The sequence below is a fragment of the Rhopalosiphum maidis genome, chromosome 1, assembly GCF_003676215.2.
Source record: "Rhopalosiphum maidis isolate BTI-1 chromosome 1, ASM367621v3, whole genome shotgun sequence".
NCBI lineage: Eukaryota > Metazoa > Arthropoda > Insecta > Hemiptera > Aphididae > Rhopalosiphum > Rhopalosiphum maidis.
This window is the reverse complement of record NC_040877.1, coordinates 27,637,097-27,709,016: the sequence shown is the minus strand read 5'-3', so window position 1 is coordinate 27,709,016 and position 71,920 is coordinate 27,637,097. Positions and strand designations below refer to the sequence as shown.

General features: G+C 28.5%; 7 protein-coding genes across 10 annotated transcripts; 5 read left to right on the top strand and 2 right to left on the bottom strand.

Moving 5' to 3' along the window:
- Positions 1 to 674: 674 nt before the first annotated feature.
- On the top strand, positions 675 to 24,301 carry LOC113549079 (putative extracellular sulfatase Sulf-1 homolog). Its single transcript, XM_026950235.1, has 15 exons — positions 675 to 938; positions 11,802 to 12,204; positions 19,143 to 19,385; positions 19,528 to 19,679; positions 19,740 to 19,909; positions 20,537 to 20,687; positions 20,758 to 20,933; positions 21,012 to 21,250; positions 21,309 to 21,444; positions 21,518 to 21,652; positions 21,719 to 22,141; positions 22,230 to 22,370; positions 22,452 to 22,636; positions 23,647 to 23,946; positions 24,015 to 24,301. The coding sequence occupies exons 2-15, from the start codon at positions 11,922 to 11,924 to the stop codon at positions 24,086 to 24,088; spliced, it is 2,808 nt and encodes a 935-aa protein (XP_026806036.1). The 5' UTR covers positions 675 to 938; positions 11,802 to 11,921; the 3' UTR covers positions 24,089 to 24,301.
- Positions 24,302 to 24,525: 224 nt separating this feature from the next.
- On the top strand, positions 24,526 to 28,346 carry LOC113548576 (trypsin-1-like). The gene is made up of 7 exons (XM_026949522.1): positions 24,526 to 24,589; positions 24,663 to 24,867; positions 24,989 to 25,089; positions 25,581 to 25,757; positions 26,427 to 26,591; positions 27,551 to 27,747; positions 28,074 to 28,346. The coding sequence occupies exons 1-7, from the start codon at positions 24,526 to 24,528 to the stop codon at positions 28,266 to 28,268; spliced, it is 1,104 nt and encodes a 367-aa protein (XP_026805323.1). The 3' UTR covers positions 28,269 to 28,346.
- A 3,484-nt stretch (positions 28,347 to 31,830) lies between these two features.
- Positions 31,831 to 33,384, top strand: LOC113549007 (uncharacterized protein C6orf203 homolog). Its single transcript, XM_026950141.1, has 3 exons — positions 31,831 to 32,177; positions 32,253 to 32,377; positions 32,446 to 33,384. Exons 1-3 carry the CDS (start codon positions 31,992 to 31,994, stop codon positions 32,702 to 32,704), a joined length of 570 nt encoding a protein of 189 aa, XP_026805942.1. The 5' UTR covers positions 31,831 to 31,991; the 3' UTR covers positions 32,705 to 33,384.
- Positions 33,385 to 33,808: 424 nt separating this feature from the next.
- On the bottom strand, positions 33,809 to 37,410 carry LOC113559308 (WD repeat-containing protein 44). Its single transcript, XM_026964987.1, has 8 exons — positions 37,231 to 37,410; positions 37,075 to 37,168; positions 36,764 to 37,016; positions 36,417 to 36,682; positions 36,206 to 36,346; positions 35,743 to 35,997; positions 35,155 to 35,685; positions 33,809 to 35,093 (listed from the first exon to the last, which is right to left on the bottom strand). The coding sequence occupies exons 1-8, from the start codon at positions 37,296 to 37,298 to the stop codon at positions 33,918 to 33,920; spliced, it is 2,784 nt and encodes a 927-aa protein (XP_026820788.1). The 5' UTR covers positions 37,299 to 37,410; the 3' UTR covers positions 33,809 to 33,917.
- A 2,260-nt stretch (positions 37,411 to 39,670) lies between these two features.
- On the top strand, positions 39,671 to 43,035 carry LOC113561051 (UPF0047 protein YjbQ). 2 transcript variants are annotated; one of them, XM_026967242.1, is made up of 6 exons: positions 39,671 to 39,908; positions 39,981 to 40,175; positions 41,062 to 41,116; positions 41,279 to 41,318; positions 42,363 to 42,404; positions 42,519 to 43,035. In XM_026967242.1, exons 2-6 carry the CDS (start codon positions 40,016 to 40,018, stop codon positions 42,744 to 42,746), a joined length of 525 nt encoding a protein of 174 aa, XP_026823043.1. In that variant the 5' UTR covers positions 39,671 to 39,908; positions 39,981 to 40,015; the 3' UTR covers positions 42,747 to 43,035. The 2 variants fall into 2 exon arrangements, with proteins under 2 accessions (XP_026823043.1, XP_026823042.1); XM_026967241.1 differs by having other exon boundaries at positions 39,672 to 39,853; positions 42,519 to 43,033.
- A 1,667-nt stretch (positions 43,036 to 44,702) lies between these two features.
- Positions 44,703 to 50,672, bottom strand: LOC113549569 (transmembrane and coiled-coil domain-containing protein 4-like). Of its 3 annotated transcripts, none has more exons than XM_026950933.1 (11): positions 50,262 to 50,672; positions 48,922 to 49,233; positions 48,812 to 48,823; positions 48,486 to 48,618; positions 48,158 to 48,399; positions 47,922 to 48,088; positions 46,321 to 46,656; positions 46,127 to 46,263; positions 45,903 to 46,030; positions 45,570 to 45,703; positions 44,703 to 44,954 (listed from the first exon to the last, which is right to left on the bottom strand). In XM_026950933.1, the coding sequence occupies exons 1-11, from the start codon at positions 50,296 to 50,298 to the stop codon at positions 44,877 to 44,879; spliced, it is 1,716 nt and encodes a 571-aa protein (XP_026806734.1). In that variant the 5' UTR covers positions 50,299 to 50,672; the 3' UTR covers positions 44,703 to 44,876. The 3 variants fall into 3 exon arrangements, with proteins under 3 accessions (XP_026806734.1, XP_026806736.1, XP_026806735.1); XM_026950935.1 differs by lacking the exon at positions 50,262 to 50,672 and adding an exon at positions 49,712 to 49,792; XM_026950934.1 differs by lacking the exon at positions 48,812 to 48,823 and having other exon boundaries at positions 44,704 to 44,954; positions 50,262 to 50,667.
- A 1,063-nt stretch (positions 50,673 to 51,735) lies between these two features.
- On the top strand, positions 51,736 to 71,588 carry LOC113561076 (midnolin-B-like). The gene is made up of 7 exons (XM_026967283.1): positions 51,736 to 52,740; positions 54,750 to 54,837; positions 60,820 to 60,876; positions 62,011 to 62,667; positions 70,173 to 70,260; positions 70,497 to 70,742; positions 70,821 to 71,588. Exons 1-7 carry the CDS (start codon positions 52,151 to 52,153, stop codon positions 71,036 to 71,038), a joined length of 1,944 nt encoding a protein of 647 aa, XP_026823084.1. The 5' UTR covers positions 51,736 to 52,150; the 3' UTR covers positions 71,039 to 71,588.
- Positions 71,589 to 71,920: the final 332 nt, after the last annotated feature.

Below are 71,920 nucleotides of genomic sequence, written 5' to 3'. Positions count from 1 at the left end.
GTACTACACTTAATTCCGCAACTATTGTATTTTATTTTACAAAGAAATCGTTTGAAACCTTCGCCTCATATATATAATACATACATATACGATATACTTACGATATGCATGTGTATAATACTGCTTATTAAAAATAGGTATGTAAAATATTAATGTATGATAAATAAAATGGAATATTGTATTGATTAGAACTTGTAATTACAGTAGACGTTCTGTATAGGAACCTAAAAAGTGTACATCATACATAAATATAAATATATATAGGTACATATAAGATATAATATTATAAATATAATGTATATTATCTTAACGCAAAACACACTCATAGATAATATTAGACCGTATTGTATATAGATATACTTATAAGCTATATAAATAAAATATCTTTTGTTGTTAAGCGTTAACTGTTACTGTGTAAAGAATCGTTTAGAATAATATTCACCGCGCCGTGCGTACATTCCTACAGCGGTGTTCACGATGATGATAGTAATAATAATAATAATAATAATAAATATTTTATGAAAAAAATCATCCACCTCCTCGTGTGTAACGTAATAACGGGCGACGACGACGTGCGGTAAGCCGGCAAAACGTATTATATTTTTTTTTACCAGTCTGGTGCAGCTGCTGTGACGCCGTCACTGCTGCCGCGCCGCTGCCGACGTCGTCGGCCGCCGTTTCTCTTTAATTGTTATCATCGGCTTGCCGCGCCCAGTCCGTTCAATCAACAAATGATAACGCGAAATTTAAACACAATTTGTTATTTTAAATTTTACGCGCAACGTTGAATGTTGAGACAGCGGTTTAATCGCCTTTCAGCGTTCCGAGAAATTCTATTGATCAAATCGGAATGATAAAATGACGGCAGTTTTTACATGGTGCGTCTCGTAGCGTGTGGTGCTACATTATTATAATTTTATTCGCAACGGATTTACTAGGTGAGTATATACACATTATAGGTACATCTATCCATAATAATATTTGAATTTTAAATTACGAATGAAATTACCTTTTGTACATTTAAGACTTAAGTAGGTACCTACTACCTACATGGAATATATTTTTGGTTACTATCAGATTTTTTTTATCTAGGATATAAGTATACGCCATTGTTAAATTTTTTACCTTTACTTATTTGTATATACGTACGAAAAAAAAGTATACTGCTCACACCTAGCCGTACATTTCTGTATCTAAATTGTTATTATTATACAGTTTGTATGTATTGATACGCAAAATGGTATCTAGTAGGATGTAATGTGTATATATTATACAGGAATATAATTTTTTTATGTAACACATTGTACAATAAACCAAGCTATTATTTAATATTATAACTTATACTTACAATTCAACCATTAGCCTATAATCATTAAAAAAATATATATTATATATAAATATATAGTACCCGTAGAGAACTCAAATCACATACCTAGATAGATAATCAATTAAGGTAATTGATTGTTTTTGGATATTTATTATTGTTAGGTATAGATAATAATTTTATTATTGTTGTATAATGGACATTATGTAAATTGTTTTAATTGATTATACATACATATTCAGTAGCGTAAACTGGGTGATGCAAATGCAGCACTTGCACCACCACATTTTAGATGTGGTGGTGCAAAGGTATGTTTTTGCACCACCAGAAAATCATTGAAATATATAATATAATATATAAACAGGTATAAAATTGTAATTTCCGTGCATGTATTAGGTATTATCAATTCAATTATTATTCTACCTATATTTTAAAATAGTAAAATCAAAAATATGGCAATAATTCAATACTTGTTAAATTAGAATCAAAAATAGAATACATAAAACAAAATGACATTCAAAAAGGTTTTTCATTAATTACAGAGACATTAAAAATATTCCGAACAATACCTACTAATACAGTAGGTTGCGAAAGATCTTTTTATTGTTTAAAGAGGTTAAAAACTTACCTTAGAACGACTATGGGACAAGATAAAAAGCTTAGTAGTTTACCTTTTACTTATTTTGTAGCTCGAAAAAAAATAATAATATTAATTTGGACCAAGTAATTGATGAATTCGATTCGGGATCTGTGGAAAGACGACGTCGTCTCAACTTAAAATAATTGTTGACTGTTTTTTTTATTAATATAATAATAATAAAGGTTTTACTGCTAAAATAATTCAAAATGTATTTATTATTTAAAGAAATATATTATGGGAAAAAATATTATAGTTTATAGGGAGGAATTTACTTAGGAATTTGGATTATTGGTATGTTGGAAATAATTATAAGTTGACAATATGCTACTGCACAACCAGAAATTGGACCCAATTTACGCCACTGTACATATTTATAAATATGTATGTATGAATTGTAAAACAATATTATAATATGTTTTAATGGTTTTATATTATTAATTAACCTACAGACCCTTAAGTTATAAGAAATACAATTTTTTTAAATTTAATAAACGCGTTCTTATATTTGTTAAATATCTGTATAGGTATTTCAATTTATTTATATAAAATATTTTAATTTTGATCAATTATTTTTAATTATTATGACTAATGATTAAATATTTAGTACACATTCTTAATAGTGTATATATATATATATATATATATATATATATATAAAAGGTAACTTCAGTAAGTTAACTAAAAATTAGACCAAAAAAACTGTCTCTAATCTAATTATTAGTTTTAAATCTTATTTAAAATGTGTATATTATTAATTAAAATAACTAATATTTGTAATTCATAAGGATTATATTTTAACTAAAGAAATCAAAACACTAGAAATATACCTACTATAATTACATTTTGTATTCACTTTAATGTGTTAATATAATATTAAATATGGCTTGTTAATTTATTTAATATATACATACCAATAATGGAAAAAAAAACACGGGGAAAATAGTTTTGGTTTGTATTTTCATCTCATTGTAACTCTTAGTAACCTTAACCTCGTTTTGGATAGAACTGTGTGTTAAAATATGAGGTTTGTCAATTTTTATTATTTTCGATTTTTTTATATAGGTATGAATATTTCCTGGACGTTTAAGTATACTTTCTTTATAGCAACGCGTCAACGCCACGTAATTAAATTTTTCCCCCGTATATTTAAGTTACTAAGATTTAGAACACATATGTAACCCTCAAAATAAAATTTGGAGTTATTTTGAATAGAATTAATTATTTCCATAATATATAAAATCCAAAAATACGAAGACGATTCCTATAACTGGATTTTAATCTTATTTAATATTTTTTTTTTGTTTTCTGTGACGCTTTTAAAAATTACTGATCGACAATTCATTTTCCCACTAGAAATATGTAGTAGATACCTACTGAAGTTAAATATAAGTTGAAAAAAGTTTTTAATAAGAAATAAAAAATAAAAATACACATTGTTAAATCAATATACAATCATTACTATAGAATTAATAATATCGATAATTTATTTTTATAAATAAATAAGTTTGATTATTTTCATTAAATTCGTCTTTATCAATCATTTAAAAATAATCATTATTATATTTTATTTTATTTTGCAATAAATGTTAAGTAAAATTAATATTTGATTGATAAAACTGAAATTGTAACGTATTTTTTTAATATTTTCTCTTTTTTCTTATCAAAATACCAAATAATATTGTGAATTATAGTGTGAAAAAATTAAGTATTGTATGTTTCATGTGTACAAATTCATTGTACTTGTTGAGATATTTGTGTTAGTATTCTATTTTTATGGGAATGTGAAGTAAAAAAATAAAATATACCAACTCAATTCGTAATAATACGTATTTTTTTTATATATCTTAAATTCATTTGTCTGTCGTTGACAAAGTGTCAACCGTAGGTCATAGATATCCCGGTCCACAGTTATTTTGATTCCCGTGTCTGTTTACTGGTCACGAAGTCTGCAAAATTGATGTTCTCTCTTTTTCTCATACGACTCTTCCGGTGGATAGTCGGGAGCATTAGGTAACCATCTGTTCTCGGTTTTTGGGACCATTTTTCTTTTATTACATGTCAAACACAGCATGATACGAGTACCGAAAAGAAAAAAACAAGGATTATATTAGACCCCAAAGTGAGAGAGAAAAAAAGTAGACTAGATTACATGTGGCTATTGTTGTGGTGCAACACAACGAGCAGGTATGAGGATTGCAGGACGTTGGGCTGCAGACATTTCGGTGCCTACTGACCGTTTTATAATATTGTACCCTATTCTGTTAGTCTTATACAAATGTGTATTGTGTAAACTACATGGTTATTTTCTTCAATGAATGTTTTGAAGGGTTTTCGAAATCGTGATTGTTATTCACCCACACTTAACATATACAATAAATATAAAACCTTCAAAAATCAATTATTACTACTTTTTTTTTTAATCTTAAGATGTTGTGTAAAGATGAACTAAACATATCCTTTTAATACATAACACATTTGTGTTCTAAAATGATACGCGGTGTCCATGAATATTTTGAAAATTACAATAATATATCGTTTATAATTTCTGATTTTTATTTGTAGCAATAAACAAATTAAATGTTGTGCCGATAATAAATGTCATAATATAGTGGTTAAAAACGAGATACGACATATTATACTAGTATAGACAGGTGTCTAATACTATAATATATATATTATATCTATATACTGTAAAGGAATAATATTATGCCGCTAATGTCTTACCAAGAGTCTGATTATCTGTTTTTTAGTCTTGAATCTTGAATTACCCTATACAAATTTAAGCACTAATTAGGAAATCTATTGGACCAATTTTTTTTTATTGTTTTTATATTAAACTATTTTATATCAAGGGATAGAATAATGTAGTGAAATACATATTTTATATACACCTGATAATGTGATTAAGTATTAATATTCCTATATTTCTTATTGATAATTTCTGTCAATGTAATAGTAAAAATAATATACTTTCGTTGTCGGTTTTTACCTACTATAGCTTAAATTTCAATTCCTGGTAACACTCAGCATTGTCCTACTAACCTAGAGCGAACCAAGTTCATGTTTTACTCTGTATCTTATTACATATGTCATATATCAACGTAATCAACCGATTTTCACGATATTTACAGGGCGATTCCGATTCACCATGAATGCTCATCCCTATTTTCCTTTCAGAATCTATTAAAATCTTGATTTGATATAAGTGATAAAATTACTTAAATATACTGACCATATTTAAAATACTTAATTTTTTTTTATTACATTTAAGGAGTGTATTGTGGTGATACAAACTTATTATTTCGAATGAAAATTACCCTTTTTTCTTCTAATTGTTAATCGGAATATTTTTTGAAAATTTTGATTTATTTAAATCGAAATTTGAACGAGTAGTTTTAAGTTATTTAATATTGTGTACTAATAATATGTCCATTATAACGGGCTTGCAAGATGGATTGGATATGATGGTAATGATTTTTATCCATTAATATTTTATAATTTGTAAAAATTGTCTAAGTACAATAAATTCAGACATTCAACATTTTGGTACCTATTTGAACCGGAACCTTTTGAAAATATTAGAATTGGAACTTTACAAGAACTTTTCAATTTTTTTAGAAACTCAAATCGTAACCGGTACCAATATTTGTTGGAATACAATTATTCAACCGCAATGTTATTTAGCTATTTCATTTATTTAGGTAATAATAATCACTCATTGGATTTGGTTGTAAATACATTATGGATTCATAATTTTCTGTTTCTATTATCTATAAAAGTTTCAGAAAAACAAGGTAATATGATAAAACATATATATGATAATATATCCACCTTGCAGATAACAATAAAACATGCGTAGTTATCAAAATATTGTAATATAAAAAAAAATATTGTTTGATCGTTTATTAATCATTGATCCGTCGTCATGATTATTCTCCTATAGTTTATTTATAGTTTTAGACAATGGTCAATGACTAGTAAAATGATAATTAAAACTTACTGTCATAAATACGCACTCGTAAAATTGTTATCGGATTGTAAAATGGACTAATAAATATAATAATATACACTTATTTATTTGTATATATGCATATATATTATATAGTGCATGATTAATAATTTATGAAATATTTTCATAAAAATAATATAGCATACGTATAATACCAAAACATTGGAAAATATTTAGTAATTTTAATTTATATATATTAAAACAATATAACTAATATAAGTCAAGGAAGTATTAAATTAAACCTAAGTACTTATTTATAAAAATTGTGTTTTTATATTATAATTTTTATTTAAATCTCAATATATTGCACAATTGTTGTTATAAATTTAAATTTTAAATTTTTACGATTGAAGCTTAAAATTCCCAATGAGAGGACACACTTACAGCTGTAGTCTAATAATAATAATAAAGGAACTAGAAACTGTATAAAATGGATTCTAATTAATATATAGATCAATGTCGTGATTATTCATAGCCCTATTTCAAACTTCGTCACTTGGCCACGTGAACAAGTATCTTACAAAAATCTGGACTATAATTAAATCAAATTGCTTGTGATAGAGACAATTAAGTATTTGATATAGCATGAAACCATAATGTATTGTTATCGCAACTTCTTACAACGCGTGTCAACCCAGGTTTTTAAAAATTCGTTTTAAATATTCTTAAAGAAATAATTAACTTACTTAAGTTCCTCGAGTTCCTTCAATCCTATGAAAACAACTATAATTTAATCTTATAATTTTAAATATTAAATTCATATTTGCTTAAGTTTCTTTTTACTTTTGGAAAAATAATTTATTCTAAATACTGATATTTACCGGAAATCTTTAATCTATATTTTAAAGAACTAGAATCGAATCGGTACTGAATTTTTTTTTAAGAGCCTAATTGGAACAAAAACCAAAAAAGTCATATAAGTTAAATAAAATTATTTTGAAAAAAATGTTATACTTAATTCATAGAATTAAATTTAAAATGTGGGAAAATCAATCAAAACTAGACTTAACAGTTATTTCATATTGTTTTCCAAAATTTTTATCCCATTTCTAGATTATTCGGTATGCCTAATATATATTATAAATTACACTGTCATTTGTATGCATGTATGATAGATAGATAATCACCACTTACAGTCTTCTTAAACAATGAGTTATTTGTGGATAGGTACATAGCTTAAAATCTTAATCTTCGATTTGGTATACATTGAGCGATTAAGCCGTCAATGATCAATCATGTATCAATTATCAGCTTGTATAGGTATTTATTCAAGTCGATACATGAAAATATATACTAATATACTATCTTTAGTTTTCTATTATATACTAAAAAATATAAATATAATATTTGTAAAAAGTTAGACTCATAGACTAGTATATACAAGTATATAATATACTAATATAAAAATATTAAAAATGTACGTATATTTAATCAAGATTATTACCAACTACGAAGATAGTTTATTTTAACTAAAACCGGTATATATAGTTATCTGCAATAAATACAAAAATACTCTTGACAATTTATATTATATAATTTTTTTTTAAATCGTAGTAGTTCATTTTAACAATTTAACATATATTTATTTTATTTCAATATAAACTCTTAAGTAGGCCACTGGTCAGAATAGATGTTAATCATTCATATTTATCATTTTTATTATGCATATTTTAATATATCATAGAAATCAGTTTATTTCTGTTTTCATTATCTTTTTTAAACTTTTAAAAATAAATAACTGCTATATATTTGAGAGCCACCTTTCTTTAAAACCATTTTTACTTGAATATGTTTAAATTATTTATGATTCAAAAATTAATTTTCCAGTTTACATGTTTATAACGCGATTGGGATTACATTGAGATATATCTAATAATTAGATATTTAAAATATTTATTTTATCCGTCCGTTATTTTTAATAATTGGCAGCAATATATTTTAATAAAGTGAATTTATATTATTTTTTTGTAGTTAGCCGATAAAATATTATACTAGTCATGGTTCTTTATTCTTAACTGGTCTGGTTTGAAGTGTGTATAGCAAAGGTGCAGTTTGGACCTGTTTTATACATTTTGGCTCGAATGTCTTGCAACTTGATTTTGTACTACTCATTTAAAATTTTATTCACACTATATATGTATTATTTATTTAACGCAATCGTTAGTTCTTTATATTAGCAATTGTTTGTTTAATTTTTTTATTTTTCGAAAACAAGTTTGCTGACTTTTATCACAATACATTTGATTGTTATGAACGATGAATCATCAGAATAATACCTACCAACCAAATAAAACAATGGAGAATTTAAGAATAAATGCATGTGTGTGCATCATATTTGTAATTATATATTAGCCTTCTAATTGGTATAAAATGTTTATATACCTACTCAACAAACTGCTATAATATTTATAGTAGGACACAAGGTATCGTATTTTTTAAATTTAGTTTCACTTTCAGCCAATGTTGTGCTGTGCTATATTATTTTGTTAATATTTAAATCTTTATTATATCCACTTACTAATAACTACAAAGTTTGTCAAGTTAAAATAATTGTATCCATGTATCTAGTATTTCATTCTCAATTTTATGCATTATTCCTTACAATTATAATTTTTTAATATTATTAAGTGTAAAAGGTTAAAGGGCTAAAAAAAATTATTTTTATTCTTACTATATGAAGAATATGTGTACAATTTTTAAACACATATCATTTATATATTTTCGATTTTTGCGTTGTAACTTGTAGCATTAAAATACTATAGACTTCTGTATAATATAATTTATAGCTCATAATAATTTTACTGGATTATATTAGCGTATTTATTGCAGTGCTTCATGTGTGGCTTTCTGGTGTTACATTACATGGTCAATGTATATATATATTACACACATTATTATATGTTTAGTAGTTACCTATTCATTTTTCACAGTTTTCTTAGTCTTGACAAAAACCAGTTTTTTCTTTGTTTTGAATTTGTGATTTTAATAGTTAATATTATTATTTAACATTTATTATATTATATTACATTTATTAATATTATTTAATATACTTCTATAATAATTAAAAGTTTTCGAAAAGATATTGAAATAAATATAAACCTATAATATAAATTATAATAACATGAATTGATATGTCTATTATAATGTGCATTTTTCAAATTTTTATTATAAAAGGTATACATGATACTTAATATTGGTGAATTATATCTTTAGTTTCATATTAGTACGCATTATTTATACCTTAGGAATTATTTTTATTCAATTAATGTAATTTCTTTTACGGTCATTGAAATAATTAAATCATTTAATAGCAAAGAATTTTGTAGATGATATTTAAACATAACTTTATGCAATAATGTACCTATAGTGTATTGAGTGTATATTGTATATTGATGACTAATGAGTATAGGTAATATGTCGTAATATTAATTCAAAATATTTTACAAACTTATAATACTTAATTCAATGATTCAAGTAAATAATTTGCGATGTGATAATATACATTTTTTAATACCATTTGTACTATCATGACAATCATGATAAGTTTATGATATTACGCGAAGAATTGAGATAGATAAAAAGAGGAAGAAAATTAATTAGGTACGTGATTTTAATTAACATAACAGGTGTTTTCGTGTACTTTTATTAAAATTTATAATTAAATAATGTTTGATCAAAAAAGTATTTTTATTTTTTTTTTTATTAAAAATGTTTAATTAATACAACAAGCACAGTAACTATATGTAAAATAGGGAATGAAAACATAATTATTGGAGTTGCGTGATTAGTGATTATTCATAAGTGACACTGAATTTGAGATTGTACGTTACATCGTTATGCGGATTAAATTAGATTATCACGAGACCTTTTTCTTTAAAGTCTATGGCGAGAATTTCCAGGAAATGAAAAGGATATGTCATACCTATTATTTTAGCCAATTGTGTTAAACAATAGATTTTGGTGGTTTTCTAATCTAACAAGGAAACGTTAATAAAAGATTGCTGCTTCTTCTTAAATTGTTTTAATACTAATATTTTTGTGTATAGGTTTTAAATGTATGCATTTTATTTAAATTTGATTGCTTTTCCAAAGTTATATCCTATACGTCTATATTGGTATTAGGTACATTTTATATATTAGTAGTATAGTTTTTAAAATACAGAATTTATTCTTCGAGATTAAGATTTTTAGTAAGCGAGAACGAGCGTTGAAAATAATTAACCATCTTGTCTTAACACAATATTACCAAGTTAATCTTTTATCAAGGTTGAGCCCTAAATATTTAATATTGGAGAAGAGATACCAATGTAGATAATTTACGGTAATATTAGGGCAGTGTCCATATCTTAATTCGAAGGTCGTATAATCAAATTTATTGTGGTTTAATTTAATTCACCATTTTTCATATACTTTAAAATAAGTATCGGTACTTTAATGATTTTGTAATTTTTGTGAACATAAAAATAATTTATGAATAATAAATATAAGTTTAAAAGTTATCAGTTTAACATTAACACTTGAAATGTAAGATAAGTAGGTATTCTTGGTTTAAATCATAATGAGTTATTGTAATTTTAAATTAATGTAATTCAATTTTCATTGTTAAAGCATTATCAATTCAGTTTTAACTTCAATGTTTTGGATTTTATTCATTATAACAATAATGCAACAGTATCTTTGATGACTTGTGAAAATAGCAAAAAAGCAGTATAGTTACCAAGAATGAATTTAAGGGGAACGAACCGGGGCATTTGCCCCGGAAGTCTTGATCAGGGGAGGAGGAGGCATATTACCAAATAACAGTGACATAACAAAGGGGGTCTGAATTATAAGAGGGCGCTAATTTTATACTTTGCAACGGATAAAAAATATGCAGATCTGACACTGATAGCTACTGAATTCGAATTGAATTTGAAAGCTATAGTTGTTACGATCAAAAAACGATTTTCACGTAGCTCAAGTTACTCAAACCTTCATTCAATTTTGTCAAATCAAATATTAATCCACGACCAATTTTTAATCTTTTAGAAGTATTGATTTAACGGATCCAAAACAATTGTTTAAATATATATATACAATATACTTAGGTTTATATATATTATATAATACAAGACGTGTTTTATTAATAGCTATACTTCGCTCCGCTCAGAATCTAAATGTAACCACTGCAGTTGTTAATTGTCTATTGTTGATGCTTTCGTTTGTTTACGTATACAAACTTGTGAAATTTTTTTCACACCAAGGAAGTCAGTGATCGATATGATTTATTGCAAACATGACTGTCTTGTCTGTCTCGGACTTAATGAATACTGATTTGTCACAATTAGTGCGTAATTATTAGACAATTACTACACACCACACACACACACATCGGTGAAATCAATTAGGTAGTAGGTATTATTATAGGTAATGATTGCAATTTCCGCTCGGTGTCTGATCGGAAGTACGTGTAAAAAAATGTATAGAGACATGTTGGGTACAGATGAGAAGAGGTAAAAAAGAAGACGAATCGCCGCGACCGGAAGGCTGTTGACCTGAATGTGTAAACAGCGAACGGTGCGTTAATTTGCGCCGTGGTGTGAGGTAACACTGTGCCGCTGGCAGTACCCGCGACTTGGTTCTTCGCGCTAACACGAGACGAAGTTCATTCTCGCTTCGTGCGCCAAACACTAATTGAGTTGACCCAGTGAGAGTCCGTCGCAGTCGGTATCCCGATCACTTCGTCGGTCGCATCGCATCGAATCTCTCGCCGGAGGGACGACTAACCCATCGGACCGCGATTGTACAATAATAAACCGTGATTTTTTTTTTTTTATTCCTGTGCTCAGGTGATGTATCCGTTACGCGATCAAAGCAAACGGTCCTTCATCGGCTGTTGTTGAAAAACCATCTACACCCGTCCAGAAGAAGGGTGTTGATTGACAGTTTCGCGGTAATAACATCGTTATATGGACACCACCGGGAGCAGCGGCGGCATCGTCCGTGGACTGTCGCCGTGGTGCCGGTGTCTATGGTGGCTGATGGTTGTCTCATGGTGCGCGGCGCAAGCTCTGGATCAGGACGCGTTCATACAGCGAGATAACGCGGTGCTCCCGCGCCGGCGAGTGCACAAGTTCCGCAAGACCCAGCAGCATCAGCACCACCAGCACGCCGAGGACACAGGGAACGGCGAGCGGATGAGGAGGCCCAACATCGTACTGATCCTGACCGACGATCAAGACGCAGAACTAGGTGAGCGACATTCCTCTATTTATTGTGTTATTGGTGCAATCATATTGGTAGTTATATATATTGGGTATAAATAAGTTATAGTTACTTACCTACGTGGCTATATTAAGTACTCTCGTCTGTGTGGCAACCGATATTCTAAAATACCATCAAAATTATCTGATTTATGTAATACGTATTAATATAATAATTATTATTACTATTTAAAGTTTTTTCCGCTTAAACGTACAAATTTTCTCTATCGAAGTCTTTCGAAAATGATCACAATAATTCTATTTAAAATGCTAATATATGACTGTGATTTAATATATATCGTATACCTATATGAGTTTATTTATTATTTCTGCTGTAATTACGATTAAAATTATTTAAAATTAGTCAAACAATGATTTATCTTATATGTAGCTAAATCATACAAATAATACAGTTAGTATTTAATTAATATTATAATTTCATTTGTAAACACAGAATCAATAGCTGTTAAAATGTTATTTAAAAAATATATATATGTAAATACTGGCGTATAGCTAGTATGCTTTACTGGTTGATAGGTTGATGCATCTAATTTTAGTCTTTGAAAATTATATAATGAATTTACATAAGCACAATACATATTCTTCGTACATATTTTTTTATAGGTACCTATACAGATATGTGACAGAATTTTTAAAACAAACTGTCCGTATCAATTAGTTATAGTTGTTTTTTTGTCATAATTTTAAATTGTATACAACAAATTGATCGTATTATATTTGTATAATCATGCATTAAATTAGTAGGTATTTAATTTTTCTCTCTATTTAAGAGTAGGTAAGATTCTGAATGTACATAATTTATTATAGCTTTTTTAATTGATAAATTATCGAGAAAATCTATTTTAACTACAAAAAGAATATAACTAACAGAATTACATATTGATAAATAAAATAAACGATTAAAAATTAAAAACACTTCATTTGAACAAGAAAATAAATAAAAATTACTGACAAGTATCATAACTTATATGACACAGTTAAATAAGGGTTAAGGGGTAGCTATTAAAAAGTTAAAAACTTATTTTTATTGATTATAAAAATTACAAAACCATAAATGGAAAGTGAGGTATGGATTAGTGGTGAGACATACATTTGGTTTTCAATACATTTTAATTTTCTAAAGGAGACTTGATTAGATTCAGTGATGATGTATAATGAATATAATTAATTTTTCTGTGTGTAGTTTGTGGGATGTATGATAATTTTCTTGATAAATAATTGAACGTCTTCTCATTTTTAAGATAGCTGGTACTATTTTTATAAACACCAAAGAAGTTAAAGTATTTTTATTAGTTTTGTATCTAGTTCTGAAATATCAATATTAAAAATTGCAGTCATTTTTATTTTTTACTATTTAAAATATATATTGTATATTATACACTATGTAATGCGTATATTTTATTTTTTTTTTACTTGCGAGAAATGTAATACCTTGGAACTCTAGGAGGAAAAAATTATAAAATTAATGTAAATAATATACGAATGATATGTAATTAAATGAGTGATATTTTTCTAAAGGATTTGTTTTTCTTTTGTTACATAATATTATATTATTATACAATGTTTAAGTTTGTAATTTTTGGGATTCTATGCTTTAAAATAAGTTTAAGAAAATGTAAAATAGTTTAGTATCTATGATTAATTGAAATATCCATTTTAATAAAATATTTCACTTGAAGAATTTAATGCAATTTATTACTTTAGTTTAATGTACCGGAATTTAATCATAAACACGCGATATGAAATTAACTACAACAATTACTTTTTATAACAAATAAAATATATTTTCACTAGGTATTCATGATTTAAATAATATTTGTAATTACTTATCAAGCATAGGTATTTATTTCGGTAATGTATTTAAAATTTTGTACTAAAACAATGTTAAAATATATATAATATATATAATTAAATAAATTCAATCAATAGCAATGTTGACAAAAATGTTTGGTAATATGCCAATCCTTAGACGTCTCATGATTCTATCAGAAAATCATTAAGTACCCAAGTGTAATTATAGATTGTTTATTTATAAAAAGTCAAAGTATGTAGTAAACACTTGAGATATTTTTATTTTTGAAAATAAGTAAATTTTTAACAAAGTATTCTAAAAGGTTCGGATTTTTTACATATTATATTATATTAGCGTAATAGCGTATATTTTAAATTATTGGCTCTACAACACATTTTTTAAATATTTCTTAAACGTTTTAAAAAAAATTTAGAATAAATAATATGGTATTTTCAATAAGTACATGATGTAGTATAATTTTAATTTAAATATATTATGTAGAAATAATGTTTCAAAATAATATTATAAATAATTTTAATAATTCAATCTATATTTAGATTTACACTTCATAATTTCATACAAATATTATTATAAGTTTTGCTACGAGGATATTGTAACTAATTTATTTATCAATAATATATTATATTTATAATATGGAATAGCTATGTTTTCTACCCGTTTGATTGAGGTCAACCAATCAATCAACCTTTCAGTTATAAATTAAAATAATTTATTAAATACGACTTTGTAATATTTTTTAAATATTTCAAAAATAGCTATTAAAATCAAGAATAATTGTTACAATAATATATCTTATAACTACATATATTGTTAAATGAGAATAATTAATATTGAAAAACAAGTAGTGAAAAAATTGGATGTAGATAATTGTGTTGAAAATTTAGTCTATAATGGTAACTATAATCTAAAAATATTATCAAAATAAAATGAACATAAGGTACATATTACAGTAAACCATAAAGTGTGTTTAAATAATTGAGTCACCAACATAACAGCAAAAATTGCTAAAAAAAAAAGGTTAGGTTAAAAAGCATAAAATTAAATGGACAATTATTTTACCTAAACATTTATATTCAGGGGTCTATTTTTGATAGAATACAATATATTTTAAAGCGGACTTTTTTCCTACATTTAAAAAAAAATTATTTAAGAATGAAATTATTTTTATTTTTTCAACTTAATAAGTAATAAATTAAAAAAGAATACATTACCAAATATTCCCATAAATATAATTATCTATATATATTTTTATTTATCTGTCTTTTTGATACAAAAAAATAGGTACTATTATAATAATAATAAGTATACATATTATATTAAAATATTTTTAAACAAACTATAAGTATAAATATAACTTAAAAGACATATAATATAAACTAAAAGATTTTTTTAAATTAAATATATTTAATGATTAATAAAAGATGTATTTCATAAATAAAAATACTACATTTTGTGACCCTTTAGTTCTTTTATTATCCTTAAACCTATATTTTTAAGTTATACTTGTTTTAAAAATTAATTGTTATTATGATATTACTTTTTATTACATTAATTGGGGCAAAATGTCCGACTTAAAAAAATATACTACAAAGGGAAATAATCTATTCCGTTAAAAATTGTCTTTTTCTGGGAGGGGTGGAAGGCAAATTATCCTATATTCAAGCATAAAATTATAGCTAAGACACATAATGGCGAATGTTTAAAATATCTAAGTACTTTATTACACAATATAACTATTAAAAATGTATAGAACGATTTAATTCTTCAACTTTTAAGATGAACAAAATATTAATCCCAAAGTTGTAGTAGTGACGTTAATTTTCAAATTTTCAATCAACAAAATCTTACTTGTTACTTCCATTATTTGTTTAATTGTATATTTATGTAACTAATCCTCTTAATTCATAATGCATTCAGAGTTTATAGATTAAATTATAGAGCATTCATTATACTATACTGTTATATCACTAATAATTTTATTTAAATTATGTTGCATTTTTTTCTTCATTTCTTTATATAACATTTCGGCTTCAATATTCGCTAGATTAAGAACATGCTGATATTTTGACAAAGAATCTTTAAAAATTAAATTATTAAATATTTTTCGATTGCTATGTTTTTTTATTTATGTACATCTCCACCAGCAGTATAAACCCGCTGATATAAATAAATTCGTAGTATTTACAAATGGTTTTTTTTATTTTTGAGATGATTGAGATATATGTATAATGTATAATTGTTAAATATCGTTATGACGGAACAAAAACAAATTAATGTAATCCTAAAAACATTTAAACATACTATCATAAACCATTTATACTTACCTTTTTCATAAATTTTTTGATTGAACACATAATTTATTACTGAACTCAAAACTCATGCCATTAAAAGTTACAACCATTAGTTTAGTATTACTTATATATACATATAATTGATATTAAAATGACGTATTTTTGTTGATATTTTTGACATTTTTTTTTTTTATTATGTTGGTAGGTTATCAAGACATAGGAAAGGATAATACACTACTGGAGAAAAGTTAATCATAAAATATTATAAAATTATTATGGTATTTATGCAACTATACCATTCAAATAAAAATATTTCTTGTGGTAAATCATTTTTTAAATGTGTATATGAAACTAATTTGTTTATGGAAATCAGTTTAAATTCCTCTAAATAATTCAATGGTATTTAATATTTATCTGCATACCTTTATTATTCTAAAATAACTAACTATGATATTTATATTTTTCATTTAATAAATAAAATACCATTTTCGAGCATATTATGGGCTCTTAAAAATGTATGTAAATACCAACTTATTTAAATTATTTTACAAATGATATCTACCCGTTTACATATTTTAACACGAAAAATTATTTTAGATTATAAAATTAAGATGCAACTATACAGTTTACTGTTAATTTCTTGTATTCAAAACTCCCACAACGCAGTTTTTTTATTATGATACCTGTAGCTAAATAGTTAGAAACTTTCAACTTCTAACAACCATAAATTAATTATATTCAATGGAAATAACTTACCCTTTAAATTCCAATGCTTACTTAAAGTTAACAAAATGTCGACATCGGTCGTAACACGTTTGGACGCAAAATGATATTTTTACCTGGAATTTTGGAGAACGATTGGGAACACACGTTTAAGTACACTTTTTTACTTTTAAACTTTAAATTTTATTTTATAGAGCTTATTAGCGTTACCCAAGAGACACCGCGAGGAGGTTGGCTCTAATAATCTTCCAAAAACGTTTATTATTTTTTTTTTATAATTAATATTTTAATTATTTTATTTGTTCATTTTATATTAAAATATTTGTCAATGTATTTGGTTAATCTTATTTTATTCATTTACTTATCTATATTATTTACTTTTTTTCCCTGACAAAATTCGTAGTCGCGTATACTATACGATATTAATCATAGAATAATCAAAAAAATAAAAGTAATTGATATTAATTGGCTTGGAGATAAAGTATATGAGTATACCACTATTGTAGATCACATGTTTATAAAGTTTACCCAAACGTATCTTGAATGTGTGTACCCAATGGCGTAGTTACGGGGGGAAGGGGGCAAGGGGCGCTTGCCTCCCAACCTCCTCTAAAAATTAATTTTTAAACAAAATTTAACAATTTAAAAAAACTGTATATTGAAAAAAATATTTTTTTGATTGATTATGTTGTTGAACTGATAAATATATATAATTATTATTGTTAAGAGTAAATTTGTAAGTTTGTAAAACAATTTACCACAGTTAAGTTTTGTATTTATATAAAAATAATACTTTTTTTTTAAATAAAATATGTAAGAAGTTCTATAATATTAAGTTCTATATTCTATCATTTATTTTATTATTTTCATTACTGAAATTCCTATATAATTGTGTATTTGACAATTTTGACTTTATATAATCCATGATTATTATTAACAGGGCTCGGGACTTAAAGCATTTGCTTATTTTTATGGATTGACTTCAAATGTAACAGAGTGTTATAGAAGGGTATGTCATGTAACAACACGTTTAATTATGAAATTTGAAAGTGTAATTTTTTTGCTTTTTACAACGATTTTTTAAAAAAGATGCTTATTTCCAGTTTTTCTGATTATTTTTGGTTTTTCTATTTTTTATAGTTTTTTCAGAAGATCCCTCAGAAAATCCATAAACAATAAGAAAAAATATCTTGAAAGTGAAGTTTGATTTTTTTATAATATAAAGATTTATTTTGATTTCTTAGTTAGAAATTTTTCCTAATCATTTTGTTTCAAATTTTTTGTAATACTTAATTATATTATTTTTAGCACAATTACAAATTATGTTTTTTGATTAAATATTTTTGCTCAAATTTAAGTTTTTTAAATGCTTATTTGAGTGCTTATAATGATGTTTTTATGCGCTTATTTTAATGATTTTAAGTTCTACAAGTCTCGAGCCCTGATTATGAACAATTTTGAAATTTTGCCCCTCCAACTAAAATTCCTAGTTACGCCACTGTGTGTACCCAAACGTTCTCTAATTTACCAGGTAAAAACGAAAATACATTTTATTTTATGTACCCAAACGTTGTGTCTATTTGTACCCAAACGTTCAGCCCTCGTCGACATCGTTATAAAAAGTATACATTCTTCCATTTAAGTCAGGTTATACTGTTTTAGATTATTAAAAAATCTATATGCAGTAAAACTGTAAAATAATCACGCAATAAGTAATTTGGTATTCTAAAAAAGACAAATAATAATTAGACTAATATAGATGCTATCTCCGATCAAGATTATACTTTAGCAACTATTATGACAACATTAGATAATTTAACAATATTTTTTACATGTAAATTAGATTTATTATTCAAAATATATTGTTTACACTTCTACAACTGCAATAGTTTGGCTTATAAGCTAAGTTATTTCTATACAATATTCAATAGATCACTTAATGAATCTATAAATATATTTTCTTTTAATGTTCAAACATAAAACTTAGCATACTGTACATCAATAATGTGCAAAAATGCATGTTTTATGATTCATTAACGTTCCTAGTGATTTATTTTTAACTTATTTTTTTTTTTATAGGATCTTTGGATTATATGGAAAAAACACAAAAATTGCTCAGAGATGAAGGTGCCGAATTTCAACACGCTTACAGCACTACCCCTATGTGCTGTCCGTCCAGAAGCTCATTGCTTACCGGTTTATACACACACAACCACGAAGTGTTCACAAACAATGACAATTGCAGTGGACCAGTATGGCAGAGTGTACACGAGTCAAGGACATTTGCCACTTATTTAACCAACGAGGCAGGATATCATACAGGTATTTTCAGTACCTCTTGCGTGTAATTTTTTTTTTAACCAACCCGCACAATTAAAAAATTATAATTTATAATAAACTATAATTTTTCTAAATATTCCAACTCTAAGGACTAATCAATTAATTAAAATTGCACTACATTTAGGATATTTTGGAAAATATTTAAACAAGTATAATGGAAGCTACATACCTCCTGGCTGGCGTCAATGGGGAGGTCTAATTATGAATTCTAAATATTACAATTATTCTGTGAACTTAAATGGCAAAAAAATTAAACATGGTGACGACTACCATAAAGTAAGTATTGTTTATAACTGTTCAGTATAGTTAATCGTTTAACTTTTAATCCAATTACAGGATTACTATCCAAATTTGGTCACCAACGACTCAATAAACTTTCTTCGACACACGAAACAGCACCACCCCCATCGTCCATTTATGCTTGTAATGAGTTTCCCGTCACCTCACGGCCCCGAAGACTCAGCACCAGAATACTCTGATATGTTTTTTAACGTGACTTCACATCAGTAAGTTTTAACTAATTCTGAGATTTATAGAAAGTTTTGGGTGGTAACTACTAACACAATTTGTGAATGAAACCGGTTCATGTGTGTTAAATACTAAATTAAACCTGTTATTTTAACTGCCTCTTATTATCACATAATGCTCTGCTAAGTAGTTATAATTTAAGCTATCTAATAAATAATAATAATAATAACAATACCTAGTAATAGTCTGTTAACAAATCATTTTTAAGTTATTATATTCTAGTCAGCAGTAGGCACTAAATATGTTAAAAATAAAATATATATTGTAAAAAAAAAATAATATCAACAGATAATATTATTACAATAATGTTGTTTAGTATTTTTTTTTGTATAAATCATAAATATTATTGTTTAACCCATTGTGTTAGACTGTTAGGAATACATTTTATATGATTATTGCTTTTAGTTTTAGTTCTATTTTAAACAATATACTATTCAGTCATAAAATAAATTATTTTTTAAAAAACTTAAAAATAATTTTTAAGTATTTATCCTTGGAATATATATTTTTGCTAGTTTTGTTAGGTAGCCCTAATTCTTAAAATTCTTGAATTTAATCTTATTTATATTTATATATAATATTATGTATATTTTTTTTATTTGCAGCACTCCGACATATGACTATGCTCCTAATCCTGATAAACAGTGGATTTTACAAGCAACTGGACAAATGTTACCGATTCATAAACAATTCACAAATCTATTAATGACGAAACGATTGCAAACATTGCAAAGTGTAGATGATGCTGTATCTAAAGTAAGTGAAAATATAAAGTAATTAATTAAATTTCTTAATCTTAATTTTTTTTTTTTTTACTATCTTCTAGGTTTATGGAGAACTGAAGCAATTAGGCGAATTGGAGAATACATATATTATTTATACTTCAGACCATGGTTATCACTTAGGTCAATTTGGTTTAGTTAAAGGTAAATCGTTTCCATTTGAATTTGATGTGCGTGTTCCAATGTTAGTAAGAGGACCTGGTATCGAACCTGGAACAAAGTAAGTGCATAAATAGAGGTATTTATCTATTCACTTAATTTATACTTATATATTAATAATTTAATTTAATTATTTTAGAGTAAATGAAATATTTCTTAACATAGACTTGGCACCTACATTTTTGGACATTGCTGGTGTTAATCCTCCAGCTCATATGGATGGCCGTTCTGCATTCAAACTATTCCATAGACACAAAAAGGGTAATAAAAAATTTGTCGCACACTGGCCTGATACATTTTTAATTGAAAGCAGTGGTCGAAGAGAACATAATAAACATAAAAAAATGTCTACTGGATTATCATCATCAATTAATAATGGTGATTTCATTAAAATTAAAAAAAAAATGTAATAATAATTAATATTTAAAAAAAAAAGATTTTAGTATTGAAGATAATTTGGGAGTTGCTGTTGGTGACAAAGCTAGTGCACTTTTTATATTATGTCAGAGATCAGATTACCAGTCTCCTTGCAAACCTGGACAAAAATGGCATTGTATTCGTGATGGATTCAGGTAAGTTATTATGTTCTATTAGATAACTAAATATATATTTGTATAATATATTATTTAATATTGTGTTTTGTAGATGGCGAAAACATAAGTGTAATCTAAAAAACCGTAATCGACTTCTAAATGGACTTAAAAAATGTACTTGCTTTTCTACTAATGGAAATTTATACACGAAGCTTGAAATGGATAAAAACAAAAAATATAATTCTAAGTAAACATCTATTGTCTATATTGGAGAGTTTTTATTTTAATAATTATTAAATTTATAACTTTTCAGAAATCTAAAAGTAGCCAATTTTAAAGATCGTTTTCGTAGAGACATTTTGGCTCCTCTCAGTACTAATATGTCTTCAATTAAGAATGTATTGAACAAACAAATTGATGACTTACGGTTAATGACAGTGGTTAATGACTCAGCTCTAGCTAGCTGTACAGTTACACCCAATGGTGACGTTAAATGTACAAATATTGTATATAACAATCCAAAAGTTTGGAAATTTAGTCAAAATCGTGTACAAAAACAAATTTCAAATTTACAAAAAAAATTAGAAAAACTAAAAGAAATACAAAAACACCTTGAAACTAAGCGACCAAATATTGATGACAAAGATGAAGAGGATGACGACATAGAAGATGACCTAAATGAAGACGATTCTGATAACTTGCCAACAGATTATTCTCAAACACAGTGGAATCTTAGGTCTGTAAAGTATTAATTATTTCAATATGAAAGTTTAATTCAATATTCTAATTTTACTTTTTATCTTGTCTTACAATGCCTTACATAGGATGGTACCTGTTAACAATTATAGTATGAGCCCTGGTAGCTTACTGGTAGATGGAGTGGAACCTCATATTCTTAGACATCATGGACATAAATCACAAACTAAAAGTACTTCTGCAGACACATGTTATTGTACACCTTTCATGTAAGTAGATTTAACAATTGACTTTACCCATATGAATTTGTATTACCTAACTTTAATTTATTGATTTCGGTTTTGATATAGGTTTAGTGATAACGATCCTGCATTAAATAAGGAGGTCAAAAAGCTTCTAAAAGCTGATAGACAAAAGAAAAAAGGACGAAAATTTCGTAAGAAAAATTCTAAGCTAAATAAGGAATGTATGCTAGAAAAAATGAACTGTTTTAATCATGACAATGATCATTGGCGAACTGCACCATTTTGGACAGGTAATGTTCCTAATTAACATATGTGATACTTGATAGAAACAGGTTTTTTACTATTTATTCAAAATACTGTTGGTATAGCATGACAATTGACAATTCTATAAGATCATCTAAGCGATAACATTTATTACTATTAATATTTTAATTAACTTACTATCCTGAAAATGCCATAATATATATTAGGTATATACTATATATATATATATCTACTTTAACACAAAAATGTTTTATAACTTAATAACATTATGTTATAAATTAGATGTAGCCGGTAATAAATAAGTGATTTTTATGAAGACTTATTGGTCAAGAAGTTGTTTACAGACATTGATTTGTAATTAACGATAATGTACTATGGGCTATGATTAGTGCCATATAACTATAAATAAACAGAAATGTCTTATGCTGGCAACTATTACAAATTTTATTTTATTTTTTGAGTTTTATTTCACAATAATAACTGCATTAAAGCGTATAGCTTGGCTGCTTTTGTATTCGACCAAAATTATTATAGTTTACAACAATAAAAATATACCTATCAAATATAATAATATTACCTACATCATTGAAGTTTTACAGTTTGTATGTAATATCAAATATACATACAGTTAAGGTTCAATAATTGTTTTAAAAAAATAATATCGTTTATCAATAAATATTATTAAAAAATAAATTTTAATTTTGAAACATATTGATTAGACATGTGATTAATGATTATTACAAGTTGTGACCTAAAAAAATGATATACTAGTATATTTAATATAAATTATTTAACTAGGGATTTTTTTTTTTTAATATTTTTATCTAACATTTTTGGAATTGCCAAATACATATACATATTTGTCAGTCTAAACTCTAATAATACTCTAATAAGCTAAAACAATAATCATCTAAATGAATTGTGTAATGCCTTTATTTGAAAAACTATACTATATAAGAGTAGATGATAGTTCCTACTTACTGTATACAAATCGTAACAAACTATTTCAACGATTATGTCGATTTTCTTTTTACAGAGGGACCATTTTGTTTCTGTATGAACGCAAATAACAATACATATTCATGTCTTCGCACAGTTAACGCCACACACAATTTCCTTTACTGTGAATTCGTCACAGGGCTAGTGACATTTTACAATATGAAAATCGATCCATTCCAACAGCGAAATCGAGCTCACACTTTAGAGCCTAAAGAAAAAGAATGGCTGCGAGATTCGCTTTCAGAAATGATGCGCTGTAAGGGTTCTGCTCAATGTGCGATCAGCCCAGTGAAACGTAGAAAAAAACTGGAAAGTTATAACACGCTCTCGTCTAATGGTAATTATTATTTATACTATGCCATACAGTTTAATGTATAAAATTATATGTTATAACTATGTTGATAGACGAAGCAATAACGAGCAAAAAATTGCTGACGGAACAACCGAAAGATGTGGATATTGCAGTGCGATACCGATAGCACATATACATATTATATTATGTTATAAATTTATACCGAAAATTAGTGTAAAAATGCAGTATTATTAATTTATATGTATCTATATTTATTTATTTTAATTATGTATTGATTTTTAAAAATGACTTGATGTGATTTATGTACCTATTTATATATATATATATACATATTTACCTATGTAATTTGTTGAATGTCCAATAAATATTGTTTAGAACATTTGTATTTTATTTATTATATTACGTTTAAGTTATTTTCGACCATTAGCGTTATGTAACTTACATGTTGACTTATAGAAGACGTTGAGGTAGATACATCGATAGCTAAAATAATATATTTATTAAATGTTGTCTGTCATGCTGGTAAAGCCTTAAGGCAAAACGTTTGACAGTGTTATTTAAATAGAAAAAAATAATAATATATCAGTAGTCCAGTAGTCGATCATGGTCGTTGTAACTCTGTTTGGTTTAGCAATACTGCACACGGCTGCAACAAAATGCATTGTCGGTATGATAATATATCTACAACCATTTGTAAATACATTATTTAGAGTTTATTTAGTATATTTATATTTTTTTAGGAGATTGTATGTTAGAAGCAAATTCAAAAATAAAATGTGAAGATAATTTCTATTTCGTTGATGATTTAAATTATTGGAATGATTTTTTTCGTGATTTTTTCACTAGTTTTGAACAAATCACTGAAGAAATTACAAACTCGAATGAAAACTATATAGATATAGATCAAACTATAGATGTTGCGAGCTTCGTCGATGAATTACACGAGTAACTATTATACTTTAAACTGATGTACTAAAATTGGTATAAGTAAATATATATATATACATACATATAGGTAATACATTGATAGTTAATAAAATATTATGTTGGATTTTTTTATTTCTAGTTTTCTGAATTACTCTGTGCCTTGTGGTGTGCAAGGAAGGAGTGAATGGTCGAGGTCCGATGGCAATAGTCGAGTTGTCGGTGGTACGGATTCGATGCCAGGTAATAAAGATCGTACGATATATAATAATATGCATTTTATTGTATCATATTATTATTATATTACTTTTATGTAATTTATTATAATTATTATACGTTATTCATACTAAATTTGAATTTAATTATCGCCTATCTAAACCTGTGCACTTAGTACTTACTATATATTTTATTTACATTCATCGTAATACATCGCTACACTAACTGCTCATTCAATTTTCGAGTTAAATAAGTCAATATTTTTTAAAAATATCTACTGATTGACTAATTGCAGAAGAAAGGAAAGTTATTTAAAGTAAAAAATTGTATTACCACAGGACGATCATTATAAATTCTATAAAAAAAAATATTTAAGAATATAGTTTCCGTGAGTACATACGAATATACAGGTCGATATTCTAGAAATCAAAATTTAAATAAATTCATACGATTTTAAAATTAAAAAATGTGTATTCACTATTCACGCTTAAATAATCACCCTATTAAATTATTTATAGGTGAATTCCCGTGGCAGATATCTTTGCAACTCGTCACCGGTGAGACGGCCAGACATGTGTGTGGAGGATCTGTAATTAACGAAAACTGGGTGTTGACGGCAGCGCATTGCGTATACGGACTGTCGGAAAAAGTGCTTTCCGTGGTAGCTGGGAAAAACGACCTTTACACAGTCGAGAGTAAGTGATTTTTTTTTGTTTTTAAAACACTTTTTTGGCTGCTTAATAGTTGCGGTCATAGATAATTTTTGAGATAAGCACATATAACAGTTGCGGTCGGTACAATTGTAGGTAATGTCTAAGTTGCGGTCACAGCAAAGACTGAGCTTTTACACTGATAATAAAATGAGTTAAAAAATTTAGAATTGAAATTATATATTAGTAGTAACTAGTATGATATTATAATGAGTATCTAAAAAATGTAATTTGAAATTTGAAGCTGACAGCTTATAAGTAGTCCAATCTAGAAATGTTGTTGGTATGTACCATGCTTTTATATTGGAGTTGACTTTAGAGCTATTAAATACCATTTGATGTAAGTTAATACTATATAATATACTGTATAGTAATCTTAAATGATTATTAACCGTCACCGTAGTTTGTTAACTGAAGTCGATCACTATTGTTTTTGAAACATGAAAATACTATACATTTAAGAAATATTTATATATTTTTGTGCTTTTATCCCACTATTGAGTTATAAAAGCGCAAACAGTGACCGCAATTAGTAGGTAACCTTTTAATTGGTTGACCGCAACAAGTACGTAATTTTTGATTTTGACCGTAACTAGTAAACACCGACTTTTTTTGTTTAGAAATATATTTTAAAAGTGTTTTTTTTCGTGAAAGATGGCGATCAGAGAGTGAATGTTGCAGACATACATTTAAACAGGTTCGACAAGAAACGGTTTTCCAGAGACATAGCGTTGCTCAGGGTGTTTCCGGCGTTGGTGTTCGACGGCTTTCACGTGTCTCCGATTTGTATTCCAAGACCAGAAACGCAATTTGATAATTGTAAATACTCATTATGTATAATATAGGCACCGTCGTACTGGTATATATTATTAAGATACATATTCCGAAATAATTGTTTTTTTTTTTTTGAGATTATAGGCACTAATAAGTATAATAGGTATACCAGCGCATTTTTTAAACTAGTAAATTAGGCGACACAAATATCGCCCAGTGAAAATATTTTGTCTTCAGATGGCTTAATTTTTAAAGACTGGGCAAGCATGAAATAATTCTATATTACTATAATTGACTATTTATTTTGAACAATAAATTTTTCTTTGTTGTCCTTAAAAAATGTACTGAGATAAACATTAACACTTATCCAATTTTATTATATATTTATATGTAATTTAAAAACATATTTATATTGATATTTATTGAAACGCTCTAAGAACAACAGCTTAATGTTTCTTTTTTTATCTGTTGCCTCACCTGTGAATTTCGGTAGGTATATATATAATAAGTATTTGTTGCAAGTTTGCATTATCTCGTTGACAGGCTGTGGTCAATCAGTTGTTAAAAATCAAGGCTATTAAAATATAGTTAAAAAATATAACACGATCCAATATTATACACAATAAGTAGTATAATTATAATAATGGGTCTTAATTTATAGTAGCCACTAAGGATGGCCTCGGAGCTGGGATACTGTAATAAATTATGCGCCATTATACCTATACAGATAATTTTGGGTAAACATGTTCATCTGCTTGTGATTAAGTGAAAATATTGGCCATAAAACTTTTACTAAAAGCCATATAGCTTTGATAATAAATGATTCCCAGCAGCGATCTTTCATCGCAAATTTTGAATAAGACTATAGCTATTAGCTGTGTAATCTTTACCTCTATTACAGTAGGATCGTATATTTGTATATCACCTGTAACTTTGCCAGTTGTCGATATTATTATATACATGTTTGGTAATTACTCGGTCATGTGTTTATGTATAAATTATAGCTTTAGCGCTGGTCACAGGATGGGGACGAGTGTCCGAGAACGGCGAATTCGCACACGTCTTGCAGAAAGTGCGATTGCCCCTGATCGCGGTAGACGATTGTCTGAACTTGTACAACAACGCCGGTTACGGCGATTACGTCAGTCAGTGTGTAGTCTGTGGCAGAGGAACGCCAGAATACGAGGCGGACTCTTGTCAAGTACGTACATATAATATTATTATATAAGATTTAGTATTGTATAATATAATTATTAATTATTGCGTTGTACTATTAGCTTTTGAGCCAATTTATACTATAAATTTATCAGATAAATTAAGATCCATGTATTATTTTTCAACGCTTTTTAACCTAATGCGCGGCCTCTCTTTCTCACATCGCTCATCATAAAAAAAAAATAACATATTCATACCCGAATGAACTTAAAACATTTTTTTATAATACATGGTTATGACTGGTTCAAATGCGACCTTTTGTCTATGATGACGAAAAATTGTTAATTTTTTTTCTTTTTCGATCATACACAGGGTGATTCCGGTGGTCCATTAATATGTCTGGCTGATGACAACCGTTTCTATTTATGCGGTATCGTTAGTTGGGGACTCGGCTGTGCACATCCGACCTATCCTGGAGTCTATACTGCAGTGTCTTGTTATTCGGATTGGATAAGAGATACGGTCACCTATTATCAACAACCCAACAACCCATGGCGTACACGATGACTTAATCTTTTCACGATTTATTTTCTTCATAATATTTAATTATGATTATTATTATTATTTATAAGTATTCGTGCGTTTATAATCGCAATTATGCCTACAAAAATAAAAACAGTTCATATATATGTATAATGTGTATCGTGAATACTTATTTTATTTAATATGAGTATTTTGCCTTGATTTTAGTCTTGAAAAGTTTCAAGCAATCGATTTCTAGTCGTACTAAAATATTCAACAATAAATGATAGCAATACCTAATAATAAAAAACCTATTATACTATTATTGTTACAAAATACATTGGATTTTACGTGCTATTAAAGGTGTGACTAAACTGGTCGAGTACTTTTAAACACTTTTAAAACCAAGACTATTATTTTATTTCATTGAAACTTTTGATCAACGATATTATTAAAATCTAAAACAAGATTTTGGGAAAAGTAAAATCTTTAATAAGTAATATTATTTTACAATATGTATAAGCATGACATTTTTTGTTTGTAGTGATTAGCAAACTATGAACAATTGTGTGTTATTGAAATATATCGATATGATGTTAATAACGGGCAAACAATAAATTATTATGTAGATAGATATCTTATTTTGTTATTTAGATCTGTTTTAATGTTTTCAGTTCTCCAAACTATTTTTTAACGACCGTATGCCTTGGGGTCTAAAATAAAACTTTTCATTTTATAGACTTGTTCTTGAAAATATGCTATTAGGTATCTACGCATATATTAATATATATAATGCTCTTTTAGCGTTAACTCAACGCAATAGTTAATGACCTCATATCGTTAAATATAGAATATTTTAAGGATTTTATTTTAAATTCTATAACAAAATAATTTGGCAAGTATGATAAGTAGGTATATACTTACATTACTAAATTCAAAGTTACGCTTTTTATATTCGACAAGACGTTAGTGTAATTTATAGTTGTTATTTTTTCTGCATACAAATATCAGCTGAAAAATATGCCGTACAAATTATTGCAAATTTAAAAATTGTTTCCTCTTGGAATTAATTAAATCATATATCTGATTAAGTAATGCTTTTTGTTGTAAATATAAACATGTTTGTTGAATAGTGAGTACCTATAGGCTATAGTTGTGGTAAGTATTATTGTATTAAATATTAAAGTATACGTAATTGTAATTTATTTAGTACGTCGCATAGTTTTATGAAACGCTAATGTGTTATAAATTTGCAGCTAAAATAATCAATTATTGCCTAGTAGTCCCAGTCTTCACTTCATGTAATATTGGATGACATATTATACCTATAAATGTACATCACATACATGAACATAAAAAAAATATTATACCTAATAATAATGTATTGTTTTATTATAAGTAATTAAAATACAATTTTAATGCTCGAAATTAATTGTATGTATAGTAAATGATTTCATACAAAATAAATGAATAAACTAAAATGTTTCATACATAGGTTTAGTCATAAAAAATTATTAATTAAAATTATTTTTAGATCAATAATCAATACTCTTGAGTCTTGACCTTAGGTATATCACTAAAATATTTCTAATCATAATTTGTAAAAGTTAATTAAATAATATATTGGTAAATACTAATATACAATTTTAACCTGTATGTGTATTACATTTTTGTTATTTTAATTAAAATTACCGAATTATATTTAAACACATATAAAAAATTATTGCATAGATTTTTTTAATTTTAAAAATGTAAAATATTTTATTTAAAATAATAAAAAAAATATGAAAATTAATAACATGGTGGTTAAAGTGCTAGAAATCTGTTTCGAAATATTAAATTAACAATTTCATATGATATAGAATTCTATTTGTAATTTAATTATACAACGTTAACACAATATCTTACTAGTTATTAGGTAAAATTAACGTATACAAGTGTACACAAATATTATTAAAAGATTTTATAATGCTAGAAATTCTTTTATTTAAAAACATATACAAATTACATATTAGTTGAGAACGTAACTGGTTAATGAATTTATTGTTTTAGGGTTGTTAAATATATCAGAAAATTATTTGTAAATTTTTCTCCTTAAAAAAAAAAAAAAAAAAACGTGTTGAGTTAATTATTAAAACTGTTTTAAACGTTATTTAAAATTAATTATAAAAAAAATATAAAATTAATAATAAAAAAAAAAAGTGAAAAAAAATGCAAAAAATTTAGATTGCGGTCTGATTGTGTTGGCGGGGCTGCAAACGAGTGTTCTACTCGCAGACGCTATCCCGCTACTGCTCACCGCGGAGACTTTTGGCTGCTGGGTTTCCCCCCTGGCCCGGTTCGCCTCTCCTTAGCTAACCTGGGTTCGATGGGCTACCCCGTCGAACCCATATTGACGACAAGCTTAGCGCGGACGTCCGTTCAACGCGGACCAACCCGCCACAGTTGCCCCCACCTCAAACCATCCACGCAATCCGACCTCCGAGTAGCCGGATTACAGGAGCGCGCCGCCGCTCCCGGTCGAAAACATGTAGGAAAATACTTCTATTTAACTACTATAAAATGCCGACGACTACGCATTCTCGTTCATAGATAGCGATATGATTTCTCATCGCACGTATGGCGCGAATTATTTTTTCATATTATTTTACTGTATGCAATTCATGTAATGTTTCGTTTAAATTAAAAAAATTAAATTATCACATATTTTTGACAACGCAATTATAATTTAATCAGGTGGATATATATATATATATATATATTAGGTGTATTTATAAGAATTATTGATAAAACGAGAAACATCGTCGACTATCAATATTTAATTTATTATTATACACACAGGACTATTCATATTATTATGATACAGAAATTAATTTGACTTAATCGACATTTTTATGCCTATATTATAATTAATTTCTTTACTATTGTAGTATTGTAGATATTCGAATTAATTTAGGTATTAATTATTTACGAATTTACGATAAAAAAACATTGTGTTCAGAATGTTCAGATACAATGTACCTATTCGTCTTGACTCACGACATTATTAGTAATCAGTCGAACAATAAGATTTATATAATGAATTATAAATTTATAATTTATTATGTACAATTATTATTTATTAATAACTTTTTTTCAGTTTTAATTTTTAAATCTATATAATAGGTCGGTTGGTATATGGTATATAAGCGTTGTTACTTGTTATATGTATGATTTTAAACTTTAAAGATAAAATATAATTATAACTGAATAAAATCGAAAATTTGGATTCAAAACTAAAAATGATTTTCATTCAATTTAATTTCGAAAACTGTTTATAAATAAATATAATTAATATTAAACTATTGTGATTTTCAATTTTAATCATTGAGACTATTGGCTAATCTTTTTTCTATGCCATTGACGAAAGATTTAGTAAAGCTAGTTGGTCAGTAATATAGAAAAAAGGTCAGTAGCACGGTCCTATAAAAGATTTTAAGATCTATCTATATATATACATATTTTCAACCGTCTGAGTCAACCTAACCTAACCGTCTTGAGTCTTATCACTGATACCTTTCCTTATCACACCGGCGAGTATTGAATATTGATATTGAGTTAATATTTCCATTTCTGAATTTCAATATAATATTATAATCTTAACTTTGTATTATGAACTATGAAGTATTTGTATAATCGCGTTTCGTTTTATCATTAGGATTAAATACATTTTAATAAACATTTTTGAGTTGCGCAGACGTTTGCACTCTTATATAATAATTTAGTAAAATGTCTAAGACCTTGAGGTTTTTGTCTCAGCTCTCATCAACCGTTCAAACTGGATTACGATCTTCAGTTTTGACTTTGAACAAATATTCGATTCGAAGTATCTACTATCAATGTCGACAGCCGATTTTGGCAAACAAATTTTTATGTGTCAACATGGACAGACGTTACAAACGTACAAAGAAAGAAGTAATGTCTAGCTGAACAAATTGATCAATCCCTGATCAGGAATCTATAATTTTTTGATTTCTTTTCCTTTTGTAGAATGATCGAGATTCTGATGATGAATTTGATTTAGAAATGGATGAATCCAGTCAACTGATTAAATTTAGAACTAGTACAATGAGAATGGATACTGTCCTAAAACATGCACTAGGAAAGTCTAGAAAGTAATATCTAGAGTTATGAATTTGATTGTTGTTTTATTAAAATATTAATGTATCTATTTTCTTTTTAGTAAAATTGAAGTAGCTTTTTATGAAAGTCGTATCCGTGTAAATGGAGAAAAAGTACAGAAGAAAAGCCATGCAATAGAAGTAGGTGATGAGGTGGATCTGGTCAAAGGTCCTAGTCCAAATAATCCAGATTTTCTTTTAGTATCAAGAGTAGAAGTTTTGTCTGCCAAATTAGATGGAGATGAATTAGAAGTGAAATTAAAAAAGTACAAGAGCCTTTTGATAAATAATTATGAAAATAAATGGAAACCACAATCATAAAAATATGTTGTACGTTTAGATAAGATAATTTTATTTAAATACTTTATTCATAGAAAGTCACAATTTTAAATTATATTTCAAGCGTTCAAAAATGTGTAAAAAAATGTATTATATTATATGTTTATATTGAAAGTGTTTAAAGATAAAATGTATTTAATTAGTCTATAAATACTAATGTGAATACTCTAATAATCATAGATAAGCCACTTATTAACTGTGTAGTAAATGTATGCTACACGCCTATACCAGATATATGAGGAATTTGACTATAGCTTAGATCAGTGTTTCTCAACCTTTGTATTATGGTGACACACTATTCAAAATATTCATACTTTATGACACACAATAAAAAAAAAATAAGAATAATACTTATTAATTTTTGTAAATATAGTGTCAACAAAATTTGTGTATTTAATATTAGTCCTTCCCGCGGCACGTTTGGACTTCCCCAGCAACAGACTGGTCGAGAAACACTGGCTTAGATGTATACTGTGCAAGTAATGGGGATCACATTGAGCATTTGTAAACATTGCAACAAAAACTTGATATAATTGTTAACCTCATTTGTAATTACTAAAGTTTCACAGTAACTATGACTTTTTGAAATTTGATTAAATATTTTGAAACATCCTGTGGCCAGTTGTATTATATGCAATAATATACATAATATAAAATTATACACCTTTATTTTATGAACTAATTTCTTTGAACAAGTCAAGAGTTTTTAAGTGATAATAAATATAATGTATTTCAAATTTTTTTTTATGTTATTTTTATACAGCATACAATTAAAACCATTTACCAAATTACAGGCTTCATTTTCAGTGTTGAGCTAAATTATTAATCTTCCTAAATTAAGGATTAATGGTAGAATATTATGTAAATAAATAAAAAAAAACTGAAGACTAGATATTATTTTGTTGACAATGTATTAAAAAATATTTAACATTCATAAAAACAATATTACCAGAAGCCAAATTGATTTAAAATATGTTTTGTTATAAAATAATGGTAACAAATTAAAATTAATTATACCTCACCATCTGCTAACAATATTACTATAATATTTTCTAATAGTTAAAATTTTCACTAATTAATAACATATAAAATTTATTTCAATAATCAAAATTGTTTTTATATATTTACATTACAAAACCAAGCATACAATTATAATATTATTAAAATAAAAAATTTTAATTTTAGTTGAATAAAATTATACCATAGCACTGGCTGGTAATGAACTATGTTTAGGTTTCATTCGATTGATAAATACACGTATACAACCATTAAAATCTGCACTTACTAAAACATACCCATCTTGGCTACTATTTTCATCTGTTTTCATTTGTCTAAACACCACTTCTGGATTGGGAGCAAAAATTGCACATGTCACTACAGCATTATGAGCTTTGATTCCTTCCCAGTAATCATTTCGATCTCGTCTTACCGATGTAAATTTTGAATAGTCATGATGTGTTTTCCATACATATATGCATTGATTTTCTGACCCACATACAATGTATTTTCCATCATGACTAAAACTGGCTTTGATTTGACTACTTATATTTACATAACCCTTATACTTGCAAGACAGATTTAAGTCTCTGAGATCATATAATCTTATGCGACTATCATTTGAAGTTACTAATACTTTATCTTCACCAGGCATTGGTTCAATACCACTAATTTTGCGTCCAGTTGAATTTCTACCTCTAGTAGAACGTACATGTATTTGAGTATGATAGCGTAACTGATCTGTTGTGTAAAATATACACCGTCCATCATATGAACCCACAACAGCAAATTTACCATTCTGACAAAAATTAGCAGCAGTTATGAGTTTAGTTTGCCCTTCAACTTCATTCCAAACTGCTACTTTTTTATCAGGAATATTCCAAAGACGAAGTTTTCCATCTAATGATCCACTCAAAAAATATCGATCATCACGTGGATGAAAACATATAGCTGTCACAAAATCAATATGTTGAAAACAACATAAACATTCTCTTCTGCTAATATGCCATAATCTAACAGTTTTATCCATTGATGATGATAGGACAAAATAATTTTTAGACCAAGCTATATCCAGTAAATCAGAACGATGCCCTGTGTAAGTACAAAATGGGCGCGACATAAATGGCCCACGATCATCTGGATCAGCTGCAAATGATTGATCATCTACTGAGAGTTGAGAAACTAAAGATTCTGTTGATGGGGTTGGTGAAACTTTATCAGCATCATACTTTTTTCGCATTTCATGAAAATCTTTGTAAGCATCTCGTAAAACCCAAACTCGAAGTACTCGGTCTTGTCCAGCAGTAGCTAATAGTCTACCACACATAGAAAATTTCATACACCACACAGGACCAGTATGTTCATGACAGAATTCCTAAAAAATATATAAACAGTATAGATTATGTATTTAAAATTATTTGTTTTAATTAACTAACTTGGACATGCTGAACAGAATCAAATTCATATGGTCCTTTATGGCTATTTGATGCCCTCAATTTGAACGTTTCATTAACTTGAGGAGCATTAGGAACGTCAGTTGCAGGTTGTGGTCTTTCTACTAAATCTATAATTTCCATTACATCTTCTTTGTGCCTTACGTGTGATACTTCATGTGCGATAGTTCTAGCTTTATTTACAGTTTTTTTGACAGTAGTACCCAAAAAACGTTTGATTCTTGCTGTGCGACGGCGTATAGCAGATTCATCTACAGGATCATCTCTCCCTGTAGCCACTGTATCGTTAGATTTACTACCAATGCTTTCTTCATCGGACTCTTTAAGTTTTTTAATAGAATTTGATCTAAACGAATGCGAATCTAAATTTGGAGTGCTTACATATTCTGACGTCAACCGCATTATATGTAGAGATAATGGATTAATGCATTGTGGTAATTTATCTTCAGCTATACTTAATGGAACTCTTTCTCCAGTATCCAAATTTAACACAGTTATTTGTTCTAGTATTTCCTATTTTTAAATCAATTTATTACAAAGAGTCCATATAAATTAATCAAAAATACTTACTATGTCGGTTAATTTTTTTCCGGAATCTGTATGTGTTTTTAAAAACATATTTAACTGCTGATCTCTTAACTCTTGTTCATCACCAGCTGATCTTCGACGTTCCCGCGAAGCAACACGATTACAAGATCGATTACACGCTGTACCACTTGAACCAGCCATTGGGTATGTATTACTATGCGAAGCAATTGTTTTGGATTTTTCTTTCACTTCTTCAATCGCTTCTTTAATTATATTAAGAACCGGTTTTTCTCGATCCTAAAAATGTAAAATATTTAGTTTAGATCAATATTAAAATATATTCTTGCTAATTGAATGAAGTCAACACATTGAAGTAAGTTTCATAGCCAGATGAATTTTTCAAACTGTCTTAATGACTAATACAGATATTTTAGAATCACACTAAGTAAAAAAATTATTTATAAAACATAAATAAAACAAAAAACTATAATAAAATTTTACTCACATGATGATTAACAATATATTGACCTTTGGTAGCAGAATGAAGATCTAATGAATGCTCTAATTCTCTTGTCAGTGATTCTATGGTACTCACTGGACTTGTTAAACAATTTACACTAGTTTCATCTTTTTCAATATTTAATTTCTATTTAAAAAGTATTAAATAAATAAATATAACACTTAAATTGATCCAGTAACTTAATAATGGTATATACATTTGAATTGTCTTCGGTTTTAGCACCATCGTTTTCAATTGAAATGTTTATTTGTTTGCGTCTTCGTCGTCTTGGGGGGGCAACAGGTCTATCAGTATCTATACTAACAGTTCCATTATTTGAAAATTTTGTGCTTGCAATTACATCAGGTTCATGAAAAGCTGTGAATGGTTCAGGAGGTATAATGGGTTTATCTTCAACAGAAACAGGTGTTTCTGGTTCAGATAATTTATTGGTTTCTGATGGCCGAAGGGCAGATTCTTTACCTAAAAGTTACTTTATTTTAAAATCACTTTAAAAAATGTAATTTTCAAAACAAAAAAAAAATAATAATTTAATATACAAACCTATGAAATGATCTGTAGGAACACTCCCTAATAATCGACCAACTTTACCCAAGGATAAGATGCTTTGCACAGATGCTCCATCAGGTTCAATGACTCTAAAAGGATGACTAGGTCTATGTGAAGGTGCTAAGAATACTCCATCAGCTGATGAAGCTTGACTTTCGGTTGGAGATACGGCTTGCATTTCGTCTTCATCAATCTGCATGTGCTGCCTAATTTCATTGAATTTACGACGACCATTGTGTTCTGAAACCTAGTATAATTATTTATATAAATAATTCTTTAAAAATAATATTATTTATCAATTATACCGATTTAGGAGCACTTGATATTTTGAAAGTCATATTTTTCTTTTTTTCTTCCAAAAGTTCTTTTTCGGTTTTGACAATTTGTTTGGATTGTTCACTACAAAATGGATAATTATTTTATAAAATATATATTAAACACTAGTAAAAAAACATTTTTACTTTTGATCACGAACTGCAAAATCTTCAGCATCGAAAAACTCATCAGTATCACTACTAGTATTTGACATTTTTAAAAAATAAACATTGTAATCTAGAATTTATTGTTTAAACATAATTAATATTGGATTGGAAATTTTAAAAATTCTAATTTTTTTAAATAAATTGTTACGAGTTATGACATTATTGCTTAATAGTTAATTCTTATTTAAATTTGAGTTTGAGATAAGAATGTTTTTAAAATGATTACCTACTTTGCTTTGACTAAAATGATTAAAGACATCGCTATCGCTTTATCCACTTTAACAATATCTTATCAGGTTATTAAAAAATTTATTTTATGAGATAATTCAGTGTGTTTGTCAATACAATATATTTTCCACTTATCAGTTTTGAGTGGAAATTATGCTAACATGATTAAAAGATGTTTACACCTATTGGCAATAATTGGCTACCTAATATGCTATAACTATGTAGAATTTAGTTGAATGATTTCAGCAAATTTAATGAAAAATGGGTGGTCACTGGTCAAGTGGATAAGCGCTCTATATAAATTTTTAAGTTTTTTGACCAAGTGAAAAAATTTTTATAAATAATTTATAAAAAAAAATTAAAATATTTTGAAAATGTTACCATGTACAAAAAAATGTATAAAAACATTTGGTGAAAATTTATGGTTATAATTTTTTAATTACAATAAAATAACAAAAACTGTTTGAGGAATAGTTTTAATTGTACGAGTGAATAATAATGTAATATAATATGTAAACTTCAAGTGCTCTTATAAAATATTAATTTGACTTTCCAAGATTTGTATTTTTTGCTTTTTATTTTTTATAGTCATAAATTATTAGAAATCACCTACGTTTGGTACTTTATATTTCTAAAATTTTATGGGAGTAATTTTTTCGCGTTTGAAAAGTTAAGTTTCTGTTTGTTTGAAGTGTGTATATATGTGTCTGTATAAAAATGATTTACATATTTTATATTTATTTAAGTATATATACCTGAGATGGTCCAATAGAAAGGCACGGTTAATCGACCTAATAGAGATGGATTCGAGGAGGCTTAGCTACTCTAAAATTAATAAAATCTTCTAACTTGCCCCCTAAAAACAAAACGAAAATATTAATAAAAAAAGTTTTTGAAAATCTTAAATCAATATTGTAAATTATTTTTTTTATTATAAATAGGTATAAATATTAACTAGTATATTATACAATTTTAATTAAGTTATTAGATAGATACTATGGTATATACGGTATGATATTTATTTATATGTACCTATTTAAATTACGTAGTTAATAATATCTGATTTACTCATTGTTTTAATTGCAAGCTACTTAGGAGTTTAAATGTCTATACTATTTGTAGAAAGTTGTCACATTAATTATATTTTATATAAATATATAATATTATATTAGTACACAGTAGTAGTATAAAGTTTATAAATTTATGTGGTTAAGCTCGACGGCTATAGAAAGTTTACGGTTCTTTCATAGATCTATGGACCCAGTGCTCAGTAAGCAGTCCCTATTTTTGGGCGCAGTATCACACACAGTGTGTAGTAGCGAATGTTAAATAGACGAAAAATGTATATGTTTACTAGTTACAACCCTTAAAATATGTTTGTCTAGATATGCTTAAAAAAAATGATAAAGTGTGTAGTAGGAAAATATACAAAAAAATAACTGCTCAGTAGGACTATTACCACTGTCACACTTCGCCAGTCCATTTCTAATTGGTACTATTTTTGTATTATAGATTGTAGAGCTTGACTAATTTTTATTTGTAATTTATTATTTTTTATTTATTTGACAAACCAAATTTTTATCTGATCAACCTTTTATTAGTAATCATAAAAAATTTAACGAAAAATCAATTAAAAAAATATAGTTCTATATATTTTTTATTTGATAATAAATATCTACTTTTATAGTCTTATTCAATTGTTTTGATTTACATGTTCTGTATTCTATACATTCATTTATTAAACTATTATTTATTTAATTTATGATATAATTCGAAGAATACGGTTACCTGATTAGTTGAATTATTGGTCTTAATTTGTTAATAAAAAACTAAAACTTATGTCTAATAAAATATTACATGTGATATATAGTAAAATAATATACAAGTTTGGCTTTACTTTCATAGTGTTTTTTTATTCAAGGTTTTTTATCATGATTTTTCTAAGATTTGTATGTTGTAAGCATGTGTTGTACATTTTTCAATTTTTATTACAGTTTAAAATACATAAAACATTAATTGACAATCAATTTTTGTTAAATTCAAAAGTCTAATGGCGCTGTCTCGGTGTCCCACGGCTGCTATTGCCTTACAGCAACGGTTGGCAAAACCAGGGTCGGAAAATGGGAATTTAATGTTCCTCAAAGTAACACTGTTTGAAAATTTGTTTTGATATATTTTTTTTTTGCGTAATCTTGTCTTATGGAAATTTTTACATTTTAGATTAGTTTAATATTACTTATTAGTTATTAAATACGAAATCACAAATTATTCGCATTTTTGTATTTCAAACACATTAATTAATTTTATCTACATCCATAGGACTTCGGACTTCTTTAAACGCACACTACGAAATGTATATTAAACGATGACCACTGTAAATGATAATTTTGTTCTTTTAGACATCTAATTTGTTATTCACTTATTATATTGTAACTGAAAAATTATTAAATGATGTAAATGTTTATACTACCTATATTTTATTCTCTATATTTTACCAACAGAATATAATTTTGTTTGTGAACGTAAATATTTTGGAATGGCATCTTCGAGTCGAGGAATTCAAATTGGTTCAGCGTGGTTTCAACGTAAAATTAATCTAAGACCACAACACAGGGGCGTACATTTAGTAACTGAAGAAATTCTAAAACAAATACCAGAAATATCTCAATTTTCTGTTGGTTTATGTCACATACAAAGTAAGCATTTAAAATTTCATACACTCATCTGCCATTTTCCATACCTTTAAATTAACTTTGTGTCAGTTTAATAGTATATACATAACAAATAGTAACTATTAAATATTAAATACCAAAATGTAAAGTTAAAAATAACAATATGATTGTTAATAAACAGTTGATATATTACATTTTTAATAATTTTAATATTTCTAAAAATAAGATAGAGATTTTTAATACTTTTGCTGATAATATGTATTAAGTATATACATATGAAAACTTAATTACCTTGAATAACAAATTAATCAGTTAGTTTTATATTATTTGAAAAGTTTTAAATTATGTTTATGTTTAAGGTAATTTTTATACTAATAGCCAGCAACAACATTTTTATGGAATCATAAGCATATAAATTGTCTATTTGTTCATTATTGTACAAAAATTAAATTAAAATGCTGACATTCAGTACTTGTACTCTCTTATTTTCAATATTTCACCTAATAAACTATAGCTCCTATATTTTCATACATTAATGTTTCACTAATTTTCATTTTTTTTGTTTATTGAAATAATTATAAATAACTCATAACCTCTTAAAAATGAATAATTAAATACCTAATTTTGCACTACTAATGCTTTTCATATGTTTGATTCATTTTTTTTTTAACATTTATAGAAATCCAAAAATTCAGCAAGTTTCTATTGAATATATTTACATATTTTTAAAATATAAATATTCCATTTTACATATATTATGCCTTGACTTATTGTTCCTAAATGTGGTTTATATAACTACAATAATAGAACGATGGTGATGTACATTAGAAGCTGTTCAAATTATAGTGATGCTACTGTATTATGAATTATTTACTTAAATAAACTAATTAATAATTTTTACATTTTTCAGTTTTACATACATCAGCTAGCCTTGCCATTAATGAAAGTTGGGATCCAAATGTTCGGTAAGCATATAATATACCTAATACATATCTAATAAAATTTGTTGAAAATAAAATGGCAAGAAAATTTTTTTTATAAAATGGCTATTTTATTCAAATTGTATTTAAAACTATTTTTTTATATAAAATTAATTATATTTAAAAAATATAATATTATTTGTTTAGAGATGATATGGAGATGATGTTGAATAAAATTGTTCCAGAAGTAAGTAATGATAAAAATTAGTAGTCACTATAGTTAAGAATAGTGTTAAAAGAGCACACAACATGTGCATTATTTTTTTCAAATTGTTAATAAATGTTAATAATTTTAATCAGAACTATTCAAAAAGTATTAATCAAAATACAATGTAGAAAAAATATATTATAGAGATAATTAGAAAATTAGAATACGTAGTCATTGGGATATGCTCAAAATAATTGACTGTCACACATGTAAAAGTTGCTTAATTTACACAATGATTTATCAACCTAAATATTTTTATGTTTCATTTACAATCGCTTAATTTATTGTGCTACAGGCTATTGATGTATCAGAATTTCAATAAAACATTTATTATTATTTTTATATATACAGTGAAACCTGTCTTAACTCTTAACAGACATAGCCAGTTATAATTTTCACCGATATCTTAATAACAGGCAACTATCTTAGTTCAGAATCAAATATTGCAAACATGTACACTCATACACAGTAGTAGTTGCAATGGTGGTCTATTTCAAATATTGCGATTTTTGTTTGGACTATATTGAATTGCGATAAGCATTTACTGTGGTTGTAGAGGAATACAGCAAATATTACTTTTATAAGATTTTAAATATCTCAAAAAACTACTCTTTAGGAAAATTCTAGTTCCACTTATTTAGTGGATAAAAATATATCTCATATGTATTACAATAGTTTAAAATATACTTTAAAGGTAGATTAATTATTGTGTAAAATGAGTAACTTGTAACATTTTTAAGTTGGGAAAATTTAGCAATCCTGGTCCGATGATGTCGCGCATCTTTTTTCAATTTCTTTTAAAGACAACATTGAATAATGTGACTAGTTCCTATTTCATTATTTTTAGAATTGAACATTCTATCAAACTTAAGAGAAACATGGACACTTAGCTATTATTTAAAAAAGAATTTGAGGCTTACAGCAATAGTTGTACATTCATAATCATGAATTTTTTAAATTATTGTATAACTATTCTACATTTATCTACTACTATAAATTGTATACAATGTGTTTGTTTTTTAGGGTTTACCTTATCGACATTCGTGTGAAGGACCAGATGACATGGTAAATGAATTAATTTAAAAAAAAAATTATTTATTTAAAATTATATAAGTGTTTAATAGTAAACAGTTTTTAATTTTATTAAAATACTCAATAAATTTTAATTATTATTTTTAGCCAGCCCATGTAAAAGCATGTTTTCTTGGTTCATCAATAACAGTGCCCATCACTGAAGGAAAATTGAATCTAGGCACATGGCAAGGTATTTGGCTGTGTGAACATCGAAATCAAGCTGGTAGTCGAAAGCTAGTGATTACATTAAATGGATCACCAAATTCATCTGCAGGTGATTGTAACCGGTCACCAATGTCTCCGTCCTCGCCTATGGCTTCATTAAGCAGTTAGGCATATTAAATATACTCACAAAAAGATGTTATTTATAGACATCACAGCCAACATTTAATTAGATACAACTGTTTGCCGCTGCCTCTAGTCAAATGTAATATAAGCACTTTTATAACAAATGTTATTATATCCCATTATTAGTTTATTTAATATTTCAATCAAGTTAAGTGCATTATGAAAAGTAACAACACATTCCAGAAAAAAAAATATATATATAATATAAATTCGATTATTTATGATATATTAAAAGATACAAATTTAATAAATAGTGAAAATACATGACATATTGTTATCTTTTAAAATATTTAATAATAATTACCATTTTAAAAATAAGTCACGCTTACAATTCTGCAAAAATGAATATAGTACATTTTGAAAAGTTGACACAAAATATTAATTCAATAATTTCTTAAATGTTAATTTAAATATATATATTTTTTTTTGTTAGTCGTGATTTAATTAATTTTATTTTCATTTTCAAAATTTGTTTTTTCGATCATAGATGTAATAATGTTACAAACTTGACTAATATAAAGCAGGTTTAATATCTTACAGTGACAGTGTGATGCATTGTATAATAATTTTTGTACAAAAATTAAATTATGGTATTCTATAAATGTTGTAACATACATTTGATAACTAAATTATTTTAAACGTCCGTTTTTAGATAAATATTGATATCTTGATTACAATTTAAAAAAATTGCTTATTTAAAAAATATATTTGAAAAAAAAAATTTTAAGTCAAATTGTAAACGTTTTGTTTTTTTTTTGTATCATATTTATCACATAATAATAAAATGGTAACCTACTAAAAGCCAAATAGTCGCTTGTTTATTATATAACAAATACAACAATGTAAAATAGTGAACTAATAACAAAAACACTTTAAAAAAAAAAAATGTTTACAAAGAAAACACGTGAAATAAATAATTTAAACTTACATTATGTTCCCAAATATTTAGTTTTACTTCCCATGTACAACGAATATTAAAAGTAAGTTTAAGCTAAATAAATTGTAACTGCAAATAATTGCATTTTTATATCAAAAATATTAGTACACAACATTATTATAGTTAATTAATGTTAAATTAAAAATTAAAAAAAAATAAACATTTCAAATAGTGGATAATAATGATAATATAAAAAATTATAAATAATAAATAATAATTATTAAAATAATAGAGTAATTAGAAATTAACCATTAAATTAACTAAAATAAACATGACAGTTAAATTTATTTGTAATATTGATATAATCAGAATCATAAATTATTTGAATTTAACCTAATTAATTATTATTGAGATTAATTAATTAATGTCGCAACTAGGATTTATGAGCTCAAAAACAATAGAGACTACAACTATTATTTAATAAAATTACAATAAGGCCACAAAACTTTAAATTTCATTCCTATTTATGTTGTATAAACTGTTGTCTCCTCCCTCATACTAATTAATTAAGGCACTGATTTTAATTAAAGGTAATTTTGTTTGTGTGTTAATGTATTTAACAATCAGTATAACAATGTAATGTGTTTTTGGAAAATTATGTATTTTATCATAATACCAGAATTAAATATATTATATTTAAGAATAAATTAAAAATAGAGAGATGTTTAAATCTTTGGAACATGATTTTAAATACTAATAGGAACACAACAACTTAATAAATTTAAATTTCCTTATTTTTTTCTACCTTTTTTTTTCTTGTGGTATCACCTCATGTGAGTGAACTGTTTGCACAATACTTTTCTATCTATTTCCTCAATAATAAATAAAATTGTTAATAATATTGTTCTAATACTTATTTAATTTAACCTAATATTTATATGCAATTATTTTATCAAACAGATTTATAAAAAATAATGTGTTTGTTAATTAAATTTAAAATTAAAATGTAAAAATAAGCTCCTTTAAAAGAATCAGTTTCAATAGTTTTTTATTTATGCCAAAATAAATATGAATTGATTTGAATAATTTTTAAAGCACCATATTATTTTCATAAACTTAAAATTTTCAATAGATTAATTAAATACATATATATTTTTAAAACAGTTAATATAATACTTATTATGATATATCATTGAATTGAAGAAATAAGCTCGATATGTTAACAGCAGACAAAATAATCATTGTGTCGCATTTTTTTGTTTGTCAATTGTTGTGAGATCAATTACCGATTTTGATTTTTTGACAGTATAATCATCCTAAATAATATAGAAAAAAAAATAATTTAACATACAAGGTATTATCATTTATTGATAAATGTAATGAATTGAAATATTTGTATTTAAATTGTATAAATTAAAATTAGTTCAGTTGTTCAGTGATATATATATTTTGTGTAGTATTGTAGGGTAATTACTCTTTTGGGGAAGAGTTTAAATAAACTGAAATGCTATAGTTTGAATATAAAATTGGCCATGATAGAGGTAGATCAATATTGTAAAAAAATGTATGAAATTTTGAAATCATAATACAAAAGTAAATAAAGTGGAGTGATCTATTATGGCAAAAATAACTCTTGGTAGAGCTGAATAAAAAATAAGTGATAATGCTAAAAAGTTGATAATTCTAAATTATCCCTTTGGAACCACTTCTTTTAACCACTTAGTTTGTTGTCTATTTATGTTATACACTAAAGTGACAACTGTGTTCAGCTATTATTGTTTAACTATGATTAAAATATCACATTTTGATTATTTAATTGTTTTAAAAAGATTAACATTCAATTTTAAAATTTGACAGTGGACAAAGAACAAGTTTCAGTCGAAATAAAAATGCAGTAAAATTATAAATTTTTCAATCATCAGTAAACTTACATTTATTTTTAAACTTTCACACATTTTTTCTGGCATGGATTGTGTAGTAATTAATTGCAGTTTGGCTGATTCATCTACATTAACTCCAATATGCATTAAAATCTCTGTCAGTTTTTGCGGATATTCAAAGTGCCCTGCAAATTAACAATATAATAATAACTAGAAATTTTATTGAAATAGATTTGTGTATCATTAAAACAATGTGGTAAGTAGAGCCGTGCTGTCATAATTTGCCCCCTCCAATAACTAACTTAATTTTTGCATCCCCTTAAAATTTGCGCCCAAGCCCTCCTATGGCACTGGTGGTAAGAATTAATTTTATTTAATTATTACCTGAAACAATATCAGTCAAATCAATATTTTCTATCCTATCATTAACTGATTGAACAGCTTGAAGACCAGCAACTCCATTAGCGTGCATAGAAAGTGTTCTATACAAGAATTTCAGGAACCAATCACTTCTACAATTTGTTTATTTGTTTCAAAATAAATTAATAAATATAATACTATTATTTATTATACAATTATAATATCTACTAAAAGTTAATTAATTTTACCTGCAATATGCATTTACTACTCTTCCAGCTACAATTTCAGTAATTTTATTCCAGTCTGAAGAATTTCTAGTACATGGAGTGCCTATTAGGATAGCGTCTTGAACAATACCTTGACATTTTTCTCTTTGGGACATTTCCTAAAATATATTAAATTAGTAAAACTCATACTACATTATTTTATAACAAACACATACTCGTAAACAATAATAGATAACTCGAGCTCCGAGGCTATAACCAATCAATGTAACTGGACGATTACCATGACTATGTGTCAGTAAAGTTTCAGCTAATTGTTTTCCAACTTGTGCTGAACGTCGACAGCACACACCCCATGGATTATCAATGACAGAGGCCAATCCCAAAATTCCAGCAGGCCATGCAATAGCTGCCATCAGGCCTGAGAGCACAGTATACTTCAATGATTCTTGAACTGCTACAGAAACAGCAAAACTAAAGAAGTATTCCATAGCTTTTCCAAATTCCAATAGATAAGAAGATTCATATCGTAAATAATACTGTTCTGGGCTGTCCTAAAAAAGTAAGTTGAATTTATGTATGAATTAAATTGTAATAAGTGACAGATAACCGTAAAAAGATTTTTATGATTCTGAATTATACGTAAATAGGTACTTGAAATATAACAGCAAATAAAATTTCTGAAATACTTATTATAGAATGCTATTTACTAAGTTGTTATGTTAAAAGGTTTTAAAATCTATTTTTTTAATAATTAAAGTACTTCCTTTTTACATCTGCTGTGAATAACACATATATTGTGTTATATTGAATTTTGTTTTTGGAGGGAGTTGTGCTAATAATTTATTTCTCAAAATTACATCTTAACGTCTAACGATAGAGAAGGAATTTTGTAAAAATAAATTTTCATGATGGAAAGTATTTGTAGGATAGCCCTCTTACTCTTATACTCGTACAAACTGCTATTAAAGCTAATGATATGATATCTAATAATATTATTAAACATCACAACACTAAATTTTTTTTTTTTTTAATTTTAAATTTATTGGTGTATTATTGTAGTCAACACAATTAAAGACATTTTGGTAAAAATCCGAAGTTAAAAAAATGATAATTCAATGAGATAATGAGAGTTGATGAATAGCCGCGTGACGTCATAGAGCCAATTACTGAGCAGCCGACTATGTTTTACGAGTAAAAGTAGTATGATTTACACAATGATTTTAATAACTTGAAATAATATTTCAGATATTTTTTTTCATAATCCTTAGTATAGTTATGTGCTTAAGACGATGGTGTGATTTAAAACTGATTATATCTTGTTGTTTCATAGGTACATATTATAAATTATAATTTAGTAAAATTATTAAGTTCGTGACTTGCGTTGTATTGCCCCGCAAACCAAATTTTACTATAAAATTGACTATAATAGTTTTATCTATTATAAAAAAAACTAAAAAGTATATCAAAATTATAATCATACCAGTGTCATAAACACAAAAAAAACACCTAATGTTACATCATGAATTAAGATATTTCTTACATAAGAAAAATTTAAAAATATTATATTTAACAATTGAAATTGTTGTGTTAATTTAGAAACTTTTCCACATTAAACCTACTTCACCATTCCAGCAACGGCTCTATGATGTCACATGCATATTTTCAAATGTCTGTATCTCATTGAATAGTTAGTGTTTAAGTGTGAGACCCATACCATAGTTCTTAGATAATGACATACTTTAAATCTAAGTAAACTTATTTTTTAGTTTTTTGATGTCCTTTAATAATAAATACATAAAATATAATAGATTTATACTCGAAGATTTTCCCATGGTTTAATATAGCTGGTTTCTTTGTCATCATTTAACCATCCAGATATAACAATAGTAATATGTAAGTGAATATCTCCAGTTTCTGCATCTGTAGACAATTTACGAAATTGAAACTCTTCAATGTCACCAACTCTTTTATGCATTTTATATCCTAAAAATATATAGTTTTAGTATACTTATTTAACCTATTAATTATTGTATGTTATTTATTTATAATTACCAGTTAAACTTGCTCCTGCAACACCAAAAAGTGATCCAACAATAGCTGTACCACCAACTGATCCTATAGCACCAACAATAGATGTTCCTAAGACACTAGATAGTCCTGTACCAATAAGAGGAGCAGCCAATCCACCAGTTAAACCAAGGAGAAGTCCACCACCAACTGATGCTAATCCAATCAATGCAAAACGTTTAGTCTTCGATACACGAATACGGCGAGCAGCATCAGCTTGTTCTTGTCTTAATTTGAAAATAGGCATTAAGAGAGTTAATTTTATGAGAATAAATAAAAGAAAAATCAATAATTAAGTTGAAATAACTCTTACTCGGTTTGAACTGGCAAAAAATTTGATAAACAATTTACAACGTTTAACTCAAAATTATCTACTGTACTTAAATCAAGATCAAACACACGAGTAACATATAGTATAAGAACTCTCCAACGAGCATCATAGGTACCTAAAAAATAATGATTTAAAAATGTAATGAAAAACAAAATTAATTACATTTTTAATTTATTTATGTTATACTATTTATATAAATTTACTGTAGAAAAAAATTTAAGCAATCACAATTTTTTTTATTGAGAATTAAAACATTTTATTTTTAAATTTTTATGTCAATAACAATACACTAGTAACTAGATACTTACTTACTCTAAATCCTTTTGTTTGCACATTAAAATATTTTATTTAATAATTATAATTGTTTTATAAAAAATAATAATAATTTTAAAAATGTATAAAAGAAAATTAACTTTACCATTTGAAATGGCCAGTAAAAGAAGGTCTTGTACAATAATCATCATGCCTTCTTTCAGTACTTCTTCTTTTTTAAGAGCTCTAACATATACTTTGGCATCTAAGGGAAGTTCACAATTTGCCATCTCTCGCATAGTAGGTAGTTGTAACATTAGCTTTAAATGATTACATAGTATACGTAAACAGTCCAATTTAAAATCTACATGTGCAGGATATTTATATAGACAACTTAATGAAGTTGCACATAATGCACAATATGAAAAACGACCCGTTTGGGATAGACATTCAGCAAGGTTTTTTGTATTCAAAGACTCTGTAATTCAAAATAAATTAACAATTAATATGAATTTTATAAACTATTATGTATAATTATGTTTTTCTGGATTTAAGACTTAAGCAGTAAGTTGCAATTGTAAGCTTTCACAACCAATATTTGTTGTAATATTTTAGAAAATGAAAACGCACTATTTTGGGCAGTTGCATTTGCCTTAAACATTATGTAAAATTCTGTGTACATTTATAATTAGTTATTATAATGAACATAAAGTACAAAATAAAAATTGCTCCAATTAATTTAACTAAAACTTTTTTTGTAATGTTAACTACAATATTGTACAATTTACAGAAATAAAATAAGCAACATGGCACTTGAAAATATTTCAAGTCAGAAATAATTCTTGAGTTATAATAAGTGAAAATACTTATGCACTTAAATTTGCTTGATACACTTGTCACAAAAAGTATGCTAAGTACAAATTGAATATCAATTGAAACAGGTATGATCTACTAACCATATGTATATGGGTATGCCATAGCATATAATGGTATTTTACCTATATTAATTAAACAAAAATATCAATAATAATAACTGATATTATTTATTATATTAAATAAAAAATTTTATATAAAGTTTATTGTATTTTAGAATAAGCCAATTCTAATAACAATTAAGTTAAACAATATTCAATGCTAAAATAATATTAGTATCAGCAAAAAATTATTGTATTTTAATAAAAATATAGGTGCAACACGAGAGAAAATTAATAATATAAATGTATAAATTATAATTTTAAGCATTTGTATTTTTACACAAACATTTTGTTTTAATAAAATATATCAATATTATTTTAGTTGTACATAATATAACAACCATATGTGGGATGAGTACAATCAATAGGGCAATTTTAAAAATACACCTGCCATTTAAAAATGCCTAATATTTACATAATATTTGCATGATCTAAATGTTTTAGTCATTAGAAATTCTATGACGTTAATAGAAGTAGTGGTAATAGTAGTACGTAGTCTTTTCCTTTATCACAAATCTATTTCTTTGTTTACCTTTAATATGCTGAGAAGCTTTGTCATATTTGTCCATTGTATTAGTATTAACTAGTTAACATAATAATAACCGTAAAGAGGTAGCCGTGACTGTGTTAGACAGATGTTAAGTCGAAACAAACAATTTACATATCTAGAAAATTAACGTACGAGTATACGACAGAACGGAAAATTAGTGTCAGTGATTACTGCGTAGATTAGTGACTGAGTAGTAAGTAAAGGTTACTCAGCAGACATCTGAGTAGGTACTTAACTACCGCAGATAAACGAGCAATAAGCAAGCTAACTCGCTGACTAGCGGTGTTCAACTGTTGTCACTTGTCTCAGAATGTTAGACAAGAAGAAGAGTTTGTTTATATAATATTTATTTCCGCAGTCCCGAAGACCCACGGCGACAACCGAATAATTTTGAACCTTGAATTTTCACGATGACTGTGATAAGAGTGATAACTTATAATACCTTAATTGATTTGAAAACATCATAAAATAATATGTGGGTGTGTTTGGTCGTTGGGAGATGGTGAAATATACGGAAAACAATCTCGACGCAGATACAATTTTATCGGCTTTGACCAATATGATGGGTGTGGACCAAATATTATTATATTATTTACACTACTATGGCAAAATTTAGTATCTATACTACCTACTGGCTACTATCTTATAGTAAACTATAGTTATTTACTATTTCCATTGAATAATTAATAGTATTAATAGTTAATAGTAGTGGCCTGTAATGTATAGTATGTGATGGGTACTTTTTTATCACAATCACACTCACGGAATAGTAGCACAGAATATAACAATCAGAATGGACACTGATAAAAATGTATACAGGCACCTCAGACAGTTATTGTAGGTCCGCAGTAGGGCCAGATCCTTAACAGCTTGACCTTTTAATTACGAAAAATAAATATGGGATACTTTTATACGATAAAATAATGTTATCTTAATTTTCAATATCAGCTATAATTTCTTATCAAGGGGCAGAACTCTTATCTAGGGGGTCGAACTGTACCATTCCATATTTATCTTAACTAATTCGATGCTACCAAATATGCAAACGTTAAAATTACATATTTTCCCAGATACTTGCCCCTACTGTGGACCTGCAGTGGTTGATTCTCTATTATCAACCCGCCGCCCAGAAGTGTCCTACCACTGGTAAAAGGTTCGCTATAAACTATGTAGGACAGGTTGGGTTCCCGTTTTTCGTACCTTCAACCTATCATTACACAGGTGTTCTTATCATTTTACGGACAACTGTCAGCCACTGTGGTGTAGGACTACAGAGTAATCTATTGATGAATGAGAAACGCGCAGTGTAGCCAAAATAGATTAACGGTTGACGCTCCGGACGGGAAATTCGACGCTCGTCTGTCTGACAGACATGCCTTCGTTTTGCGGCCATCGCGTCTTCCTTTCTTTTCCGCTACTTCCCTTTTCGCGATCCGACGGCGTTGTACGGTCGTGTTGTCGCATAGTCTCGTCGTCGCCGTCGTTTAGCGTACATTCGCGGACGCATATTTTTATTATTATTTTGTTTTGTTGTTTTTTTTTTTTTTTTTTATTCGATTATTATTTTTCTCCGTTCTCTCGTCGAGTGTTGTCCGCGTTCTTTGTGTTCGCGTCGCCGTCCATGCTGTGTCACTACTCCGCCATGGCGTCCGATTCGCGTCTGTGATATTCGACGTCACCGGATTTCGCATGCTCGGCATCGTACCTCCTTGCATTACTCGTCCGTAAAATAAAAATTGTTTATTATAATATATTTATAGTAAATATACTATCCCATACACACCCAAACCCCTTTACCCGATCTATATAGTAGCCTATATAAATAAGTATTTGTGTTTGATATTATTGTAATATCAAAACCTGACGAGACGATGGAAGGTAGCAGTAGCAGTAGCAACAACGACGCGAGTGAGTCAAAATCCGGGTGCGGTTGCAGCAGTGCCGCGGTGGACAATAACAACGACGCGACAGCCGCGGCCGCGGCTGCAGCGGCCAAGACGGCAAGAAGGACGGCCGCGCTTGTGGCGGCTAAACGAGCGGCGAAAACGGCCGCTTTCTTAGCGTCGGCCGCCCAAGAACAGCGGCACCGAGAATATCTGGCGATACAGGCCGAACGGGAACAGCAGAAGAACAGGACGGGGATGACGACGCAAGCCGACGACCATCACCAGGCGGCGGCTAGCAGCAGCGATGACCCGGCCGACGCCGTGGTCGGCGCCCGTGACTACGACCCGAACGATCCGGACCCCGAAGGAAAGATCTTCGCCGCTGCCGTTCGTGCTGTTATGTCCGAACATGCTGCCGCGGAGGAGTCCGAGATCACGATCACCGTCTCGCCGACCACCGGCGGCCAGTTCGACCTGTCCGTGCTCAAAACCGATTCGGTGGAAAGTCTAAAGAAAGTGATCTCCAAACGTCTGAGAGTTCCCAAAGAGCGGATATGTCTGTTGTACCGCGAGAGGTGAGACAAATTAATTTTTTTGCATTTTTCCTCGTTCTCGACGCGGCTGTCCCCGTTTCCGTCGTTTGGTGACGCGTCCGTCATCGGGTTTCCAACTGTGGTCAACGCCGCGCGCTTGAGATAGCCCGAGCCGCATCCTCGGCGCTCCAAAGTATGGAGTTTCCGGGGAGAGTAGACCGACAGCTCCGTCCCATAACGAACATACCGCGAGACCCATTGTCGTTTTGGTGGGGGGAAGGGGTAACGACCCTGTTTTGTTGTGTGTGCCGACCCGTTTTGACGCGTACCCTCGGAACAGCTGCTCGTTAGAGATAAAAATTGTTGTTGGTTTCCGAATCCGTTTCGGTGTACGTACGGGTGGGGGGGGACACGTTCGAGTATAATAATAATATAATAGTGTCGACGTTGCCGTTCCGTCGCTTTTCTGTCACCGTCGTAATCGTTCTTCACGTCGTTTCTAAACAGTTTGGAAACGCGCGTAGATAACATATACATTGTTTTCCACCGTTCCATTGCTTGACGACTTCGCCATCACTTTTCGTTAGCACTATGTCACCTCCGCCCGACTTCAGAACGAAACTTTCAAAAACCACGACCCGCCGAATCCATGCCAACAGGATTTGCACGTCCGTGTCGTCTATTGTCGACGGATTTCAATAATTCCGTTACCAGTTGTGTTCGCTGTAGGGGTCCGACCGGGAGAGCTCGTTCCGGTGTTCGCGCGTCCTCCTTCGACGATGCTATCGACCGGCGATAGCCCGGGTACGCTCGTTTCCCGGAAGTCGCATTTATTAAAGTTGTATGTGTGTAAAATTTAGGGCGATTCGCAATCAAAACATTCGTTATCAAACGACCGCCCCCGAACTATACCATTAAAGTAGCAGCTGCCTGTTTAGTCTTTCGTAAATATTTTTCACGAGAACAAACTAAAAAAATATAATATAATATTATTAATTTTAGCTAGGTATGTAAAATAATATCTGTCCCGATTTGATTGGTCGTTCTTTGTTACGAACGCGTCCCAAAACGATTACGTTGTTTATTCTTTAAAACCCCCCGCAGGTAGTAACCCACAGACGATAAAAGGTTATGGGTGTAATATTCTTTTTTCGAGCGGTTGTTACGCAATCATTGGCGGTGGCGGAGTCTATCTTCTCCGGAGCGTGGGATCGAAATCCCAACAGCTGACAACGTTGCCGCTCCCCTATCTGAGGCCACCGCCATTACGGATTTGGGGGTGAATAACCCGACGCTGCGAGACGGGTCCCTTGTTATTGGACAAGTGTAGAACAGCTGCTTGGTCGCCCTCTTCTTTCCATTGTCCGCCCCGAAGAAACACGTCATCGCCGTTCGTTAAACGTATAAATGCCATACCCTGCGTCTCGGACATTATGATGTGTTCGTTTGGTATTTTTAAAATAATTCTCCAGAAAGCAACGCGTCAAAAGAAGCTTTCTCTCGTCCTGGAAAACCAGGGGTTCACAAAATGCTCGCATCCGTCAGTTTCTATTGTTTTCCCCTCCGCAATTTATCCTACGATATTTTTTTCTTACGTTTGTGATGGAACGTCGTGTTCATATGTGAAACAAATAAAACAATAATAAAAAAATAACACCTCATATTTCAGCTATGGTGTTTATCCACATGTTACGACAAACGCATAGTGGATGCAAACTATAATTAATAATAATATAATACCTATACGTAATTCGACGCATTTATGTAACGCGTCTATAATTATTGTTATTATTATTGCGTTTAAACCTTGAAAATCTCATTGTTGCTCGCTATCGGTATTTATTACCGTTGTTGTTATTATTTTCACGATATGAAAATCATTAGGGATTTTATTTTTTAGTTTTCACGGGACTTATAAATAATAATATTTATAAATGTTCGATAACACTAGATGATAATTGATAACTTGTAAACCGAGATATTTTTTCTCGTACTATACAGTTATTGACCAGACGTTTATTGATTTATGGTCTTTTTTTTTTGTATTATAGGCAACTTAGAGATGGCTCGTTGGACGACAACCAGTTGATGCAAGGAAGCCGCCTCACCCTATTGCCCAGCGTGGAAACCGGTCTTCTGGTAAGTAAATCTTCTTTTTCGTCTCTTTTATCCCGATCCTCCCACCCTTTACCCCTCGACAATAAACCAGTTTAAAACATAAAATAATACCCATGTATTGTGTGTCCTTATTGCCACACATCTTGATAATCACGATATATTACATATTATTATATATTATATTATACTACTACTATTATACACACACAGAACGGCCAATGTGCACGTGCAAGGACATCTCATCGCAGCTTGAGATTTTAGAATGTTTCTAAGGAGAGGGAAATCAAGTAGGCCTTGTTCTCCATTGCTCCTTCCACATTAGTTTGGTTTCCCTAAATTTCAATACGCCTGTCGAGACTAGAGGTTAGACCTGCCTACAAATAGTGCAATAATATCGACGGTCAATCAATATAATAACACGCCAAACATCTCGTAAAAAGAAATGTTCAGTGTAATTATTATTTCTAAAAAACAATATTATTATATTGGACTATTTTCAACCAATTCATTTATGACTGAAAAAATGTTTCAAGTCGAACACTCGTAAACTAACTTTATGATTGTATTATTTAAGTTTTGACTTATTTCGTTGTTATGGGCACCGTAATACGTTTGTATTAATACACTACGGTCGCCACGGTATTATTGTTACTTTAAATTTATAATTTATATATATATGCATAAACTACTGTTAAGGTTGAAATGCTAAATACTCAATAGTCATATTATTAAGTGTTATATTATTGACACAATATTACGCCAGGAAATTCTGAAATCGTACAATTTTAATCAATTTATTTAAATTAAATACCTATTATATTGTAATTTATGGTGTTAGGTCTGTGAAATTAATTCTAATAAATATTCTACTTTCATATTATATTTTATGAATAGTATACATTTTACATCACCTTTTTTGTACCTATAAGTTATTTAGAACATTTATGGATTGAATCTTAAAACTTTATGGAATTATCTCGGTATTTTTACTGTTTATGTTTGTAAGTTTGTTTACATTCCCTTGTTATAATATCTCGATAGAATAATTATTCTTATACTGCTTTTATACTTACTGTTATTTGTTCGGTTTTTTTTTTAAAATAGTAAACTGTAATTAAATATTGCAGTATACAGTATAAATATATAGTTTAATAATAAACAATTGAGTTAAAAGGAAAGTCGTAAAATTAATCTTAATTCATAAAAACCCTTATCATACTAATTTAAGCTAACAGCTCACATGAACTGTACGAGATAGTAATATTTCAGAGACAATCTAAATTGTGTTCTTTGTAATTTTTAGTTTACTGTTATGCAGTGTAATACGCAATTATTATGCTGGTGAATGTTTTTTTAATATGTCTTATACAAACCGCAAACAACATACATAGAATGTATATTATATTATTATAATTATGTAAATGATAAAACAAAATTAAAATATAAATATTATCATGTTAATTATTTATGTAGTTACTCTTAGTATCAAGTAATAAGTTTTTTGCTTAACTAAATTTTTCGGAAGTATTTGAATACTTTAACTGGGTGTTATTTTATTTTGCATTTATTATTAGCTAAACATTACTATGGCTGAATTTTGTTCGTTATTCATAAGTAAAAACAATAATATTAATTAGTTATTACATGTACTTAACTTAATCTACTATCTAAATTATGTTAAATCGTGTGGATTCAAGAATAATAATTTTAAATCGATAATAATTGTCTTATTTACTATTGTAGAATATATATAATATATTTATAATGTTTGTATGTTTAGACTGTCAATATTTCATGTGCAATAACTGAATACAATATTCATAGTATTCGTGTTTGAATATAAATTGTTTCTTCAAAATTTTGTCTTTATATTTATACAGTAATATTAAATATATTATATTTTGTTTCGAAAATTATAGACAGTTTATTTTATGATTTTACAATAAAGCCATAGAGGTTTTTATTTTTCCGAAGTTGTTATTATAAAAGTATATTAAACTACTATAGTATGCTATTTAATTGCGAAATTGTCATAAAATATAATCACCTCGATAAATATTAAATTACAAACTCGACAACCACGTTACACAGTCGCGAGTCGTTTCAAATAATTCGTTTTTAGTAACTAAAATCTGAAAATAATCATTTGAACGCTATGTCGTGTTTAGGCTTACTTGACAAATAATGCATAAACGTAACATAGCTATGGTTTTAATAATGTTCACGGATCATAATAATATTATTATTATTTACGATTTATATTATTATTATACTGTGTTGACGTATCGTTCGTGGTTGTTCGAATGTACAGAGTTCAAAATATCGAACAAAATTTTCGAAATGATCAATGCATAGTTGGTGAATGTGCTTTAGCACGATTTTCGATTAGCCGTGGTAGGGGGTGCCGTAAATGGTAAAACCGTGAACTATTAAGTTTTTTATCACTCTTATTATTATTATTTTGTATAACAATTTTTTTCGGGATACCCTGTAACGGGGCAGTAACTGTGTCCCGTTATGACTACACATTGCCCACTGTCCCGTTGTCCGGGTAACGGGATCCGGGCAACGGTATACACCTCGTGTCGGCGGCTCGTCGTCGTAGACCGTAGTGTTTCGAATAATAATATTCTCTATTTCTCTCTCTTCGCTCAGACCAAAACGCCACCGAACGCCAACGGTCAACACCCGTTATGACCCAATCGTCATCCAGGCCGGAGGTGGGTTCTACCATCGTTTTATTCCGTTCTTTTAAAACATTTAATGAATTCTTGTTGTCCGCCTAAATTAAAAACGTAATTTTGAATTAGCTACTACTATAACACGTTTTTTGTAACTATATTTGACATGTGAAAAGCGTATAATAATAATATATGATGTGATAGTGTGTAAATCATAGATGGTTTATTTAAAACAATAATAATAATATTTAAAGTAGTTTCAATGGGGATTAGCCCTTCGATTAAGTCGTCTTATTCGTGAATCTTCTTTATAATTAGACAGATTATTTTTTTTTGTTTTCTTTAACATTAAAAAAGAAAATAAATATAAAAAAATTTATTAATATAATGTTTTTTACTATAAATAAAATTGGTTTATTAAACCTACTTTATAATACATTTTTCATAAATAAAAATACACGACTTAAGTAATAGTTTCTATTTGTATAATAACTTATATTATATACCAATAATGTTTGATGTTTATGTTCAAGTTAAAGTGTTAGAAAAAAGTTAATTATGAATACAATCTATTTTATGTACAAATACGGGTGTATAATACTCAAGTACTCATTGTAATAATTTAATACCTATCTTTTTATTCATCGTTGGTTTAATTTTACATAATATGTGTATCTACCTTGAATGTATATCAAACTTATGATAGAATTTACTCTAAACGTCTATAGGCTCCACCTTAGAATTTTTATCTACACAACGTACTACGTTACTAAAATAAACACTAGGGCTAGCAATATACTGATATGATCTATGTTAGTACTTGTAATATGTTTTGTTACATTCTATGAGTTTTATATCACTTATCGTACGTACAGCTAACATTTTTTGGTTTTAAATTTACATTAAAATGGATTTAATATTTAATACTTTGATTGATATTAACTTTATGGAACAAAAATATTTATTTGTATAAATTAATTTTCATCATTTAATTTCTTCATATATTTAATTAGATTATATTTTAAGTATAATAAATTTGTTGCTAAGTAAAAGTATGTCATACCGGCTTATAATATTTTCGTCTTACGTACATTACAGCAAATTTTCGTTCAACAGAATCAATTAAGTGTTGTTACTTTTAATATTAGAATAAATGAATTTATTATATCGATAACTTAGTTTGTGTTTGTACGTCGATCTTTAACAAAATTTCATATTATTTTTATAAGTTATGACTGTATGTAAAATATCGCAGTTTAAAAATGTTCATAATGTGTTTAAAAAATAAAATAACATAAATAATAGATGTAGGAAACACGAATAATATCCTTAAAAGTTTGATAATATTTTTATTCACTCTAATAATATTAAAGCTAACAATTGGTTTTACTGAATGCAAATTTGTAATGTTGTATGTTTGTAAGACAGAGACAGTACATGCGGGTATGATGTACGGGTCTACCGACTACAACATGTAAGTCTATACGTTTTTTATTCCATAGTACTTACTGACTGTTATGTATATGATGAACCTAATGTAAACAATTTGACATTATAGCATAAATTAATATTATTTTAAAATAAAAAATAATTTTCATGTATAAATAATACATGTGAATAATAAAAACATTTTGCATGAAATACTTATCTATAACTTAATAAGTATTTATTTTTGAATAATCCCTACAAGGACATAAGTACAAACAATATGTAATACTTATAAGTTAAAATATAAATAATAAATTAACTATAAGATAAGTTATTTACAGTGTTTTTGATGTTATGAAATATGAACATATAATTTATAATTATTAAAGTATTATATGAATAATAGACCATTTATTATTTTATTAAAAAAAGATGACAACACAGCTAAATTAAATAAATTATGTGCAATACGGTAGAATTACTATTTCGGGAATAAAATACTTTATAAGTTGATGACTAATTTGATATATCAAAACACGATTTTCTTAATATAACATGTAAATACTTATTATAATAGATATTTTCTAGTAATATTTTTTATGTGGTGTTTATTCAGGCTGTCATCGTATATTCCTATTTTAGCTTAATTAAAAACGAAAAACATTGAGGTTCACGCTGTATTATTATTTAAAGTAGATTAGAAATATCAAGTTAAATCTTGTAATAAAAATTGATAATTAATAACGTCTTAAACTCTATATTGTTGTGAATAAGGTCTGTAACATGTTTATAAGGTACATTTTTTGTGCTTTTGGAAGTAGGTAAATAAAAATAAAAAATATTTTTTTTTTAAATGTGTTTATTACACAATTATAATTTATTATTAGGTTGATGTTTTAAAATTCATATTTTTTTGTTTGGCCTTTGCGACTATTTAAATGAACAATAACAAAGAAACTTCTCACACGCTATCTAACACCTTTTTGACGTTTTAATGGTTTAATTTCTTACTATATTTTAAATTGTAATAACAATAATTCTCTCAAGTTGTCAATTGTTTCTTTGTTTATTTTCAATGTATAAACTTTTTAAATGCACAAAAATACTAAATTATATTTTATTATATTTATGTATAAAATTAATTGTAATGTATTTGTATTTTGTGTTCCTTTTTTTATAAACTGTAAATTTATTAGTTATTAGTTATTACTTAATAAGTAACCAAGAAGCTTACAATAATAATGTACTTAATAATAACTTTTAACATTATAATTTAAAATATTATTTATTTAAAACTTTGCTGTTAAACTGTTTTATGTATAGAACATATGTTTTTTTACAGTTACAATTATTAAAAAAAAATAAGTCTGTGCTAAAAACTTGTTGTAGGTATATGTTTTGTGTAAAAGTGGATCAGTGTTGTTGCGTTATTCTGTTCTAGATATACAGTCGGCAAAGCGAATCGCGTGGTTTACGACTATGGGAAAAAAAACCACTGATATAATATATTTTTACCATGTTAACACAGTGTGTCCCAAATAAGTGCTATCGAGCTTATGTTCAATGGACATTTTTTCATGCCAAAAATAATCATAAATTGCATTTAGACTAAACACGGAATCCTATATTATAAGATAAATATAAAAAGTATATTTACAAAATTGGGCGGGCCGTCTTCCAAACCGGGCGTTGACCTTATCAGAGGGACCTTGTGAATCCAGGACCACACCCTGCCGATAACATTTTATTAATATTTATCGCTACGTTTAATAGAACTTATGTAGACAATTTTTGTGTACACAAATCATACATTCTTATTCAATATTGAAAAATGTCTATATTTATAAAGTATAATACTGTATTGTATTTAATATAGCCTAATTTTTATTTGTAGGTCCAGAGACCAGAACAAAGTGTGATGCAGGCGTTGGAAAGTTTGAACGACTCACAGGTAATTTCTCCATTTAATAGATTTCTTTTGACTAAGATGATTAAAAATTCATGATATTTTGCTGTTAACTGTGAAACGATGGTGTTATACGCCGTTATATTTAGAATGTATAAAAATATTTTAAAAGAAGCACTGACTATTAAATTGTATATTTTATTGTTGGTGATTACTTCAATGCCGTTAAACATAATAGAAATGTATTAAATGTACGATGATTGTGATAAATGGATTATTAACTGATAAATAATAAATTATTTTCCAGATATTTTATATACTCCTTATGTTTATGCATGTATGTTCGTATTTTAAGTTAAAAAAACTTAATTATTATTGTTTAATGGTGAAGATTAAGTAATATTTTAGATTCTAAAATTCATAACTCCAAAATTGTTTATTTTGGAAAATGTATACCCATATTTTGGGTTCTGTTTGTGAATTTGTGAACACATTTTTAACTTAATTTTCAATAATGTCGAAAAACTAATATTTTCAACTTGGGAGTATGGGCAATATCATTTTGATAAACGCCATTATAAAAATTGTTATAATAGACCCAATCTACTAATTTTAAGCTTAGGCGTCATCTATTGGTTAAAATACAAATTCTGCGCCTATAACATTATTACGCAATGTGTATAATATTAAAGTTATGTCAGGAAATTAATGTCATACTTCGCTTATTTTATTTAAATATGTCACTCGTTACACCTGCATGCGTGAGTTGTTTATTGTATAACAAAGTAAATATATTTGATATATATCCATTAACCATGATACATTATGTATTTAGACTATAATATTTCCTAATTTGCTTTTAATTTAATGTTGAAGTTTATTGCACGAATATACGAATATTAATACCCAAAAGCATATATCTATTTTTTCATATGTTCAACTTAATAATTTTACTGTTTTGATCGTATACGTTTATCTTTGGTATACATAATTAATATAATAAAACATTGATATATTTTATTATATTTTGGTACATATTCTGTAAAAACCATTTCATAACGTCGCAAAGCACAATACTGTTTTATTATGCATTCAAATTTAAGCGAATTAATGTCGCCGCTGTCGACATATTACCTATATGGCTATATTAAATGGCTGCTTTCATTTTATTGTTATTAGGTCAACGATTTCCTATCGGGCAAAGCACCATTAAACCTTACGATGAGACTAGGCGATCACATGATGCTCATCCAGCTGCAATTATCGACCGTATCTTCTTCTGGTTCGTCGAAACGATTGCAGACCGCCGCTTCGACCGTGGCCAGCACTGGTGCAGCGGCTACACTAAACGCGTCGACCGTAGCTCCCGAACCACCCCAGGCCACCGCGACGGCGGCCACCGCGTGTTCTGCCGGCAACATCATCGGCACCCCTAGACTGATCCCCGGCGTGGACGCTTACCCAATTACCCGCGTCCGTAACGTATCCGACGACAGCGACGACAACTCGATGGATACGACCGAGGACGTGTCACCTCCTGCCCCATCACCGATTGTCGCCGCAGCCGCAGCCGCCGCAGCAGCAGCAGCCGCCGCCGCCACAGCTGCAGCAGCTGCAGCCGCAGCAGCCGCTGCTGCTGTACCAACGCCCGCACCAGTAGCAGCGCCCTGTTCGTGCGACGCGAGCACGTCGACCGCGTCCACCAACACGACCACGGCCACGGGAGACAAACCGCAACTCGACACCCGAGCACTCGCCGAGGCTTCGCGGAACCTTACTCAGACCCTGAAACAACTGTCTTCGGAAGTTCTCACCACAAAAAGCGGTTCAAAAGAGGTGAGTGGCAAATTGTTATTTTAACGTTTTTAATGAAAACGGCATCACGAAAAAACTAAAATATCCGAACGGGACGAATGGGATTTTTTTCGTCGGTTCGTCGTGGTAGAAAATTTATTCAATGGTTGTGTAACGCGTCTAAAATTAGCGCCGAGTGAGTGAGTACCTATATGTGTTACAGCCGTACAGTCGATATATTCTGGATGATTGATTTAATTTTTTTGTGCCCGGACGTGTGTCTCGTATCGTAGTCGCGTAGTATCGATTGTTGCGTGGGCGGCAACGTCGCAATCCGGCAACGCGCGGGGCCCGGGGGTATACTAATTTCGTCTCTCGCGTCCCGAGGGTTATTATGATCAATGTATGGCCGCGGGCCCGCAGCATCCGCACACACTGTACAGGCCGAGTAGAAGAGGTGAGTCGTGTCGCTGACTTGTCGACGTTGCCGTTTATATACGCGTGCTGTCACTCGTTCACACACTAACCCACACCGCTGCCGCGACCGTCCCATAGTCGTAGTCATCGTCGTCTTTGTGAGTGGCGTTGGTTGTGCGTACACGGCGTATAATATTATAATGTACACATCCGATGACCTCAATTCCAGGTGAAATACGACCGAGTTTCTTTGCACGACCAAATTAATAAACATTAGACACAAAAAAGATATATATAGAGAGAGAGAAATTAAACGAAATGGGATTTTATACATGCGTGCTGCGGCAGTGTATGAAGTGTGTCTACAGTTTTTTTTATACGAACACGTACTGTTGTTTTCCCTGCCCATCACGTTTTTTTTTTCGGTCGGTTTATTTGTGTGTGTGTCAATTATTTTGTATTGTGTACTAGTACTGTACATCGATGCGTGTATAAAAATGCCGTGGCGGCGGCCCAGCAGAATCCGGGTATCCCTGTAGGGCGTGGTTAGGCCGCCACAGTGAAATCGACGTCATATTGATCACACGGGAGGTCGCTTATCACAAAGGCCCCGGGCCGGTGCGACCTTTTGTGTTGTGTACTCGGCGTTGCTATACACACACACGCGTACCTTGTTTTCCATTGATCGACTCTCTCTCTCTCTCTTTCACTCCTTCTATTTCCAAATGTGCTAGCCCTCTAGAAATGCCGAAAACAATGAGACGCTTTGGTGGGTGTGTGTATGTATTATTTATTTTGTATATGAATAATATACTGCTGGATCTGCTGGATAACTTAACGTTATCCTATATTTATAATTTATATATTTGTTTTGATTTTGAATGTAGTTTCTAAAACTTTTTAACCAATACACGGTGAAAAACGTTTTACTTGTCTTCTATATTCGTAAAATTTTTCCGTATCACTGTGACCTTATTTAAATTATTTATACAACCGAATCTATGAAAAAACTGAAATGATGCGAAAGTTTTTTATATTTTTATAATTCCTGACAAAAGAATTTTATATTGGCCGTCGAATAAAACGGAAATACATGTATTTTGTATTATCTTTAATTTCGCTTTAAATATATTATGCTGTACCAACATTTTTTGTTTTTATCTTAATAGCTATGGTGTATTAAACTGTGTGTTCATTCGTTATAACATATGTTAAACAATTTATAAATATGGAATATATTTTTCTGCTCAAAATCTGCTTTCCCCGCTACAACGGTTAAACCCGTGTGCCTCCATCGGACGATTCGTTAAATGTAACCGTAAACGAGATCCGTGTTTTACGGTACTCGGTGTTCCAGTTCGCCGGACAACGGTGTCTGATAACTGTGTCGATTCCGCCTGTGCCGCCTCGGAGACTCGTAAAAAATAAACTCTACGGCAAATAGAGCGGACCGAACTGCCGGTGGCAATCAATAGGTATACTGGGCCGAGTACTACTTTCCCCTTACTCCCTCTATTATTTACTGAATCTCCTATATATGTACACTTTACGAAAACGTCGACATTCTGTCTTTTCTATTTATTATTATACATATCCAATTCGTGCCCTTATCAATTAAGACAAAAATTGATCAAACGTTTCACTATTTTAATGCTGGCACAATAAATATTGATTTAACTTTATTTACGGTTTTCTATATAAAATATAATCTAAAAACACCTGCAATTAAGAAATAATAATTATTAAAATAATTGTAAATACAAATAGTTTTATAAATAAAAACGTATTACATTTTATTTACTTCACTTGTTACTGTACTTTAGAAAAATCAAGTGCTTTTTTTAATTTTAGGTTATTCGTAATCTACTTCTATAAAAAACAAAACATAATATATTAAGTATTCATTGTTATAGTACAATTTAAAATAACAAAAAAAAAAAATAATAAATAAATAGATCTAAGCATTAAATGTTTTATTCATCGTTGGTACGTGTTGTGAAGGGGTTGTTAATGGACAATGGTCCTGTGGGCGTCGCCCACCCAATATTTCTTTTTGTCATCCCCCGCGTGTGACCAACTCCTACGCATACTCCACATCTAAATAAAAAGTGTTCTTTGCTCTATGTGAATCACATATTCGTATGTGAGACAAGTAAATTATATGTCATAAATAGCTGTTTTGTATTTAATTATATATAATATACACAAATAATAATGTATTTTGTTTACGTTAAATCTCTTTTATTATATTTCGATTATCATTTAAAACGTATTTTTTGTTTAATTTAACGTATGTAAAATTGTTGTAAGTTAAAACTAGTTAGAATATTAATATTTAATATAAAAGTATAAACCATTACCATGTTGCTAGTTAACGATAGTTATCACGTTTCACGGCTACTCGTTACTATAAAATTAATAAACAGTAACAGAATAAAAGTAATTCTGATTTATATTTCCCGATATGTATAATAACTATTATTTTATTAATTATAACTATGAAGGTCCAAAATACAAATATAATATGTTTTGTATTAAGAAAAATATTTATTTATATTTTAAATTAAAGTATAATGAACTGCATTAGATTTTGAACTCATATTATAATGATTTCTTTATGTTTCATTTGCCATAGTTCCAAGTTAAATGATTTTAGAACCACATCAATACTTAAATGACTATTAAAAGCACTAAAATGTAATCAATTATTAGTGTTCATGTTTGTATATTGCATTAATGAATTTATTTGTTTTCATGTAATGAATTAAGTATGATTAAAAAAAAACGCAATATGTGTTCTTTGTCTCATGAAATTAATTATGCACCAGTTATTATATTTCAACACTATAAAATGTATAAAATTTGGATTGTTGGTCGTTAAAAAGAAAAACTTAGGAAGTACGTCGTTTTTGTGATTTATTTTTGTATAAAATTTAATTTATTTGTAAGTGAGTCGACCTTCCCTATACAACAAGGCACGAATAAACAACAGACACCTAATATTTTATTTTAAATTATCCCATTTTTATTAGTAATAACTAATAGCGTATGAATTAATGATGATAGTTAAGTGTTGCCTTATTATTATTTTATTTTTCTAATACGTAAATAATAATATTTTTAGTATCTCCGTAAAATATGTATTAGGTTAGGTAAAAATTATTATTGAATAGTACATATTATTATTATAATTATTTATAAGTTAACAAATATTTCGTTATATTTTTATTGTTCAAATATTAACTAACGCTATTATAAACATAAATAATATTACAAGACAATATATTATTATTATTACAGCTGTTTTTTGTAATGCATTTTTGCATAACATTGTAATGATTTTACCGAAGCTATTCGCTGGTTTTTTAAAAATTGGTATAAAAGTTCCAAATATTTTTAACAATATATTCTACTTAATTTGTACTTTTACTATTCCTTCTCAAAAACTAATCATGAATACCGAATAACTATAACTATATAATTAATCCAGATATTTTATTGTTCTTACCTTTATGGTATACGATTGGACATTTCAAAGTTTGTGTTGAAACCAATGTATACATTTACTATATAAAGTATCTGAGACTATCTTTTAGATCTTTTTGACGTGTATATTTTCTTTAACTGTCTAATACATGTTATGAATTTAATTCCTTGGTAGTTGGTTCTGAAGTATTATTTTTAATTAAATAATTAATAAATTAACTATGCATTTTCGGCATTGATTTATTTTAAATATTTTCCTTATCTTTTTACTATTTATTATTTTTAAAAAACATAAATAAAAATGTATTAAATTCTTTCATTATTTTATCAATTGAGTAGCATAAATAACATAATTTCGATTACACATGTGTTTATATTCATTAGTCAATAATATTTATTCAATAAAATGAGAACACAAATCTCCTATAATATAATAATCAAATATTGTTTGAACCCATATAATATGATAGTTGTAAAGAACTAGAACTTTATTAAATTTCATAATTTACAATCCTTATAATATATTGTAAACTTACATCATGGCCATTTACATATAGTATATATTTATATTTTATAAATAAATAAAAGAAATACATTTGTATGTATAATAGCATACCAAAAAGACTACAATAAAATAACACAATTTTCTGTGTAATTCTCTGTGCTTTTACAATTATATGATATGCGAAAATTAAAAATCGGTTAAAAATGGAATGCCACAAGAAAAAGGATTCATCATTCATCTCAAATTAATATTCATTTTAATAAATACTCACGCTTCATCAAATGTACTATTATGTATTTAATAATAAATGAATAATCTTTGAACATTTATCCCTATAGCCCTAATAAATAAAATGTATTCAACAATCAGCCATTTTATAATATCATAAATAGAGTTAGTATTTCTAAATTATAAACTTAAATAGATTATGAAATTATATTTAAAAATTAAATATAGTTTTCAGCAATAAAATTGGCAGTGTATTGTATGTATATATAAATACATATATTGTAGGCATTCATTTGCAGTTTGCTATTACTTTCACTTTGATAATTATTATACATCTCGTAATCAGCTTATAAATCCTTGTTTTTTACAACTTAATATCACTGCTGTATTTGCTATGGAGTATTTTTAGTATTTGCTAAAATTTATTTTTAAAACACCCATATTTTTGAATAATATACAGATAAACGAGTTTTGAAAATAATTGTTAAATAAGGTTAACCTCTCCGGGAAACCATCTGGTCTTAGAATGTAACCAACAACTCGTTGAATATCTTTCAGACTTCAGTATAGTATAGGCACAATGAATTCGTATTCCGTGTGCGACAAAAAATAATTTTTTAACAGTCCGTCACATCTCGTATGTATTTTTCAGGCCATAAATTCTCATACTCCTTTTCCATATAAACTATAATACGAGTATAATATCTATTCACTCTCCAAGAGAAACCTATTAATAATAATAATATTATAATGTAACATGCTACGTGCATACATTTTTAACATTTATGTATTCATCTTTAGATCGTTGGTCTGTACGCATATCATATTTTATTTTGTTGTTAATGTAGATACAGTGACATTTTAATTTCGTGTGTTTCGATAGTGCGAACTGGAGTGTATATGTTAGAGGTCCCCTCCTCTGAGCAGCGTCGGTTTATATTCATCAGTGTCCCGTTGGCGGTAGCACGATAAAATATAAATACCATTTATTATTATTTTTATTTTTTCTAACTTCTTCGCTGCCATTACACCGCGTTGGTATTGAATCTCGTCGTTACATTCGAATATTATTAATTATTATATATTAAACGCATATTCAACGACGAATAGGTACAAACTGCTCTCGACTAAATCTCTTCTCTACCTATCTACCTACATACCTACCTACCTATCTACCTACCTCCGTTAGTAGTACTTGTTCACATTTTTATTATTATTATTATTATTATTATTATTATCATTATTATGTACTCCTACGCGTCCCTCGTAATATAATACTCGTCACACACACCATTTACACGAAATGTGGGAGCCCGCCGTTGCGTCAGTCGAAGCCCGCTGGTCGACACCCACACATTCACGGTGTATTAATCGTTGCAGGCACACATCTGTATGTTGTAGTAATAATAATATGTATTCCGTCGCCCTCGTGCATTTTCGGTGGGACGCAGTACGTTGTTGTTTACCCGGAGACGAAAACTCGTTGCCAAGGGTGGTCGCACCGTGTGCCGTGTGGAAACCGGCGAAGGAGAGGTTTCTCTTTTCTTTTTTTCTTTTTTGGCCGCGCGCCGGGCGTCGTCGCCACCGCACCAATCGATTCGGTTGTCCTGCCCGCTGGGGCTCACCGCTTTCGACGCAGCCCCCCTCGACTGTATATTGATCACGCTCCCTTACACCCTCGCGGTTGCCCCCTGTCTCCACGAGAGGCGCGGACCGTTAGCATCCCCTCTCTACTGTCGGTTAAGGGACCCGGACGCCGCCGCAGCAGCCGACGACGATATCCTCTGAGCGCCGCCGCCACCCTGCGCGTTGTGCATACACGGACGCAGCCGCCGTGCGTCGTTGGGCAGCTGCCAATTTTGAGGCAGGTCGTTGCTTTTTACCTAAACCCTCCCCACACGTACGTACCACTAATCGCCCACCGCCATCTCGTCAATTAGATTATAAAATGTTAGCATAACATCACAACTGGTATCGCATAGTGTGCGTGTATTATTATAATAATATTGTCATAACTTAAACGAAGAGAAGGAGAAGGAGTAATCGATTGCGGCTGCCTCTTAGTTTTTCAAAGGGTCGGTGGGTTGATAGGTGAGTAGGTGATAGGTAGGTAGTGACCGATTTCGTATTTACTAGTATTTTAATGTTAACTTCCACGGGTAGTTAAAAATATGACAATAAATGCCTTTATTGGGTTTTGCGGGTTTTGCTGGTGAGTGGGTGGAATATTATACTAGGTTCTAAAAATGTCAAGTTCGCCACTCTACTGATCATTATTATTTTTTAATAATATAACATTTGTGTTGAATATTTTTTCTTCAATTTGAGTGTGTCTTACCGCTGCTGCCACATTTTTCCACGTGTTGTTGGTGATCGTGTGCCGACGATATTTATCGGGCGATTTTTCTTGAGTGTTTGTTTGAATCTATTCTGTGGATTCCCCTTTCGCAAATACCAAGTCTTCTCAGTCACTGTTTATCAATATTTTTATATGCAGAGTGGTCTTTAGCCGTATACTATAAAACATTGATGACCGTTTATGTTATATTGTTTATTTATTTATTTTGTTATCTGTTGTTGAACGGCAGTTGTTCAGCAAGTTCGTAACTTCATATTTGAGTAAAAACTCACGATAGTTAAAAAATTACAAGTCGTTTCTAACGTTTCTTTATATGTACTCATTCTAAATTAAAGTAATCAACGTGTCAATATTTTTTTTTTATCATATTTACATTTACTTTAAATTATAATTTTTAATTAAGGTATAATAATGTACACTTCAGAATTTCCTTTTCTATATTCATATTGAAATTATGTTCTTGTTCTTAGAATATCTAATGAATTAAGATTTTTCTTATACTTAAAAAAAAAATCTTTAGTTTATTTAATACATTTTTTCGTTATTTTTCAGATGCACATTGGGTTCAAACGAAGGCCAGGTGCAATAATCGAAAGCATGCAACATCACGGAAAAGGCGTTTACTCTGGAACGTTTTCTGGTAAATTTTATGTTCATTTTTAAATACTTACTAAGGCTTTATGCATATCTTCCATGGTTTCCTACAGTTAAGTTGGCCTAAGGCTTCTTGGCTGAAAACATAAAACTACTTATATGTCTGCCATTAACTTTATGGGTTGCATCAACAATTTTTGAACTACCTAAACAATATAAAAAAAAAATTGTATTTTTTCGTACCATATATGTTACTTACTAATTGTTTATTTATTATTATAGGCACCTTAAATCCAGCCTTGCAAGATCGCTTCGGCCGACCAAAACGTGACATTAGTACCATCATACATATACTCAATGATTTACTGTGTGCTACACCACAGTACAGAGCTGCTGCTAGATCAGGCACACCTGCTGTCTGTACAGCAACTACACTTTCTCCTGCTGCTGCAGCTGCTCAAGCAGCTACACCATTTTCTACCGCAAATAGTATGTCCGCCCAAACATCTACTAATTCTGATAACACCGGTAAGAAATTGATAAAATGACTCATTTATAACATGAAAACTTTAATATATAATTTATTAAATTAAAATTGTTTTATAGAGAGTGAGACCAAAGAAAATGCAGCTACCCGTGGAAAAATGGAACGGTTACGTTTGATTATGGAAGAGAAACGTGAAAGACGTAGGGCTGGTCGCAACGTGCCTTATGATAAAACTAAAGCAGGGACACAGTGGTTGGCAAAGTCAGAGACCCAGAGTGTTGCTCCTTCAGATCCCCCTGCAGATCCAACATTACCTCCTGAACAAGTTGTTGTTTGAAATACAGCTCCTGAGGACATGAATATTTTGTGATATAAATAATAATCCCCACCATTGTTTGAATTTTTTTTAAATATGTATATTATATATTTATATAATGCATAATATATAATAATACATATACATTTATAAAAATAGATTTATCAACAAATATGGTCAGTTATACTTTAGGGTGCAATATTAATATTGATTAATTATAAAGATAGAACCTTCTTTAAATAAAGTAGAATCATAATTTAATCTGTACCAAAAAAATTTTTCTAATTGATACAACAAATAAAAATTATGAACAGATAATAGACAAATTCAAAACCAATCGTCCATAACTTTAAAAAAATATATTTGTAAAGAAACTGTATAGTATAATGTTTATATTTATAAATACCTAATTTGTTTTAAGTGATTTTTTCTAGGGAGTTTAAATATCAGATGATAAGAAAACAAATTGCGATTTATTACCTCAAATTTCGTGAATGTAAAAATTTGTAGATGTTTTTAGAACTATAAATAGATACTGAATTTTGTCTCGTCAAGTTTTAATGACATATTATATATGTGTATATATTATTATAAATCACGCGTGTCTGGTTATTATACTAGCGCCGGCGAGAGAACGCTTTTGGGCGGCGACCAAAATTCGTCCGATCTCGCGCATTCCCACTACTTAACCTTCCCGAACGCTGGCCGCCGTCAACGCCTAGGTGGTAGAGTGGGAGAAATGTGGGTACGAAACCGCGGAGCTCCGTCATTTGGATGCGCCAACGAAAAGCGTTCTCTCACCGGCGCGAGTATAGTATTTGTATGGTTAATGAAATTGAAAAAAAATAAATAAAAAAAATAAAAATAATGCTTAAAGATTGAATATTTATTAGGGTAATTATG

Bases quoted from the DNA above. Each gene is read 5' to 3' on its own strand.
- LOC113549569 (XM_026950933.1), bottom strand. From the start codon at position 50,298: ATGGACAAATATGACAAAGCTTCTCAGCATATTAAAG. The intron at 49,234-50,261 runs GTAAACAAAGAA...TTTGAATTACAG, and splicing joins AGCTTCTCAGCATATTAAAG to AGTCTTTGAATACAAAAAAC. The intron at 45,704-45,902 runs GTAATAATTAAA...GTTAATTTGCAG, and splicing joins TTTGACTGATATTGTTTCAG to GGCACTTTGAATATCCGCAA.
- LOC113559308 (XM_026964987.1), bottom strand. From the start codon at position 37,298: ATGTCAAATACTAGTAGTGATACTGATGAGTTTTTCGATGCTGAAGAT. The intron at 36,683-36,763 runs GTTTGTATATTA...AGTAACTTTTAG, and splicing joins TCCTACAGATCATTTCATAG to GTAAAGAATCTGCCCTTCGG. The intron at 35,686-35,742 runs GTAAGTATTTTT...ATTTAAAAATAG, and splicing joins GAAAAAAATTAACCGACATA to GAAATACTAGAACAAATAAC.
- LOC113561076 (XM_026967283.1), top strand. From the start codon at position 52,151: ATGGAAGGTAGCAGTAGCAGTAGCAACAACGACGCGAGTGAGTCAAAA. The intron at 52,741-54,749 runs GTGAGACAAATT...TTTGTATTATAG, and splicing joins TGTCTGTTGTACCGCGAGAG to GCAACTTAGAGATGGCTCGT. The intron at 54,838-60,819 runs GTAAGTAAATCT...TTTTATTTGTAG, and splicing joins GCGTGGAAACCGGTCTTCTG to GTCCAGAGACCAGAACAAAG.
- LOC113561051 (XM_026967242.1), top strand. From the start codon at position 40,016: ATGGCATCTTCGAGTCGAGGAATTCAAATTGGTTCAGCGTGGTTTCAA. The intron at 41,117-41,278 runs GTAAGCATATAA...TTATTTGTTTAG, and splicing joins AGTTGGGATCCAAATGTTCG to AGATGATATGGAGATGATGT. The intron at 42,405-42,518 runs GTAAATGAATTA...TATTATTTTTAG, and splicing joins GTGAAGGACCAGATGACATG to CCAGCCCATGTAAAAGCATG.
- LOC113549079 (XM_026950235.1), top strand. From the start codon at position 11,922: ATGGACACCACCGGGAGCAGCGGCGGCATCGTCCGTGGACTGTCGCCG. The intron at 21,653-21,718 runs GTAAACATCTAT...ATAACTTTTCAG, and splicing joins AACAAAAAATATAATTCTAA to AAATCTAAAAGTAGCCAATT. The intron at 22,371-22,451 runs GTAAGTAGATTT...GTTTTGATATAG, and splicing joins TGTTATTGTACACCTTTCAT to GTTTAGTGATAACGATCCTG.
- LOC113549007 (XM_026950141.1), top strand. From the start codon at position 31,992: ATGTCTAAGACCTTGAGGTTTTTGTCTCAGCTCTCATCAACCGTTCAA. The intron at 32,178-32,252 runs GTAATGTCTAGC...TTCCTTTTGTAG, and splicing joins ACAAACGTACAAAGAAAGAA to AATGATCGAGATTCTGATGA. The intron at 32,378-32,445 runs GTAATATCTAGA...TTTTCTTTTTAG, and splicing joins GCACTAGGAAAGTCTAGAAA to TAAAATTGAAGTAGCTTTTT.
- LOC113548576 (XM_026949522.1), top strand. From the start codon at position 24,526: ATGGTCGTTGTAACTCTGTTTGGTTTAGCAATACTGCACACGGCTGCA. The intron at 25,758-26,426 runs GTAAGTGATTTT...TTTTCGTGAAAG, and splicing joins CGACCTTTACACAGTCGAGA to ATGGCGATCAGAGAGTGAAT. The intron at 26,592-27,550 runs GTAAATACTCAT...TATAAATTATAG, and splicing joins AGAAACGCAATTTGATAATT to CTTTAGCGCTGGTCACAGGA.